Source organism: Cupressus sempervirens, chromosome 5 (assembly GCF_028749045.1).
Source record: "Cupressus sempervirens isolate cs-2001-9-10 chromosome 5, ASM2874904v1, whole genome shotgun sequence".
NCBI classification, from domain to species: domain Eukaryota; kingdom Viridiplantae; phylum Streptophyta; class Pinopsida; order Cupressales; family Cupressaceae; genus Cupressus; species Cupressus sempervirens.
Window position 1 is genome coordinate 822,389,657 of NC_143122.1, and position 72,089 is coordinate 822,461,745.

Consider the following 72,089-nt stretch of genomic DNA (forward strand, 5'->3'; position numbering starts at 1 on the left):
TTTAGCATTGTTTTCAAAGAGAGAGAAGTAGCAAGAAACTCATCAATAACATTTAATTGTATAGAGGGAGAAATAGCAGGAAATTGATTAAATCTACATGATCAATGCATACAAAGGGATAAATAATGTAAAATGGAATTAGGAGTAGTAGAATATTAAAGTGAATAGTGGTAAGGCACATAAAAGAGGGAGAAAAAGGATGTTCAAGAAGATATAGTAGAAAGAAGAAACAACATCTAAGAGGGAGGAATAGAAGCAAAGTAATTAGGATAGTAGATTAGAGAGGGAGATATGAAAGCTAATGGTAACACATTTTTATTTTTTGGTATTTGATTTACTATTTTAACCTAGTTAGCATTTTGATAACTTGGTTGATTAGTTTGGTTTGCCATCAATGTCAAAGAGGGATATTGTTGAAAATCTAATTGAAAAAGTACTATCAAAGAGGGAGAATGTTGCAAAGAAGGAAGATGGTTGATAAAGAATGTTTTCAATCATTGTTTTGTCACTAATGTCAAACCTACTATTTGCTAGAATGACAATTGCTTATAAGATACAAGTACTATCACTTAGTTGATTGATGAAGAGGATTTAATCAACAAGATGTAACAAGAGTACCTAAGAGCAAGGTTGAGTTATGGTTTTGTAATGAAGTGCAATGATCAATTAAGACAATGGTAAAATTATGTATTGATAATATACTTGAAAATATAAAGGTTAAGCCTAATGAAATTGCACCTTGGATCAATAGGTGATTATGTAAAAACCTCAATTGGAGTGGAACATGTAGATCCAACTGGAGCCCTTATTATAGATGATTTGAACAAAAGGAAAGAGTGTAATCAGGAAATGCTAGAGATTGCCTCTACACTCAACTATGCTGAATTTGATGACATCAAAGGATATGATTCTGCATTCAAGATGTGGAAAGCCCTATCAAATATCTATGGAGTGTATTAGAATGTTCAAAGAGAAAAAAGAGAAATGCTCAGAAAAAATTTTGATGACATGAAGATGGAGGAAGGTGAGAATGTTGCTCAATATGCCTCTAGAATCAAAGAAGTGGTAAGTGCAATAAGAAGTCTGGGTGGTCATTTGGAAGATGGCACTATCAATAGCAAATACTTAAGAACCTTGCTCCCCATCTATGCTATTAGAGTTTTAGCCATCCAGGAATAAAGGTGTGTATCAAGAAACTAGCTAACTTTTGAAGGAATAGTAAGAAGACTCACTCTTTTGAGTTGTCCACTTTTGATAATTATAGACCTGAGAACCTTGAATCTGCTTTCAAGGCCAAGCTAACATTAAAAGACACTAAGGAGGTGAAATAAAAGAAGAAGAAAAAGGAAAACTATGCATCCGGTGATAGCAGCGCAAATGAAGAAGATGTAGAACAATTGGAAGCACTACTGGCTAGAAAATTTCATAGAGCCAAAGGTAAATTCAAAGGTAAGCTTCCTATCATTTATTTTAATTGCAATGAAGTAGGTCATATTGCAGCAAGATGTACATAGAAGAAGAACTACAAACAAGGAAGCAAGTATAAGAACAAAAGAGAAGATGATAGCAAAGATTACAAGGACAAAGGTAAAAGATGCTACATTGCTAAAGAAGATTCTGATGAGAATGATGATGAAGTAATCTATGTAGCCATAAAGGATGAATTAGATGAAGATGAGGCAATAGCACTAGTAACCTATGTGAACAAGAATAACAAGTGGATCATAGATAGTGGATGCTCATATCACATGACAAGAGACAGAAGTAAGTTTATTACCTTTACTCAGTATGATGGAAATAGTGTTAGATTTGGAAATGATGCTCCATGCTAAATCAAAGGAAAAGGTTCTATTAAACTCATGGAGAAAATTTTATGTGATAATGCATACTATGTTGAAGGATTGAACTACGATTTGTTGAGTGTGTCATAGTTAGGTAATGTAGGTTGCAAAGTAGAATTTGGAAATAAAACTACCAAAATCTATAATACTAATGGAAATCTAATAGGAAAAGGTGAACAATCTAGGAGTAATTTGTTTTACCTGGATATGGAAGATGCAACCTGTCTTATTGTTATACTTGATGATGTTTGGTTATGGAATAAAAGGTTGTGTCATGTTAACTTTGACAATCTGATTAGCATCAGCAAAAAGAAGAAAGTCAGAAGAAGAAAGTCTAAAGTTTGCCTAAATTGAAGAAACTTGAAAATACCATGTGCAAACAATGTCAACTAGGAAAGATGACCAAGTCAAGTTTCAAAAGCAAAGGTTACACTTCCAAAGAAGTTTTAGAGCTAGTCCATACTAACTTATGTGGCCCAATAGAAGTACAAAGCTACCAAGAAGATAGATACATAATGTTATTTTTGGATGACTACACTAGGATGATGACTACCATGATCTTAAAGCAAAAATTTGATGAATTTCAAATGTTTAAGTGGTATTTAGCTAGAGTTCAGAAGGAAATAGAAAAAAAATTGAAGTACCTGAGACCAAACAGAGGAGGAGAGTTTACATCAAAAAAAAATTATATATTTTGCAATGAAAAAGGAATCAAGAGACAAACATCAGCACTAAGAACTCTCCCATAGAATGGCATTATAGAAAGATGAAATAGATCAGTAATAGGCTATGCTAGAACATTAATGATGGAGAAAAATATTTCTCTAAAATACAAGAGAGAAGTTGTAAGTACTACTATTTACACCCTAAATCAAGTACAAGTCAAGAAAGGTACAAATGCAACACCTTTTAAACTATGGTATGGTCACTCACCTAATGTAAAACATTTCAAAGTGTTTGGTTGTAAATGCTATATTCTTAAAAATATTAGAAATGGTAAGTTTGATGCAAAGAGTGATGAAGCCATATTCCTTTGATACTCCACTAGAAGCAAAGCATATAAGTGTTTGAATACTAGCACTAACAAGATTGTGGAGAGTGAAAATGTAAATTTTGATAAGCATGTAGAAGTGCAAGTTGATGAATCGAAGAAACTAGAAGATTATAGATCTTTTGTATACTTCTATGAAGGAATGTCTATTAAAGATGAAGTTGCCAATCAAGTTGTGAATCAACAACAAATTTTTGTATCAACCAAGTCATAGGCAGTGAATATCAAGCTACATTCAGAAGCTAAGTTGCAAAATGAAGAAAATGCACATTCTGATTCTAAAATTAGTACACACAGAAGAGATAATGAAATACCAAATAGAGATGTACATAGTGACTCTAAAGAAAAGGGACCAAACATGGAAAGGAGAAAACCAATAATATTCAAATATGTGAAAGATGTCACCCTATAGAACAAATCATTGTTGACAAGGAAGTTGGACCAATGACAAGGAACAAACTAAGTAATGAATCATGTCTGTTGAGTAAAGTTGAGCCCAAAACATTGAAAGATGCACTACAAGATGATAATTGGCATAAAGCTATGGAAGAAGAGATAGATCAGATTGAGAAGAACAAAACCTAGACTCTAGTTCTAGGATCAGTAGATAAGAATGTAATTGGTACCAAATAGATGTTTAGGAAAAAACTTGATGAGAATGGTGAGATTACAAGAAATAAGGTCAGACTAGTCTGCAAAGGTTATGCACAAGAAGAAGGACTAGATTATGGGGAAACATTTGCCCCTATTGCAAGAATGGAAGGAGTAAGAACACTACTTGCATATGATGCCTACAAAAGTTTCAAACTCTATTAGATGGATGTAAAGTCTGCTTTTCTGAATGGTATACTAGAAGAGGAAGTCTACATAGAACAATCAGAGAGATTTTTTGATGAAAACAACAAGGATATGGTCTGCAAACTACATAAAGCAATCTATGGTTTAAAGCAAGCACCTAGAGCATGGTATGAGAGACTGCATAAATATCTTGTGAAGATAGGATTTGAGAGAACATATGACAACAACCTATACATGACGAAAGAAAAAGTTAAAGACATTTTGATATCTAAAATCTTTGTTGATGATATAATATTTGGAGGAAAAGATGCTCTATGCAAATATTTTTCTTATCAAATGAAACATGAGTTTGAGATGTCAATGTTTAGAGAAATTAAATTCTTTGTTGGATTACAAGTACATCAACTAAAGCATGAAAAATTTGTGACCCAATCAAAATATATCAAGAAGATACTCAAGACATTTGGATTAGAAGACTCAAAACTAGTCAGCACACTAATGGTAATAGAACATAAGTTATCTTAGAATGATGAGTCAGCTGAAGTAAATTAGAAAATATATAGATCAATGATTGGAAAGTTTCAGTATGTTGTGCATAGTAGAGTAGACATTGCATTAGTAGTTGGAATAGTGGCATGATTTTTTGTAAATCCAAGAGAAAAACATCATATGGCAATGAAAATAATATTGAGGTACTTAAAAGGAATTGATGACTTTGGTTTATACTACAAGAGGATTGAAAAGTTTGAGTTGAAAACCTACACTGATACAAATTGGGGAGGTAATATTGATGATAGAAAGAGCACTAGTGGAGGAGCACTTTTCTTCAGTAAAATATTGGTCACTTGGACCAGCAAAAAGCAAAGTTGCACCTCACAGTCCATAGCAGAAGCTGAGTATGTTGTTGTTTCTATAAACTACACCAATATTGTATGAATCAAACATTAGCTACAAGGTATGAAAGAAGAGGTAACTGAACCTATGATGCTCTATTGTTATAATAGAAGTACCATAAACATATCTAAGAATCCCTTGATGCATGCAAAAATAAAGCATCTTGCAATTAAATATCACTATGTAAGAGAATTGGTGGAAGACAAGCAAGTGAAAATGGAATAAATCAGCTCAAAGGAAGAGATTGCTATCATCTTTACAAAATCTTTACCCAAAGATGCTTTTAAGTATCTTAGAGGTAAGTTAGGGGTGATACCCCTAGCCAAGGCTACTTGAGAAAAAGCAAGACTACCCTCCATCAAATGAGTTAATTGTTGGCATATTACAAATTGATGCAGAGGATATTTACTTTAGGATCATGCCTAAAGTAATCAAAGTACTAAAGTTTCAAATTAGTCACAAGTAAGGTGACAGAAGGAGGAATTGGAGTACCTAGAAATGCTACACTTGCATGTTAAGATGCTAAAATAGTAGATCTTTGGCATTATTTTCAAAGAGGGAGACACAGCAAGAAATTGATCAACAACATTCAATTAGATAGAGGAAGAAATAACAAGAACTTGATCAAATCTGTAGTGTCCAATGGATAGAGGGAGAAGTAGTTGATACTAAAATAGTAGAACATGATCAATGCATACAAAGGGAGAAATAGAGTAAAAGGAAGTTAGGAGTAGTAGAAGATCAAATTGAATAGTGGTAAGCCATAGAAAAGAGGGAGAAAATGGATGTTCAGGAAGATATAGCAAAAAGAAGAAACAATAGCTAAGAGGGAGAAGTAGAAACAAAGTAATCAGGATAGTAGATCAAAGAGAGAAATATAAAAACTAATGGTAACACATTTTTATTTTTGGTATTTGATTTACTATTTTAACCTAGTTAGCACTTGGTTGATCAATTTGGTTTGCCATTAATCCCAAAGAGGGAGATTCTTGAAAATATGATTGAAAAAGTACAATCAAAGAGGGAGAATGTTGCAAAGAAGGAAGATGGTTGATAAAGAATATTTTTAATCATTTTTTTGTCACTGATGTCAAATCTACTATTTGTTGGAATGACAATTGCTTATAAGATCCAAATACTATCACTTAGTTGATTGATGAAGAGGATTTAATCAACAAGATGTAATAAGAGTACCTAAGGGAAAGATTGAGTTATGATTTTTTAATGAAGTGCAAGGATCAGTTAAGACAATGGAAAAATGATGTATTGATAATATACTTAACGATATAGAGGTTGGCCACACTTAGAAATACTAAAAGAATAAATTATAACAAGGTTGACTATAAAACATAACATAAGAAAATGTAGTTAATGTCGAGTAACACAGTATGTGTTGAGCACAAGAATTTCAATAGTGCAGAGCTGCTACATTATGTGAAATGTCAAAGATTCTCCAAATCAAAGCTGAAAAAGGTGTTACCTTGAATTTTGTGAACCAGTTGGAGGATAAGGATGATGATCTAGAGGCACAAAATTTTAGATAAATCATTTTTGGTTAAATTCAAGAGGATTCTTCATGATGTTTTTAGAAAGAACAAGATATGGGTTATATTCAATGAATCCTACCTAATCCATTTGAACTAAAAATAAAGGAGGGAAGAATTGAGTAGGAAAATCATTTTCTAGACTTCTATTTAAGGAGTCACAGGTCAAGAAGCAAGAGTTGTTGGTGTTCCAAATTGTGAAGTGGTTGAAGGGTATCAAGAAGAAGGCATCAAGGAGAAGAAAGAATAGAGCATAGAGACTCTACTTTGATAAGTGGTTATATAGGAGATTACACTAGTACATCAAGCATGGAGACTCAAGGAGACAAAGCTTTAAAGGAGGACAAGCTATTAGAGCTATAGAGACTAAAAGCTAGGCAATGTTATCAGCTAAACTGTGATCTAAAATTTGTAAGATAAGTTGTGAGTTGTATCAGGTCAAGAGCCCTTGTTGTTACTCTCTAACAATTGTGAAAGCTAGGGTAAAATCCTATGGACTTAGGTTGGTTTAATAGCCATTTGTAAGTCCTTTAATAGGGTGGAATTCCAAGTGAATGTTCTAAATTCCTCTAACCAAGCCCACTTCTAATAGGGTGGATAAATCCCTTAACCACGTCACATTTAATAGTGTGTTGTAGCCTTTAACAGGGCAAGCCTTTCATAGGGCATCACTTCAAAAGAGTGAGAATTGAGTAGCATGTTACTGGTGGTTTTTTCCAAATTGGGTTTCCACATAAATTACTATATTATGTGTTGATCCTTCATGTGTTATGATTGCATGTTCATTTATATTAACTTGCTAAGTAGGAAAGTTTAAGTTTGGATGCATGAACAAGTTTAATAGGCTCACTTTACATAATGCAAAAGTTTTAATTGGACATTTGGACCTTGAATAACTAATTCAACCTCCCTCTCAGTTATTCTAAAGCATTTCTAATAGTTCTTTGTTTCTATTGTATGTTTATGGTATTAAGGGGAGCACCCTTCATCAATATATATATATATATATATATATATATATATATATATATCTATGTATCTATATATAGATATGTAGGTATGTGTGTGTACATATGTATATATGTATGGAAACATGTATGATAGGCTAAGTTATTAAGAGAGGAGGGGTGAATCAGTAACTAATAAAACTTAATCCTTATTTACCAATTAATATTCCATGTGTATTATGATCTAATTGCATGCATAAAAAATTGAAAGCATTATAATATTCATAACACTTTGACACACAATATGGTGACCTAGAAACCTTCCAAATAGATAGTAAAACTAGGGTGGGGATGATATCCACAAGATTTAGTACTATTGTATAAAGTTGGCCTAATAAGGCTTACAATGATCACTTCTGATGATCTGCCCTTTTAAGAGCAATAAGGACTACTAAGTCCACCTTGTAAAAGGATTTACAAACATGCAATGAAGTATGCACTTGGTAAAGAGATTTAAAAATGACTATTAAGTCTACCTTGTGCAAGGATTTAACTGTTCTACCTGTTAGGATGAACCAATGGTTGATCTCTTATCTACAAATTGATTTGCTGAATGATATTCCTTTGAGTGTAATGATCACCTTACTATGATAGATAAACATTTTCTGCTCCTTATACTATTGTAGTCCTTTTACTTCATACTTTTTCTCTTCAATTTTGTACCATGATCATGTCATATCTCTACTTTGGATGTCATACAATACATTGTATATATACCAATCCAATTTACAAATCAACAAAGTCAACTATAATACACGTTTACACAAAATACACAAAGTTAGCCCAGCTACAAGAAATTGGGTTATGAAGACTAACTTAGTAAAGTTCTGATACTCAGCATCCACTACCAATTCTTAGTATCATCATGCATTTGGTAGACATAGAAGCTCGGTCCATACTGACAAGTAGTCTAAACTTGGTATATGCTAGTGACTCAGTGAATACTATGAAACTCGGCATATAAACTAAATCACTTGATTCACACTACATAGCTCAGTCAATGCTATTACTATGAGCTCAATATAAACTAAATCACTTGTTTGACACTATACGGCTCAGTTAACACTCGATTCACATTATTGAATCTATGAACTTAGTAACCACTATAGAACTTGGTTTACACTAAGAGACGTAGTAAGCACTATGAAGCTCAATTTACACTAACAATCATCAACCTAATAGAAACTACTCAGTGTAAACTGAATACTATTCTTGGTACTTGGTAGCAACTATAGAACTCAGTTGATTATGAATTACTTGGTTAACATTGGTAACTATACAATACACTCGGTAGCTATTGGTTGTCTAAATAAGTGTGTGTCACTAATAAACAAACTTTATTGTAATGTCAACAATCTCCCCCTCTGAAATTAGTGACAAAAACACTTATCAATCAAAATTTAATTCTCAAAAATTCAAAATGATCTTTATTCTTCATCTTGTATATTCAACTCCCTAGCATACTCTATTTTTAATATTTTCAAATTTTCTTTTGTAAAACATGTTTTCTCTAAATATTTGTACATGTATATAATATGATAGTATGACACTCCCCTATACACATATCTATACTTTATACACTATATACATTTTCCAATCTTTTATCACATCTTCTCCCCCTTTGTATATTACATATCATATTGTATCCTCTCCTCCTTTATAATATGTTCTATACATCTTCTCCCCTTTTTTGACATAAATTCAAAACGTGTATTTTACATGGTAATACCAAAATGTGACAAGAAATTAGAATGTACCTTTAGAATTAGTGTCATTGTCTTGTTCCAATTTTCTTGCAACACCTTTCTTGTGTGCAATGCAATCTAAACTTTTCTTGATAGTTCTATCATCTGGTCGACAATGGAGAAGTTATTATCATGGAAGAAGGTGTTAGCATGTGTAGTATGTTTCTAAAATGCATCCATTTTTGGGAGAATCATGCCTTCAGTACATGTAGAAGCTCGGTCCATAGTGATCACTTCCAAGTAGTCTGAACTTGGTCTGTGTTGGTGACTCGGTGAATACTGCAAAACTTAGCATATAAACTAAATCACTTGATTCACACTACATAGCTTGGTCAATGCTATTACTACAAGCTCAATATTAATTGAATCACTTGGTTAACACTATATGGCTTGGTCGACACTACATTCATATTGTTGAATCTATGAACTCAGTAACCACTGTAGAACCTAGTTTGCACTAAGAGACTTAGTAAACACTATGAATCTTGGTTTACACTAACAATCATCAACTCAGTAGAAATTGCTTGGCACAAAATGAACATTGTTCCTAGTACTTGGTAGCAACTATAGAACTCAGTAGAGTCTAAATTACTTGGTTAACACTATTAATTATACAATACGCTCGATAGTTGTTGGCTGTCTAAATAAGTGTGTGTCACTAATAAAAAAACCTGACTGTAATGTCAACATATATACATATGTATACATATACATATATGTCTGCGTACATGTATATGTATGTATATTTATATGTATGTGTATGAATATATATATATATATATATATATATACACACATGTATATATGTACACACACACACACACACACACACACACATATATATATATATATATGTATCTATTGTTGATAAATTGTATATTGTCTTTGATGTTACACAAAATGTCATATCTTTACCAATCAATTTATGTTAAGCTCACTCGGGTGATGAAGACAATTTCCTATGTTTGTCAAGAATTCTAGTGTTTTCCAAGTTTAGAAGTTATTGACTACCGAGCTCACTTAGGGGCCGAAGAGAAGTTTGTAGAAGTTAAGTGTTAATCGACCTCACTCTGGTAACAAAAGAAAGTTTGATGGAACCAATGCTAATTGAGCTCACTTAGTTACCAAAGGAAGTTTTTGATATGCAACATTAACTGATTTCACTTGGTTAACATAGGAAAATCATTTTTGAGTTAGTGTCTATTGAGCAAGGTCAGCTAACAAAGGATTTTCTTGTTTTGGCATAATGAGCTTAATGGAATTTTTTGTTGGTTCTATCCAACTAAGGAGATGAATATTAATTATTCTAATTTACATTCAATATGTCTTGACAATGTATAAGATATAAGTATAAGGTCAAGTTGAGGATTGAATGTGTGTGAGTGTGTGGACGATAAGAAGATGCTTAGAGGAAGCAAATTCGAAGGATAAGCATAGTATTTTTGTTGAGTGGAAAATATTAATCTAATTAGGAAGGATCATGTGCTTGAGCCATAATTGAGATCTGAGATCAGCAATATAGTTGCATCAGCAATCAAGTCATGTCATTGCTACTCTCTAACTATTGTAGCAGTGTATCAAATCTCTTAACCAAGTTGGCTTAACAATTATTTTCCAAATCCTCTAACAAGGTGGTGTTTCTAGATTGAAGTATCAAAAGGCTTCTAACAAGGCCACTCCTAATAGAGTGATTAAATCCTATAATAGGGTCACACCTAATAGTGTATTGTGTAACCTCTAATAGGGTTTTATCCTGGTAGGGCTCACTTTAGAATAGTTAAAATTGGTAACTATTTGCAATTGGTGGTTTTTCCCAATTTGGGTTTCCATGTTAAATCTTGGTGTGACTTGTGTTCATACTTTTTTTTCATGTGTATACAACTAAGTTAATTAATGTTAATTACAAGATAATATCTTAAACTTTGCATGTTCATTATTTTCTGAATAACAGTTGTTATTATAGTGTTTTCCAAGCTACAATATATTGGATTTAACCAAGTGCCTATGTGCTAACAAAGTAACAATAGGTCTAGAAGAGTTTATGTTTTTGAATTAACATCTAAGGGATCTAGGATTTATTTTCTTGGTAACTAATTCACCCCTCCCCTCTTAGTTACTCCTCTTATATTTTCAATAATTAGTATCAGATATTGTGGTGCATGCAGAGGAGGTTTCAAGGACCTAAGCTAAAGATCAAGATGTCTTACGGGAGAGAGATTCCAAACTTGAACAAGGATAACTTCAAGTCATGAAAAAAGTTTATGAAGTTACATATGGCATCCATAAATGATATGGGTCTGAAATATTTGAATGGTAAGTACAAGGCTCCTACTAGAACATTGACTATGGAGGAGATTACTGAAAAGAAAAATCATAGTATCATGGTGATTGACATTGCATCAACTCTTAACTTTTTTTCAATTTGATGAGGTCAAAGGATGTGCTACTACTCATGAAATGTGGATAAAAGTGAAGAATATCTATGGAGGTAATGATAATGTGAAAAGAGCCAAGGAAGAAAGCTTAAGAGTTTAGTTTGATCAAATGAAGATGAGAAAGGATGAAAACATTGCAAAATATGTTGATATAATCAAAGCCTCTAGAGGGAAAATTGAAGATGTGATAGTGGTAACCAAGATACTTAGAACCATTATTCATATCTATGTAATAAAAGTTTCTTATATTCAAGAGATGAGATGTGATCCAAATAATATGATAACCTTAGATTCTCTAGTGGGAACATTGACAACATTTGAGCTAGATAACTATGATAATTATTTTCCTAGTTCTAGCAATCTTGAGTCTGCAATTAAAGCCAAGTTATCACTCAAGAAGAAATATGCAAATTCTAAAAGAAGATAATATGAAAGTTAAGAGGAAGATAATTCTAACAGTGATCTTGAAGCCATTGAAGTATTTCTTTCAAGGAGGTATCCCAAAGGAAAAATAAAATACAAAGGTGAAATTCCTCTAATCTATTTTTCTTGTGAAGAAGTTGGTCACATTGTTGCTGTTAGAGTAAATAATAAATTTATTAATTATTTATTCTATTACTTAAGCTTACTTAGGTTAATGCATTTATTTAATACTTTGTATTTAATACATGTAGTGGTTAGTTGATGACAATATAGGAGTTTGTTCCCTTCTAGCATGTTCCACCTTTTGTGGATATGTGTTGAGTTGTCATCTTATCTTCTACCACCTTCTAGCTTGTTCTACAAGCTTCCATGAGCTCTTTATAAGTGGGCTCCCTCTTTGTATTTTCAACATATCACATCACATATCATCACATATTGTATATTGTAAATATATTTTCATTGTGTTTTCATTCTTTTTATCTCTCATGTATGTTTAGTGTTTTACCCTTACTCCATGCTCTTCCTCTCCTTGGCTTCTCTTTGACAAGTTCTCGCATGCAAGTGATCTTGGGCATCTTCGGAGTTGGCTTTCCTCAACTCCAACATGGTATCAGAGCCTTCCTGTTGCTGCTTTGTTGAAGAAATTTTGAAGCCGTGATTTGGAGTGACAAACCCTAGTTTGTTTGTGCAATTTTTCTTCAAATTGGAGGATCAGCATTTTTTCAGAGCACTTTGAGCCCAAATGGATATCACCATTGGATCTGAAAGGCCATTTTCAGTCAGGATTCATATAAAGCTTTTCAATTTTGGACACGTGGCATTTTTGGGAATTTTTTGAAGCCTCCAGGGTCTGTCGTACGGATCGTATGGACGCAGAGCGAAAAAAATTCAAAAAAAATATAAATTCGCAGCGTTGCCAGGTGGCCACCACCACACCACCCAGCAACTTCTGCCACGTAGCTCACCGGCCGCTGCCATCGGTAGTGCCGCCGTAGAGCCATTGTGGCTCGGGGCCACCCGTGGGCCACTCAGGCGCTACTCCATCAGCAACCTCTGCCGGTGGTTTTTCGGCGTCGCCTCTCCTCTACGAGCAGCTCCACCAGCACCAAAAATCTTTGCCCTCTACTGCTCCTCCCACTGTCAGTGACAGGTGTCCACTCAGTCAGTGCTTTGTCAGCTCGGCCACACAGTTAGTGATAGCACAGCAGCCCAGTCACCTATTCTGAGCGTGACACGTGGCAGGTGTTCCATGTGGCACATTTCCATGTGGCCCCTACCACATCATCAATTGTACTGCCACGTGGTGATTCCATGTGACTCCTTTTTTGTGGCGACGGCCTCCAAGCTATCAAATTTAATCGCGTGACTTGCTGACATCAGCGTTGTGTCATCAACCTGCCTTGCACCTCTCCTAATTTCATTTTGGACCTACTTGTAGTTTTTTGGCCATAACTTTTGCATACGGAGGTATTTTTTCAATCCGAAAGAAGCACCAAAAAGCTGGTTCTGAGATGGAGATTTTGGTGTAGGTATTTTTAGGTTTTGATGCATTCTTATTGCTTGTTTTTTCTGTTGAAGTCCAAAGTCCTATTTTTGACTCTGGCATGCATATCTTTTGCATCCCATGTCAGTTTTTTGAAAACTTTATATTTTTGGAAAGTTGGTTCTATCACCTTTTCAGAAATGTAGTCCTTGTCCTTATTTTTTGGCCTCTACTCTTTCTATCATAGTTTTGGCATTTTTTCTCTATGGTAGATATTTTGAGTGTTTTAGGCCTGAGGATCATTTTCCTAGCATGGTTTGCTTTTTTTTTTACTGTACTTTCCTTTGTTGCAGCTCTTTTTCAGTTCTGATCATTGTAGCTACCATTTTGAAGCACTTTTTTGTTTCACACTGACATAAAGTGTCACTTTTGCATTTCGAGAATCATGAACGTTGTTTTGAGTCAGTTTTACTTGCACTATTTTCATAAAGCACCATGGGGAGATTATTGTTTTCTATTTTAGGCATTCTCCCTTTGTCAAGTGAGTGTCCCTTCCATGATATTAGCCCCATGTAGAGTCAGTTTGACTGTGTCTTTATCGGTGTCTGTACCTCTTTTCCTCTCTCCTCGTTCTTAATTTATTTGCAAGAGACTTTGGCCCACCTTCTTAGTTGCCTTTCATCACACCTCATTTGCATTAAGGGGGGGTTATGCTATTGTTCTAATGCATCCATGGTTTCATGGTTCGATAGTGTGAACTATGTATTTAGTGGTTGATCCTATATACAAGGCGATTGTAGTGGCTGGCTACCTATGCATTTCGATGAGATGGATCGTCTACCATATAGACATGCTCGATTCATGCCTTCTTCTTTCATGGAGGTTCTTTAGATCATAAATTTGGCAAAATTGCAGCTTCTTCTTGCTTCAGTGATGCTGCTTTACATGATCACTTCTTGTTCCTATTTTAGGGGACAATTTCCCTAGTTGGAGACTTCTTTAGTTCTTCACTAGGTTCTTACCTCTTTTTGGGGGAGGGTTTTTCCCACGTGGTTTTCTCTCTTTCCCCTTCAAAGGTTGTATCTTCTTGCATTGTACTTGGGTACCTAACATGGCCTCATTGCCAGGACCCATTTTGCATTCATCTTAGTTTTGTGAGCTTAAGGCATTTCCCTAAGTTGCACTTAAGGGGGGGTGTTAGAGTAAATAATTAATTTATTAATTATTTATTCTATTACTTAAGTTTACTTAGGTTAATGCATTTATTTAATACTTTTTATTTAATACATGTAGTGGTTAGTTGATGACAATATGGGAGTTTGTTCCCTTCTAGCATGTTCCACCTTTTTTGGATATGTGTTGAGTTGTCATCTTATCTTCTACCACCTTCCAGCTTGTTCTACAAGCTTCCATGAGCTCTTTATAAGTGGGCTCCCTCTTTCTATTTTCAACATATCACATCACATATCATCACATATTGCATATTGTAAATACATTTTAATTGTGTTTGCATTCTTTTTGTCTCTCATGTACATTTAAGGTTTTACCTTTGCTCTATGCTCTTCCTCTCCTTGGCTTCTCTTTAACAATTTCTTGCATGCAGGTGATCTTGGGCATCTTCGGAGTTGGCTTTCCTCAACTCCAACAGTTGCAAGGTGCCCAAATAAAGAAGACAAAGATGAAAAGAAGAACATTAGGTATAAAGACAAGAAGAATTTAAAAAGCTACAAGGACTATAAGGAAAAAGGTAAGAAGTCTTGTTTTATGGCTAAAGATTTAGATAGTAGTGATAATGATGAAATGGTCTATATTGTTGTGAAAGATGAATCTAATAATGAAGAAGATAAAATGGCACTTATCTCTCATGCTACCAAAAATGATACATAGATTATTGATAGTGGTTATTCTTAGCATATGATTGGTCATAAGACAAATTTTAAACATATGGAACACTATGATGGAGGAAGTGTAAGATTTGGAAATAAGGAACCATGTTGTATAAAAGGAAAAGGTTGTATTTCTCTAACCAATGAACTCAGATGTGATAATGCTTATTGGGTTGAAGGATTGAAACATAATCTACTAAGTATGGCATAGTTTAATAACATTTGATTCAAGGTAAAATTCATGAATGGGAAGGCCAAGATGCTAGATGGAAAATGAAATCTAGTTGGGTCTAATAACCAAACAAAATGTAACTTATTCTACCTAGATATTAGTGAAAGTTCCTATTTCATTTATCAAGTAGAAGAAAGTTGGTTATGGCATAAAAGGTTATGTCATGTGAACTTTGATAACCTAATCAAGATAAGAAAAGAAAAAGAGTGAGAGGTTTTCCTAGTTTGAGGAAACCTAATTTGGGCCTATGCAAAAATCGTCAAAATAGTAAGATGGGAAAGACAACTTTCAAGAGCAAGAACTATCATTTTGAAGAAGTCTTGGAGCTGGTTCACACAGACCTTTTTGAACCCATTCAGGTTGAGAGCTATAGTGGAGATAAGTAATTTATTTTATTTATTGATTATTACTCTAGAAAGATGACAATAATGTATTTGAAAGATAAATATGAATATTTTCAAAAGTTTAAGTGGTATCTAACAAGAGTAGAGAAGGAATCAAGAAAGAAGCTAAAATATTTTAGATCAAATGTAGGAGGTGAATTTATTTCTAATGAATTCAATGAATTATGCATTGAAAGAGGAATCAAAAAAAAAGTATAATCGCCTGGTATACCTCAGCAAAATGGTATAGTAGAAAGAAGGAACAGATCAATCATAGATTGTGCAAGAACCTTGATGATAGAAAAGAATGTTGCAATCAAATACTGGAAGGAAGAAAACAATATAGAAGTTCATATCTTGAACATAGTATAGTTGAAGAAAGACTCAAATCAAACTCCTTATGAACTACGGTATGGAAGTGCATGTGTAAAGATTGATGAGTTTGCAAAAAGGAGTGAAGAAGAAAGCAGCAAGGAAACTGAAGATTATAGAAAGTATGTTTACTTTGAACCTAATACATTTCCTAATCCAATTGGAATTCAGCAAACTTTAGCTCTCGAGTCACCGAAATCTTCAAAAGCACCCAAGTTGCAGCTAGTGCAACCCAAGTTAGAGACTAAAGGACCCAAGTCATAGTTAGAGGCTATTAAGTTGTAGCTAGTGCAACCTGAGTCAAAATTTGAAAGACCCAAGTCATAGATAGTAGGACTCAAGCATGATGCAAAAGATCATCATGAGGCAAGTTGAACAAGTTCTAAATCCAAAGTATCTATATTATCAAGATATTTTAGAAGGAACCATGTACCTGAGTAGATCATTAGACACAAGGAAAATGATACAATGACAAGGAGTGAATTGAAAGGTACATGTTTTCTTTCTAAATTTGAACTTAGAATGGTTAAAGATGCTTTAGATAATGAAAGTTAGATTGAAGAAATAAATGAAGAGATAGATCAGACAGAAAGGAATAAGATGTGGACTCTTGCTCCTAGACCCAAAGATAAGAATTTAATTGGCAAAAAGTGGGTTTTCCAAAAATAAGTTGAATGAAGATGGAGAAGTTTCAAAAAACAAAGCAATGTTAGCATGCAAAGGTTATTCTCAAGAAGAAGCTATTGATTATGGTAAAACTTTTTTCTCTAATTGAAAGATAAGAAGATGTTAGGAATTAACCTACTTATGTTGCATATAAAAGATTTAAAGTGTATCAAATGGATGTAAAATCTGCATTCTTGAAGAAGAAGTTTACATAGAACAACTTGACGGTTTTGAAGATCCTAGCAAAAAGGATATGGTTTGTAAACTACACAAAGCATTGTATGGTCTCAAGAAAGATCCTAGAGCTTGATATGAAAGACTTCATAATTATTTGATGAAGAGTGGTTTTCAAAGGAAAAATGATAATGACACCCTATACATCAAAGAAGGAAAATACATGAAGATTGTGTTAGCAGAATTTTTTGTTGATGATGTAGTGTTTACTAGAAATGATGATTTATGCAAAGATTTTTTAGAAGAAATGAGTAAGGAATTTGAGATGTCAGTGTTTCAAGAAATAAAATTCTTTTTTGGCTTGTAGATTCAATAGAAGAAAGATGGTATCTACAATAATCAATCTAAGTATATCAAGGAGATACTAAAGAAGGTTGGAATGGAGGATTCAAGACTAGTTGGAGCACCTATGTCTACTGGACATAAGCTTTCCAAAATGATAATTCCAAGGAGGTAAATCAAACTACATATAGATCAATGATTGGAAAACTTTAGTATGTTGTACATACTAGGCCTAAATTTGCTCTTGTAGTTGGTATGGTGGCAAGCTTTTTAGCTAATCCTAAAGAAAATCATATGATGGCAATAAAGATAATCGTGAGGTATTTGAAGGGTACTAAGGACTATGGATTATGGTATAAGAAAGGAGGCAATTTGGATTTGAAGGCCTTCACTAATGTAGATTGGGTAAGGAGTGTTGATGATAGCAAGAGTACTAATGGTGGAGCATTCTTTCTTGGTAAGAGACTAGTGCCTTGGACAAGAAAGAAGCAAAATTTCATTTCTTAGTCTATAGTAGACGTAGAGTATGTTGGAATAGTAGTTAATTGCTACAATGTTATTTGGTTCAAGTAACTATTGGCATGTATGAAGGTATAAATCAAGGATCCAATGGTTATCTTCTATGATAACACAAGTTCAATTAATGTATCAAAGAATCATGTGATGCATACCAAGACCAAGCACATTGCAATAAAATATCATTTTCTGAGAGAATTGGTACAAGATAAAGAGGTAAGATTGGATATGTGAATACTAAGGAACAAATTTTAGACATTCACAATTTATTACCTAAGGATGAATTTTTGTATCTAAGAGATAAGTTAGGTATTATTCTCCTATCTAAAGCTAACTAAATGAAGTTTAGTGATGCATCAACTTGAGCATGTTGAAGATTAGTCAAGTTGATGTAGTAATAAAAGAGAATAATGCATATGATTCTATACATTAGGTACATTCATATTCACTTAATATTGTCTTTGGCATAAGATGTCAAAGAAGGAGAGTTTGATGTGTCATATCATAGAAATTTTCTAAAGAATGAGAGTATACATTTCATAGAAATTTTGTTTGAAGATGACAAAGTGGAAGAGCTTGATCTAATATCAAAGAGGGGGAGTTTTCTATTAGAAGATGTTCAAGACATATTTTCCCAATAGAGGAAGAAATTGAAGTCAAAGGGAGTTCACACTAAAAGAGGGAGTTCTCATGGATGAGAATCAAAATGAAACTGGGGATATTTTTCTTACTTTATTATTCTCTAAAATCTCATTGTGTTATGACATGTTGTGCTTCCATCAATGCCAAAGAGGAAGATTATTCATAAATTTTATATTGTCTTTGATGTTACACAAAATGTCACATATTTTTTTGGAAATATTCTTAACAATGCTAAGTTACTGAGAGGGGAGGGGTGAATCAGTGACTTCTAAAACTTTTAAAACTTTAATCCAATTAGTTCATAATCCAATATAAATATTTTGATCTAACTACATGCATGAAAAATTAAAAACATGAAAGCATTCGTAACATTTTGACACAAAGATTTGGTGACCCAGAAACCTTTCAAATAGAAAGTAAAACTGGGGTGGGGATGATACCAACAACCTTTAGTAATGTGATATAAAGTTGGCCTATTAAGGCTTACATTGATCACTTCTAATGATCTTCCCTATTAGGAGCAATAAGGACTATTAGGTCCACCTTATTAAAATATTTAAAAACATACAATGAAGTGTGCACTTGGTAAAGAGATTTTCAAAAGACTGTTAGGTCTACCTTGTTAAAGGATTTGACTGATCTAGCTGTTAGGATGAAATAGTAGTTGATCTCTGATCTACAATTAGATTTGTTAAATGAGATTTCTTGAAGTGTATAAATCAACTTGCTATGATAGATGAATCTTTACTACTCCTTATACTATTGTAGCCTTTATAATTCACACTTTTTGCTCTTCTCTGATGATCGCATTGATTCCATGCATATATTCGCACACACATTCATATTCTACTCATTAAATTGGATGTGATGTAATAAATTACATATATACCAATATAATTATAAAAATTATAAAGTTGGCCACAATATAAGTTTACACAAATATTACAAAGTTGGCTCAAATGTAGACAATCATAATCTGAAGATTGACTCAATGAGGTTTTGATACTTGGCATCCATTGTCACTGCTCAACATTGTCATGCACTTAGTATAAATAGAAGCCCAGTCCATATTGATCACTTCCAAGTAGTCTTGAACTCAATCTACATTGGTGACTCGATAGATACTATGAAACTTGTCATATAAACTAAATCACTTGTTTACCTCTACATAGCTTAGTAAACACTATCACCTTGAGCTCAGTATAAACTGAGTCACTTGGTTAACACTGAGTAGCTCAGTTAACACTGGACTCACATCACATTAACTACAAACTCAGTAATCACTGCATAGCTTGGTTTGCACTAGTAAACTCGACGTACACTAAGATGCTCAGTTTACACTAATAATCTTCACACTAACTGTAACTTTTCAGTAAACACAAGAATTTTTCCAAAGGACTCAATAGAACCTGTAGAACTTGGTAGCACTAAAATACTAGGAAAACACTGTCAACTAAATGATAAGCTCAATAGATACTTACCATTTGAACAAGTGTATGTTACTAATAACAAACTTGACTGATATGTCAACAATCTCCCCCTTTGGCATTAGTGACAAAAACACTTATTGGCCAAAACCAAATTCAAAAAGTTCTTGAAAATCTTTTTCTTTCACCTTAATAATATAGTGTACACACTTGCTATACATCTATCTCACATCTATCTCCCCCATTTCCTTTATAGCTTATGTATAGTTCTTACATTTTCTCCCCAATTTCTATATTTTCTCTATATCTTGTCCTTCTATGTCTTCTATGTCTTCTCCCCCTTTCTATTAAATCTTCTCCCCTTTTTTTACAATAATGCCTAAGATTTATTCTATATATTTACATATTAATGTGAAAATGAGACCAAAAATTTGAATGTACCTTGAGTATTATAGCCAACATTTTGTTCTAATTGTCTTGTAAGACCTTACATGTGTGAAGTGCAATCTACACTTTTGCCAACAACTCAATCCTGTGGTCTGCTATGTAGAAGTTGTTGCCATGGATGAGGGATTTGGAATGTACAATATGATTTTGAAGTGCATCCATGTTGGAAAGAATCATATTCTAAATATATACTAATGTAGATCTTATTCTAGCCTCTTCTCTAAGCAATTCTACCTATAAATCTATCAAAAATTTAATCTTATTAAAATTTACAGAGCTTGAACTAGGGTCAAGCTGCAACTGTTAAGCACTCACTTTGAGGTCTTCATCTATCTTGGACAATTTTTCCTTTATTTCCTTAGTAAAATTTGAAATGTCACACAATTTTCCAAAAAGTATTGATACCATTGTATATGAAGTTTCTAGGGAACCCAAAATGGTGGAGAGTTTTACTTGATAAATTGTAATTTACTGAGAAATGTGCTCTAGCACTTTATTCTCAAATTTCTTCTTTACTTTATGTAGTAAATTATCCTATCCATCTATATCTTCATTGAACTTTTGAACTACCTATGCTAGTTGAAACAAAATTGGTTGTGATAAGTCAACATCTATACCTATAGTTTCTACCAAAATGTCCTTTCATCTTCAATAATTTTGAACTCTTTATCCTTTTCTTCTCTTAGCCTTTGCTACTTGGCTTTCTTTTGGAGAAGTTCCCCAAATGTTTGCATCTGATCTGGATTGAGCTTGGAAATGTCCCAATTTGGGATTACAATTTCCTCATCAAGGTCTATTTCCTCCTTTTCTTTTCCATGTCCCAAATTTTTTTTTCTCAGTTGAGACTTGGTCTCAACTTTCCTTACACTTATTTCTTGCTTACTAGGAATTGAAACAATAATAGACATACTAGGACTAGCTGCAAAAACTAATACTGCACTCATTATAGAAATGCTTGGAGTAATACCTATAGTAGCCAAAATTGATGTATTCAAAACTGATGTAGTCAATATGGTAGAAGAGGGAAGAGTCTAGAGCTTGGTAGATGAAGTGGAGGTCACTTCAATCAATGATTTGTTGAGTTGAGTTGGTGCAAATATTGATTGGTTGGTTGTGCTTGGTGTGTTGGTCACAATCAATCCTTTAGAGGCCATCTCCATGCTTGATGTAGTCACTACCTTGCTAGGATAATGAGGAAGTGAGGCTATAATAATTGTAGCAATCTTGACTAGGTTGGTCTCCTCATCATCTTGAATTTCTTCCTCGGTAGCCTCTTGCTCCTATTTCTCTTCATTATCAAAATGTGTTGTTTCTTCAATATTTTCCTCTTCATATTTCTCCTCTTTGTCATCATCATCATCATCATCTTTCATCTCAATAGATAAATCACTCAGTTTATGAAGAAGACATATATTCTTCTAGGTATTTGTTGTATTTCTTACTACATGCTTGATATCTTTTATTAAAACTAGACAAGTGTTAAATTTTAGAGTTAATTTCTCCTCATTTTTCTTTAGAGATTCCTTAATCTCCTAGTCTGTTAAGCTTGGAATAAGCTGCCTCAGGGTTTTCCCATTTATGGTTTTTATAGTTTTCATGGAAAATTCCCATCTTGGCTTTAAACTTATCCATCAAAATATTAAGTAGTTGAGAAATAAGCTGGTCTAGTGAGTATTTCCACTTACCAATTTTGTCCATCACCAAGTCTTCAATCTACTTCTATTATTTCTTAGACCCAGTTTCATACTTTAATGCTTTAAAACTTGTTATACCAACTCCTTCTTGTAGTTCTTTTGGTCTATCTTGGAAGGTGGGTGGGCATTTTCTGAATATTATATCTCCTCCTTCCTTATCAGCTTTCTTCTTTGAGGACCTCCTAGTAAAAATAGTAGTGGATGGCTTGGTAGGCTGGGTAATGATTAACTTTCCTTTCTTCTTCAATGGTTCCTCTTCCTCTAATTCTTCTACATCCTCTACTTCTTCATCCTCTCCTTTTCCCTTGGTCAACAAAAGTGTGGAACTAGTTTTCAACTTGGCAATTCTTTTCTTACCTTTGTTTACTCCCTAAGGGAGCTTGATCTCTATTTCTATCCTATCCTTGGCTTCATCATAAGTGCCAAAATATTTAGCCTCGGGATCAACTAGTTCATTTACAAGTGCCTCAATGATATCCTTTGTTTCATCTATATTAACCTCATATCCAAGAGGTTTCACCCATGCAATTCTAGGTTTGACTACCTGAATGTATATCTTATCACTATCTACCATGAAACATACACCATCCTTGTAATCTTCAACTAATATCTTTAGAATCCTAAATCTATTATTCATTTTCTCTCTAAATGCATCAAAATAGTTATCCATGATACTATTGTAATTCTCTCCTATCTCAGCAATATACTCATTAATTTGGTGAAGAACTGGCAAATCTTTTCTCCATATAACTGAACCTTTTAAAGGGAAAAATTTTTGAACATAAAAGAATAAACAAGTCAATAGAGAACCAAACTTACATGGGTTGTTCTTTGATGTCTGGATGCTTTCCATATTCTTGTTGAATTGCTTCAATAGTAGCTCAGTAAGGTCAAGAGAAAGATTATTCTTGACTACCTTGTAAGCAAGGTCAATTGCTTCAGAAGGCACACTATTCAACTGGCTAGAGCTATAGATCTTATGTGCAATGATATGAATGTCAAAATTTAATTTCATATTAGTCACTCTACTTATCTTCATTCCTCTACCATCCCATTCTACTAGGGTTTTCTTTTCAAGTTTAGCCCAACCTAGCATTTTGGTCATTTTAGCCTTGGCTAACATTGGGAGACTAGTGATTATATGAATCATCTTCTTCGTGATTAAAATTGGTTTTTCCAACCATAAATATCCATTAAGCACCCAATTGAGAATATACCTAATCCATTTTACTTGAAATTCATGGGGCATGTGAGGAATATGTATTAAGCCTTTTTCCTCCAAGTGTTGATGCTTGAGTTTTAGAATGTCATTAACACACAACTTATCTAAGGCTTCCTCCATTTCCAAAGTGCCAATATCTTGAGTCATGCATTTAAATTGAGAACAAATTTCATTAATCTATAGTACCTTTGGAGGGACTTGAGACTACACTCACACTCAGATCTAGGGTCTTAGCAATGGCAAGAGTGAATTTAAAATCTAGAGCCTTCCATTCACCATGAACTAGCATGTTAGAACCTCACTTTGCCTTACTGCTGTTGGATTCTATCTTCACTTGGTAGGGTTTGTGAGATCAAGTTGGTAGACTATCATCCACTTCCTTGAATTGATTACTTGATAGATTCTTCCATCATTTGATAACCATATGAAAATTTAGTTACTCTTGACCTCTCTCAATAGAGTCTATGACCCAACCTCACTCAATAAGGAAAGTAACTTAGTAATAATCGGTACCCTTTTCACTCAATGATCCCTTTGTATCTTGAATACAAATATGGATCTTTTGTACTTTTAGTTTGGGACTAATTTGAATGTCTTCTTTGGTAACCTAGTCCCAATTTTCCTTTGAGAACTAAAGTAGAAATTGTGGAGCCACCCAATTCTTGAGTGACTTGTTCATCAATGTTTGGACTTGCATTCTTGGTAGACTTTGGAACCCATTGTTGTCTCATCTATTTTCATATGTTTTCAACTTTTGCCTTCTTCTCATCTTCAATTCTACTAGTATTGATGTACTTATTGGCAAGATGACCAAGTTCTTACAAATTAAACATCTTTTAGTAGTATCTCTTTTCCTCAAGTAATGCTTTACACAATTCATTCCAATGTGTCCAAATTCTCCACAATAATGACATCTGCACCAAGTGTTGTAGTCCCAACCAAATATAGCTTTCACAACTTTTAATACTGGATTTAATACCTTGGTTTTGCATTCTAATGATTTGTGCCCATGCTTCTTGCATTTGTGACATTTACCTTCAAATCTTGGTTTCTCTTTGCATTCATTAGCCTTATGACCATGCTGATTGCAATTGAAACATTTTCCATTGAACTTTTCTTTTCCATTACTCCAACATTTATTTGAGGTTTGACCTATCTTACCATATTGATTGCAAGTAGATCTTTGATTCTTTTGAGCTCCTTTCTTAGATGATTCTCCTTCTTTTGTATATCCAATTCTTGCTTTTCCTTTTTTTCTATAGAGATTTTTCTCATTCCATTGATTCATGTCTACTTGGGATTTCATTATTATTTCATTGACTTGACTTTTAGAGTTTAGGTCATTCTGCAATCTTTCATTTTCAAACCTTAGAATAATAATTTCATCATTTGCATTGGAGAGTTGATCAATGAAGTCTTTTTGCTGAAGGGATTGGTGTTGGATTTCATTGTTCATTCCTTCTATCTATTCTCTTATCTTTTTTTTCTCTTCCATGACTTCACATAATCTTACTGACTAAATTTCTTGTTCTCTTCTTAGTTTTCTTACTTCTTCTTGTAGGGAACCATTCTTTTCTAGGAGTTCTTTGATTGCTTCATTTGCTTCATCTGAGATACTTCCTGAATGGAGGTCTTCAATTCTTTCTTCAATGTAGAGATGATTATTCATTTGAATTTCAAGCTCTTTTCTTCTTTTCAAGGATTAAGAGAGTTTCTCCTTTGCTTTCTTGAGTTGGGAAATAGCCATTTCCAAATCTAGCTTCTCATTTTCATTAGCTTTGTCAAGTCTAAATATCTCCATGGACTTTGATCTTTGCTCAAGCTATTAAACTTTTCTCCTAAGAACCACAAAGCTCTAATACCAATTTTTGGAAATATTCTTAACAATGCTAAGTTACTGACAGGGGAGGGGTGAATTAGTTACTTCAAAAACTTTTAAAACTTTAATCTAATTAGTACTTAATCCAATATGAATATTCTAATCTAACTACATTTATGAGAAGATGAAAACATGAAAGTATTCATAACATTTTGACACAAAGATTTGGTCACCCAAAATCCTTCCAAATAGAAAGTAATATTAGGTGGGAATGATATCGACAAGCTTTAATATTGTAGTATAAAGTTGGCCTATTAAGGATTACATTGATCACTTTTGATGATCTGCCCTATTAGGAGCAATAAGGATTGGTAGGTCCACCTTGTTAAAGGATTTACAAACATACAATGAACTATGCACTTAGTAAAGATATTTGCAAAAGACTGTTAGGTCTACCTTGTTAAAGGATTTGACTCATCTACTTGTTAGGATGAAACAGTAGTTGATCTCTAATCTACAACTATATTTGTTGAATAAGATTTCATGAAGTGTATAAATCACCTTGCTATGATAGATGAGTCTTTGCTACTCATACTATTGTAGCCTTTGTAATTTTCACTTTCTAATCATCATAGGCATTCATATTCTACCGATTATATTAGATGTGATATAATACATTACATATATACCAATCCAATTATACAAATTACAAAGTCAAGCACAATACAAGTTTACACAAATATTACAAAGTCATCTCAAATGTAGACACTCAGGTTCTAAAGACTAAATTGGTGATGTTCTGATACTCAGTATCCACTATCACTGCTTGGCATTGTCATGCACTTGGTAGATGTAGAAGCTCGATCCATACTTATCACTTCCAAGTAGTCTTGAAATTGATCTACATTGGTGACTTGGTAGATACTATGAAACTCATCATATAAACTAAATCACTTGTTTACCTCTACATAGCTCAATAAACACTATCACCTTAAACTTAGTATAAATTGAGTCACTTGGTTAACACTGAGTAGCTTGGTTAATAGTGGGCTTGCATCACATTAACTACAAACTCAATAATCACTACATAGCTTAGTTTGCATTGGTAAACTTGGCATACACTGAGATGCTTGGTTTACACTACTGATCTTCACACTAACTATATCTGCTTGGTAAACACTAAAATTTATCCAAAGGTTTCTGTAGCAACTGCAGAACTCGATAGCAACTAAAATTCTTGGCAATCATTGTTAACTGTACAATAAGCTCGATAGATACTTACAATCTAAATAAGTGTATGTCACTAATAATAAACTTGACTGATATGTCAACCATTGTTAACTATACAATAAGCTCAATAGATACTTACAATCTAAATAAGTGTATGTCACTAATAATGAACTTGACTGATATGTCAACAATATTTACCAATCAGCACATGCCAAGATCACTCGCATGATAAAGACAATTTCCTATGTCTGTCAAGCAGTCTAGTGTTTTCTAAGTTTAGAAGTCAATGACTACTGAGTTGGGCATCAAAGAGAAGTTCATAGAAGTTAAGTGTTAATTAAGCTTACTCAGGTAACAAAGGAAAGTTGGATGGAACCAGTACTCACCGAGCTCACTCAGTTACAAAAAGAAGTTTGTGAAGATGTAGTGTTAACTAAGTTCACTTGGTTAATATAGTAAAATCATTTATGAGTTAGTGTTTACCAAGTAGAGTTAGCTAACAAAGGATTTTCTAGTTTTGAAATATTGAATTTAATGGATTTGTTTGTTGGTTCTAGCCAACTAAGGAGATGAATATTAATTATTCTAAGTTGAATTCAATCAACTTGACAATGTATAAGATATAAGTGTTGGAAATATGTCCTATCAATCAAATAAGGTAAGTAGCATAGTTGTCATTTATGGCATCATATTTCTTTTTAGATTAGTCATGTTTATTTGTGAAGGAAAATTGTCTAAGTATTAGACAATATCATAGCAACATGATAGATTTGATGATAGCGGAATATAACTAGTACATTTTGACCAAATTTTCAACCAAAGTTTTTCACTATTTTTCTCATTGAAATTTTGACCATATTGTAGGTTGGTCAAAATTTCAATGAATAAATTCATTGAAATTTTGACCAACCTCCAATTTATTCATCAAAATTTTGACCAACCTGCAATTTGGTCAAAATTTTGACAAGAAAAATAGCGACGAACCTTGGTCAAAATTTGACCAAAATTGGTCAAAAATTGGATCCAAATTTACTAGTGTATTCCCTTAGAATATTCTCTTATGCAGTTAACCTGCATGACATCATATAATAGTGTATACTAGTGTGCATGTTTGTATGATCAATCGAGTCCAAGTTATGAAGGAATTAGTAATGCAGTAATGACATGGCGTAGAACAGAGCATATCAGTAGAATGTGTTAAATGACTTGATTTATTATTTTGAATTACCATTTCTTAATGATTTCACTCTAACGATATTATGTGAGTTGACTAAGGAAGAATTTACAAATATGTTTGGTATAAGTAAAGGACTTCATTTGTGAAGTTAGTGTGAAGTGTGAGAAAGGAATAATCAGTGATTGTGAACTTGATATGATCTTCTGAAATAAGAGTAACAAGTGAATGTAATATTATATATGATGTGAAGCATTGTTATGCGAGATATGATGTAGATTCATGTGTGCATAGTCACTCTTGTATGAAGAATTGTCAATCAGAAGATTTGTGAAGCACAACAAGTATCTTAGTATTGTATGTATACTTATTTATTGAAGGTCTTATTGTATAGTTGCATGTTAGGGAAGTGGGCTCTTCTTGCACACATTTGTATATGATCCACCAACTCCTAATAGGGTTGAAGAAACTCCTAATAGTGTTTAGGCTTCTAATAAGGTCTTGTCTCCTAACAGGGACTCAAGACACTATATATTCTTCATAGACTCCTAACAGGGTCAATATCCTTAATTGGATCCTTCATATAGTGAATCATCTAGTGGGTTTGATTCCCATCAGGTTTTTCCCTTGGCTAGGGTTTCCCTCACTAATAAAATATGGTTTTATGATCTCTCTTTGTGTATGGTTGTTTATATTGTTCAACATTGTTGGTTTACTTTCTTATGCATGTGGTAAAGTAATTAATAATATTCAGTTGTGGACAAATATATTGAAAATATTGATTCACACCCCCCCCCCCCTCTTAGTATTATCTATTTCTAACAATTGGTATCAAAGCTTGGTTTTTTAGAAGAGGTTTAACATCTTAAATAAGATCCCTATGGATATGGAACAATTGAAGAAAAATCTTGAAGAAGCACTTGAACAAATTGATCTGCTTATTGATGAAAGAGATGGTCTTAAAGATAGATACAAGGATGCAAAAGCCTACATTTGTGAATTAAAGGACAAAATAGATGACCTAAAGAAAAAATAATCTAGTAAGAAAACTAATGATGATGATATTGAAGATATGAAGTAAGAAAATGAGATCCTAAAACATGAGTTAAAGATAGTTGAACTTAAGCTAAGTCTTAAGAAAAATGGAGGAAAGAATGACTCTGAAATTAAAGCTTAAAATGCAAATCTAAGATCCCAATTAAACAAGGTAGAATTTGAATTGGAATCTATTAAGATAGAGCGTGCAGAATTAGAAAAATACAACACCATTATGAAAGGTGAGTTGGTACAAACTAAACATAAACTTGAGAAATTATATACCAGTAGTGATAAGATTGAAGAACAAATATGTGCACAAAGACCTAGTTATGACAAGATTGGACTTGGATTCTTTCTTAGACAATTCACCAAGAAATTAATTGAGAGAAAAGAATCTGATAGTCCTAAAGTCAATAAGGATCTAAGCAAGACAGATGATACATCTAAGGACAAAGAGAATGTCACTCATTCTGAGAAAGATAAAGAATATAATCATGATATGGACAACAAAAGAAAGGAACCTTATGCCTAGTGTGATGAACCTAAATACACTGAAGTCAATTGCAAAGATAAGTCCTTCAAACCTATTTCTAAGTTTTATTTCCATAACTATCATGGATATGATCATTATGCAGTAGATTGTAAGAAACCTTAATTTGATAGTAATAATGCAAATAGTACCAGCATAATGAACAAAAAATAAATATACTTGTATGTCATTTGTGCAATAACTTTGGACACACAACAAAGTTTTACAGAATGGATAGAAGAGACCTAAATAGGAATCAGAATTACAGAAGGAACAATAGAAGAAATGATATAAAGGAGTAGACAAATGAATTGAAGGAATCATTTATAAAGGAAAAGGAACCACAAAGCTCTCATATAGTTATAGAAGATGTACCTAACAATACAATGAAGTCACTTATTGTTTGTGACTCATCTTACCAAAATTAGGAATTCTCGGTGAAATAGAGTATTAGTTAATGATAATTGATGTTAGAGTAAGTATCAAAGCTTGCGTAGTTGACAATATCCAGTAAACATTGAGAGAAGTCTAAAGTGAAGTGTGTATTGCTTGATATGATCAAGTTAAGGATATGAAAGAAGAATAACCCCTTTATTGTATAGAAATAGTACACTGAACTAGTGGTAGACATGCATTTAATGCAAAGTACAGATTGCAAAAGATTTAAAGGACAAATATTGATTTTCTTATATCATTTTTTTGTGCAAAGTTTGAGTGTGAGATCAAAGCAATATTTGAAGAATTAATAAGGCCTGCAATTATGCAAAGTCACAAGAAACCCTAATATGTAAAATTAAGTTATTTTCTAAATTTTTGAACATAATCTTTTAGAAATGGCAAGACAAGTAGTCTTTAATATAAACAATAGACCTAGATACAATTTCAAGAAACACCCATTGCAATGGCAGGACCTACTGAAGAGGTCATAGTTGCCTAGATAAGTGTACAGACACCTATTGTGCCTTATGTAGTAGTTGTGTAGTAGCAACCTCCAAGGAATCTAGTGAAGACTGAAGAAGCATTAGCTATAAGGAAATCTACAAGGCTTGAAAGGACTAGAAACTCTCCTAAGAACAGAGTCAAGAAAACTACAAGTGGTCCAAGAAAGAAGAGAAGAACCCTATAGATTACTTCTTTTGATTCTGAAGAAGAAACTAGTGACAGACTAGTTGAACAAGTTGATCAGGAAGTAAAGACATTAGCCAGATATTTTTGTACAATTGAATAAGTACTATGATTTGTATAGTAATATGGATAGGAGATAGCTAGAAAATGTTGCATGATCCTAAAAGATAAAAGGTTTGATAGTATAAGAGGCTAGATGCCTGAAGATTTATACAATAGATTGCTAAATAGAAAGAGTAGAGTTGTAGAGGAAGATAAGAAAATAAGAATTAATATGGTTAAAAAGTTATGTTCTATAAATAATGAGGAAGAAATAACAATTATTCTGAAAGGTAGAGCACCTTTGTAAAGGAATAAAAAGAGATTCATTCTCCTCATGGCTAGAGGAAATTATAAAGAAGTTAATGGGGAAATAAAAAAGGAAAAAGTCACATTTATGTCTACTATGCCTAAGGAAAGTGTGTAGTAAGAGAAGGCAAGCCAAATACCTAAGGAATGTGTGTAGATAGAGGAAGCAAGTCCTACTATAAACAGTCCACCCCACAGTTTTGAGCAACCAACTGGAACACCTATTTCTAATGATTCATCACATATAACCATTGGCAATGAATCTATGCAAGTAGATAACACCAATGTAACAGCTGATAGAACTAAGGACCCATTCAAGGATTTTCATGCCAATATTGTTGGCAATATTGTGGATTATAGTAGCTCATCTAATGAAATAGAAGATCAGGAGCCAATGGAAGAAGATGCACCATCTGTAAAGAAAGTTGAATCTAGTAGTGAAGCAGCTACTTCAAGTGTACCCTTGACACTAGCAATAGTAACACCCTCCACACCACCTACCCAAGCAACAATAGCATCAATTCAATCAGATGAAGAAGATGAAGTGAAGAATCTTATATCTTCTTTAAGTAAACTTCTTGAGAAAAAGAAATCAATCAACTCCCTTAAGAAACTTTGACTTTAGATTTGGATAGAATGGAGAAGGTAGTAACTCCTATTGACATCACTATGGATATTCAACAACATGCAACAATTTTGAGAAAATCCTTTGAAAATGAATTCACAACACTTTCTAATGTGGCTTCAATTCAAGTACAAATAGGGCATGATGGTAAACTCCTTAAAACCATATCCACTAATATGAGGAATGGCATAGAAACTTTGAATATATGAATTAAGGCAATAAGATAGTGTATAGAGGAAGGAAAATAGGCTTATACTAAGTGAAACTTGGCATACATTCATCTCCAAGAATTTGATGATCAAAGAAAAGAAAAGGTGACTGAGCTTCAAATGTGCACTAACAACTTTTTAAAGAAAAATTAAAAGATAGATACCATTGAGCACACAATGCAGACACTTTATGATAGCATAATGAATATGCAAGAAGAAAAAGAGAAAGCTCTGAAGAGATTCTCTCTCCTAAGAGAACACTTGTTCCCACAAGTAACATTGTTTTAAAATCAATTGGAGGAATGCTTGTAAGGAAAATCTTCATATGACAAGTTTGTGGCTACAGACTTGAATGTAGTAGAGTTAGCCATATATGCTTTATGTGCACTAATTAGTGTACCTAATGCACTTAAAGAAAGTTGGAAGAAACACTTTTCATAGTTAAAAACCAACTTTAGTGATTGCTTTTCCAAGTTTTGATGTAGCTACCACATTTTGACAATCTTTTCCTTTTGTGATACCTTTGTCATTCAAAGGGGGAGATATATGGAAAATTGCAATTAATTGAAAAGGGAAAAATAATGAAATATATATAGTAGTAAGATTTTATTTTACTTTGTAAGGGGGAGCAATAAGTTGTACTTGGAGTTATAAGGGATGCAATCCTCTTAAAACATGAATACAATGTTTTTACTATGTTATTGGTTATTTGTTTTGTTTGATATGACAACATGTTTGGGACTTAGCCAATTTTACCAAAATGTTGCCATCAATACCAAAGGGGGAATTGGTGGCAATATGTCCAATCAATCAAATAAGGTAAGTAACATGGTTGGCATTTATGGCAACATATTTGATTTGCAAATTAGTCAAGTTCATTTGTGAAGGAAAATTGTCTAAGTATCAGACAATATGACAACAACATGATAGATTTGATGATAGTAGAATATTCTCTTGCATAGTTAACAGGGATGCATGACATCATACTGATGACATCTACTAGTGCACATGTTTGTACAATCAAGTGAGTCCAAGTTATGAAGGAATTAGTAATGCAATAATGACAACACAAAACAGAGCATATCAACAAAATGTGTTAAACAACTTGATTTATTATTTTGAATTACCATTTCTTAATGAGCTAACTCTAAGGATGTTATGTGATCTGACTAAGGAATAATTTACCAATATGTTTGGTATAAGTAAAGGACTTCATTTGCAAAGTTAGTGTGAAGTGTTAGAAAGGAATAATTAGTGATTGTGAACTTGATATGATCTTGTGAAATGAGAGCAAGTGAATGCGATATTATATATGATGTGAAGCATTGTTATGTGAGATATGATCTAGATTGATATGTGCGCAATCACTCTTTTATGAATAATTGTTAGTCAAAATATTTACGAAGCATGACTAGTATCTTAGTATTGTATGTATACTTATTTCTTGAAGATCTTATTGTATAGTTGCATGTTAGGGTAGTGGGCTCTTCTTGCACACATTTGTATATGATCCAGCAACTCCTAATAGGGTTGAGACTTCTAACAAGGCCAAGTCTCCTAACATGAACTTGAGACACTATACAGTCTTCATATACTCCTAATAGGGTCAATATCCTTAATTAGTTCCTTTATATAGTGAATCATCTAGTGTGTTTCATCCCCACTAGGGTTTTCCCTTGGCCAAGGTTTTTCTAGTTAAAAAAATATGGTGTTATGATCTTTCTTTTTGTATGGTTGTTTATACTATTCAGCATTATTGGTTTAATTTCTAATACATGTGGTAAAGTAATTAATAATATCTAGTTGTGGGAAAAAAGATTGAAAATATTGATTCAACACCCCCCACCACCCCCCCCCCCCCCCCTCAGTATTTTCTATTTCTAACAATAAGTATAAAGTCAAGTTGAGGATTGAATGTGTGTGAATGTGTAGAAGATATGAAGATTCTTAGAGGAAGTGAATTGGAAGGATAAGAAGAATATCCTTATTGGAAAAAAAATATTAATCTGGTCATATCATTGTTGCTCTTTAACCATTGTAGTAGTATATCAAATCTCTTAAGCAAGTTGGCTTAACAACTATTTGCCAAATCCTCTAACAAGGTGGCATTTCTAGATTGAAGTGTCTAAAGACCTCTAAAAAAGCCACATCTTTTAGGATGATTAAATTCTCTAATAGGGTAATGCCTAATAGTGTGTTTTGTAACCTTTAACAAGGTTGGCTCCTAATAGGGCTCACTTTAGAAGAGTGAAAATCAGTAACTAGATGTGATTAGTGTTTTTTCCGAAATTGGGTTTTGACATTAAATCTTGGTGGCACTTGTGTTCATACTATTTCTTTCATGTGTAGGCAACTACGTTAGTTAAGGTTAATCACAAGATGATATTTTAAGTTTTGCATGTTTAGTATTTGTCAAGTAACACTTGTTATTATAATGTTTGCTAAGCTACAACATATTAGTGTTAACCAAGTGTCTCTATGTTAACCTAGTAATGATAGTTCTAGGAGAGTTTATATTTTTAAATTGACATCTATGGGATCTAGGATTTATTTTTGTGGTAACTAGTGCACTCATCTCCTCTCAGTTACTCCTCTTATATTTCTAGCATATATGTATACGTATGTGTGTGTGTGTGTGTGTGTGTGTGTGTGTGTGTGTGTGTGTGTGTGTGTGTGTGTGTGTGTGTGTGTGTGTGTGTGTGTGCATATATGTATGCATATATACATACATATAGATATATATATATATAATATACATATATATGTATTTTTTTTATGTATTTATTTATATATATATATATATACATAGGAAGGATCATTACATTACAAAATAGCATTATATATAGTTGACCATATCATACTACTTAGTTGAAAATCAAACTATATAAATCAAATTCCTTAAATATTAAAATTGACCATAAACTAAAAAACTATAATTAAAGCATATGGAGAAGACAAAGCAGAAAAAAACTAAACCCTCATGTCAAATATCAAGACTTGAAAATTGCAGTTTAAACAACATGTAGATAACCCAAGTATGATTTCCAAAAAAAAATTCTAGATTCAACTATGAGAATATGATAGGGCTTAGACCTTGACTATGAGAAACTAAAAATATCTATCCAAATAGCTAGTTATCAAGTCAAAACAAGCAAGAGAAAAGAAATGGAAGGGAAATGAAACCAAGATTAATCCTTGAATATGTTGATGTAGTTGTATATAAAGTGTTTAAGCTCTAGAAGACCATGGAATAAAGATAGAGGATCACAATCACCATCCTCATCACAAGCACCATAAAAGAATACCTCCTAAATGGGAGCCACCATGCTAAGAGGAACTATAAGATGAGTTAGAACTGCCACCATATCCCCATCAAAACCACCTCCCAAAGGAGGAATCCTATTTAAATTTTAAACATGACCAGATGAGGAAGGAGGTATGATATGGTCATTCTCATGTCAGAAGAGAAGTGAGAAAATTGTAGTGACAATATCACACATTTGATTCACAAAAGAGAAACTAAAAGTACTGTGATGTCAAACCAAATAAATGGTAGCATATAGAAAATATTTTAACTTGAAAGATGGCTTGATGTTGTTGGGTGCCAACCCATATATAGACTAGTTAAGGAGATGATGAGAAAATAAATCTCACACAAAACCATCACCTAATCATAAGTTATGTTTCAGTAAAGATTCCCTCATAAAATTTATCAAGATAGGATAGGTAAAAATCATTTTGAGCAACATGAAATGGTGTGGTTGGGGTTCTAGGTACAATCATAAACATTTGACACAAAGATGGAAAATGTTTTCTAGGAGAACAAAGCATAAGATGAAGAAGAGGACAAAACCACTTAATCAATGATGATCCTAACAAGCCTATGACAAAACTAGATATATACAATTAAAATACTTGCAAAAATTAGTCTCCAACACATCATAAATGGAAGCATCCAAATCCTACAAGATGGGGAAGGAAACATGTAGGTTATATGTCCTATACTCCATTAGATGATGTAGACACATAATGTAGTCTTTATAGTTATGAGATCTGGATTGATAAACTTCACGAAATGAGGAGTTAGAATCCATGGTTAAAATTTTTATGCCCATCCACTAAATGATAAGAGATTACAAGCAAGAGAATATATTACCAAGGATAATAACTATCCATTTAAATAGTAATTGAAAATGTGAAAAAAAAATCATCCAACACAAAAGTTTCCCAAATGTTATGCAAAAACAATGCCACAACAAGCATGTAAACAACTTTTTGAGGCCTTGCAAAAAGATAGAGATGTAGTTGAAGCCAATCAAAAATCAATTTTTATTTAAAGGATGACCTTAGCATGTATAAGCACAATAAATGATGTACCAAATTTCATTTAATAATTTGGTGAACATCCAACAAGACGATTGATGTATCATAAGATAGTATGATTATACTCATGTAGCACTAGCACCCAAATTTGTGAATCTAGATCATCAAGTTGAGTGACATGGAAGATAGACTCCATAATAGAACCCAAAAGGTACAAAGCACTAAAAGAGTAGGCCAAAAAAGACCTTCATTAATGAACATTTCATATTGAGATGAGCCAAATTAAGTAAGGGAACCACCATCCTCGGTATCAACTAATTAGAAAAAAATGGGAATAAATCTTCACATTCTACATTTAGAAAAATAGTAGTTTTACCATATTTGATAGCATTATTTACTAAATAATCAGAAATATTATTTCCTTCTCTATAGGTATAAGAAATTACAAGTTATTAAACTTATTGAACAACGGTAAAAAATATGAAGGATGTAAGTAGGCATCCAATTGTGACAAGGCTGCTTCAAAAGATCCCAAATAAGAATAAAATAATCCCTCTTGATATGCAAATCTAAAATGTTGTGTGAGAAAGCCAATTAAATACCATACAAGAGAGCTACAACTTCATTTTGGTTACTAGTACCACCTAGAAGTGGAGTTGATTTAGCAATAACCAACTCCCCATGTGAATTTTTAACACAAATACCAACCCCTAAAAAGCCTAGATTACCCCTAGATGCCCCAATAATATTTAATTTTTAAAATGGGGCCTCAAGTTTGTATCATCTAATACCCTTCCTATTAGTTTCTTGGTTGGAAGTGAATTAAACCTATAAATTGGAATACAAATACCTAGCCAATCTATAAGAATTATTTACTCTCAAGAAGAAAACTTGAAGTTAGGTGAAATGGAATTATTGATTTTTTCATTTATCAACTTAGACACTATAGAAACAATATAGTTTTGGATGCCCTCTAGGGTGGAATAAACATTAAAAGATATATTGATTTGTTTCCCACTAAATTGACCAAATGAGAATTGTAGGAAATAGGAACCATAAGCCTACAAATAAACAATTAGAATATAAAGTAGGCCAAGACTATAAGAGGTCCCAAAATGTAACAAGTAGGAAAGAACAATATAACTTAATTGTGACAAAATTCTAACAAATAATAGCAAACAGAGAAGTAGTATAAGATGAACAACCAATTCAAATTCATCTCCACACTAAACATGTTTAAAAGGAATAGAGATCTTCAACTTATAATCTATTTCTAGTTAAGATGAGTTATTTTAAGGTCAACTAAGGAAAATAATTTTTTTGAGGGATACAATTTCCTTACACCCTCTAGGAAGAAGAACGTTGATCTCTAAATTGAATTATCTTATACCCTGTTTTGATTGAATAAATACCCAAGAATGAAGGATCATTTGATTTTATCAAGTTGATTTGATGAGAAAACCAGTCTATAAAAAAACTCCTAAATTTTTATTTGGTAAGAAAGAAAATGGGAAGAGAATTGAGATTTTTCCAAAAAACTTTGCCAAAATTAATGTGAATAGAGACAATATAATGAATCAAATTAGGGCACCAAAGGTAAGAAAATAACTTCATATTCATCCAAAAAGAATAACCACTGACCCATGGCACATGACCATTCCATGAATCTATTCAAAAAATAATCTCATCACCATTGTCAACTTTCCAAGAAATATAATTAGTGATGAGATAATGAAAAGAGATCAAAAAATCCCACATCTTCAAACCCCTAGGAGATTAGAAGCAGTGAATATCCTTGAGGGTTTCAAAGAGTCCAAGTATTTTAGCCCTTATAATATTACACCATGGAAGCTCAAGTTTTCTATACAAATGCCAAATTAGCTTAGCACCAAAAGAAATATTAAAATGCAAAATGTCATGCAGACCTACACTACCATGAGATTTATCTAGAGACATACCTATTGAAATCTATTTTCACCCTTTATCCCATCACAAATAATTGATTAGAGACTTCTTTCATGGGCTTGATTTTGTTATTTTCAGCATTCTCAAAAGCATAAAAAATTGTGCATTTTTGGCTATTGCAAGGGTTGGTTGAATGAGTTTGGCTTTTTGTAGGAGGTCTTTTTTTCTCATTTAACATTTATAGTTGAAAAATGCAATGTATTTTTTTTCTCTACAAGACATCGCAAGTCCTTTATATGGGAAGAGGTTTCTTACTATGAGGTTCTACAAATGTATTTTCATGGCTATGGAGTATCACAAGTCAATTGTGAAGGATGGAAAATCATGTTTCGATGTTATGCCAATATTTTTTTTTGTGTTTTTGCAATAGCTCAGATCTTTTATGCAAAAAGATCTTTAATGTTGCAATGGTGTGGGAGCCAAAAATGTTGTGTTTTTTTGTTCCTGCATTAATTTTTTGCTGACTTTGATACAATTTGAGTGCTAAATATTTATTGTTGAACTATTTTTTAGACTTTTTCCCAGAATGTAAGTGGTTTTTCTTCCTATGTTGCCACTTGCAAAGGGTATAGGCATATTTTTCTTTACTACAAGGATATTTATTGGCCCAAATTCCATCATTTCATGGATTAGATACACATACAAATCAAATTTATTCTAATTAGGCCATCTTTTCCTTTTGTAGAGTTCTTCGTTTTTATTTATTTTTGTCACTTCATGATCAAATGTGCACACAAGATCAAATTTTATCTTATATTTTATAGATTACAAGTCTATAACATAACTACATTGAGGTTGGAGTGTGAACTCAATTATTGTAACTAAGTTATGCCTAATCTCTTTAGAAGGTAGCTTTGTACATATTTTCCAACCTCTTCTTTGTATTTGTATTTCTTTTTCCTTCCATTAAAAAAATATTTCTAGTCATACCTATTCTTCCCATTCAATAGTATGCAAATATATCTTGCCTCATTTTTAATTTTTCTTTTCTATTTTTCTTATTTGTATGTTGTGTTAAACCTAGCGATTGCTACATATTGAAATTCCTTCTCCTGTTATTGTATCACCTATTTTAGTAGAGTAAAATGAACACTAATCTATAAAAAGCATTCTCAATACTAAAAATGAATAAACACTTAAGATAGGACCAAAGAAGACAAAATTGAGGAAAGTAGACCAAAGATGGTAAACTCCTCAAGTGCTTCTCATGATGACGAAGCTATGTCCTTGATGGATAGTGGATGTATGCTCACGATGTGCTCAAGCTCCAAATGGATGAGTGATAATTAAATATGAGTGTGGATGAATGATTCAACAATGAAGGTATGGAGGGTTTTCAACATTATAATAGTATTTTGGTAGTTTTTAGGCTCTCAAAATAGCATTATAAGTTTGCTTCAAAAGTGGATGATTTTAGTGAAGGGAGAGGCTTCTATTTATAGGCCAAGGGGTGGAAGGATGGATAGTCAGGATGCAAGGATGGAAAGATGGTAAGGGAGGGCTAAGATGCACTCAAAGGGGAGCACATGGATTGTGCTTGTTTAAAGCCAATTAGGAGGTGACACATGTCACAAGGTGATTGGATGTGAGAGGGTAGGATATGGGTTGGTCAAAGGAGTAATGAGGGAGGTTGAGCCATAAATGGGGATGGTTGGGTCAAATAGAGATGGTTGGGTCATAAATAAAGATGGTTGGAAGGAGGATGAGATTGTTGACTTTGGCTTAGAGGTGGTTGGGAGGAGGATGAGATTATTGACTTTGGCTTGGGTTAGCAAGTCTTAACCCTTGCTTAAGTTGTGCACATGATTAGAAGAGGGATTAGGATTAGCTTAGGAGTTGGCTAACCTTGTTTAGGGAATGTGACAAGGTTAGAGGGGGGTTTAGGATTAGAATTGACATCTTCTAGAAGAGTCTAGGCTTTTAGGATGAGGATAAATAAGATTTTTTGGAAAATAAATAAAGTTTTATTTATTTCAAGAGTTTAGGTTGAGTAAATATTTATTAAAATATTTTTAGTAAATATGAGGATTAATATTTAATCTTAATTAAATATTTTGAGTTGGGATTAGGGGTGGGAAATGATGGGATTAGCCTTTAATCAAAATTAAAGAAGGATTTAGAAGATTTTGGAAGAGGTTAGTGGTCTTAAGGAAATTGGCCAAGTTTTGGACAAAAAATAAATAAATTATTTATTTTGGGATTTTTGGTCAATTTATTAATTAAATAATTAATAAATAAGGAAATAATGTTTAAATAAGATTTAAACATTTTTGGGAGGGATTCCTTAATTAAATATTTTTAATTAAGATAAAGGGATTTAATGGCATAAAAATAAATTAATTAATTAATGATGATGTCATCAGGGATTTTTTTAAGAAAATAAAAATACTTTATTTTCTAAAGGATTTTTAGGTGTCTACAGTTATCACTTTGATCAGTTCCAAAACCTACATGTTATTCCTTAGGAAATAGAATAGAGTAAAGATTAGTGTATTTTGGTTTCTTCACTAATGTTTACTAAATCTATAAGTAGAGATAATAATTGCATTCTAATCTGGTACATCACCCCCTTTCATTTTAGCATTTTAATTTCATACAATCCTTCTCTCTTTTTCCTCAAAAGTGTTAGTTTAGATGCATATTGATTGTAATCAAGTTGACCTTCTCTAGAGATTTAGCCTCAAAGTAAAAGACCCACACTTTGAGTTTATTTCCATGTTACATAAAATTTCTTGAGGATCATAGTACAAGTGTGGGTGCAAATATTTGTGTCAACATTTTTTGGCTTGCCAGGGGGGAGTCAGCCTTCTCTAGATATTCAATTTCAAAGTATAAATTGCACACTTTGAGCTTATTTCCATGTACAAAAGGTTTCTTATGGATCATACCTTAAGCATGTGTAAAATTTGGTGTCAACAGTTTTAGGCATGCTTGATAGGAAAAAATTTCAGCTTCATAAGTTCATTGGTTAGCCAATTTGAGATCTATTCATTGAGGATTTGGTTGTTATCCTATTTTCTATCAACCTTTGGAAGCATTTTATCAAACACCATTTTGTTTCTAAGTACATCTACTAGTTTCATAAAGACCAAGTCCTAGTATGTGTAAAGATCATCTCCGATCTATTATTTTCTTCAATAATTCTATGAGATTACTTATGTCAATGCTTGATCATAGATTCTTTTCATAGAGATTCATATTATTCTCCCCTATATCATGAAAATGATATCCCTTGTCCCTCTTATTATCAATATCAATCCTTGCCTCAAGTTAGTTATGAACATGATCTTTTTTACTGCACCAAATGGCTAGTATGCCCTAAATTATTATCATCCTCCTGCACCTACCCCTCTAGTCCCAACATACCCATACAAAAAGGTTCAATATATGATGTTATAATTCCAAAATATTTTTGACATGATTTTTCATGAATGGAGTGAAAATTTACTAGATTTTAGAAGCCATATGGGTGAGCAGTTGCAAGCTTGTGGACATGATGTTAGGACACTCTAATGGTAGTAAGAGTTTGATAAGCAATAGCAAATGGAGGTCTATCAAGGGCAATATGAATAAGATTATTTGTGCTATGTTTCTCAACCTCAAGAGAAAGAGCTATATTTATAGGCTTTATTACACTCTCTAGAGTGGGAGATGAGAAAATGCAATGTTAAGGAGGACCTTGATAGGAGGTTTTCTATAGTAGAAGAAGAGACAAGGCTCAATATTTCTCAAATGCAAGAAGTTGAAGTACAAGAGCCTCCAAGGAGAAAATCTAATAGCTTTATAAAAAGAAGCCCTCTCATTTTGAAAAATTACATACAAGAGCCTAAGTTTCACTCACAAGCCATATTGACAAATATTATATCTAAAGAAGAGCCACCCAAATGCATTTTTTCTAGCTTTAGAAGGAGTGATCCTCACCTTCTATTTCATGTTGTAAAGATCTTAAGATTGTAGCTCCTTACCTTGATCTTGAGAAGATGTAAAAGGATTAAAAATAAGAGAAGGGGGATGAGGTGGTTTTTAACATGGAGTAACCAAAGATAATTGATCAAGATTCAAATGGGAAAAAAAATCACACCTTCTACAAGAAAAAGAAGAGTAAAACTATGAGCTCCAATAGGAAGACAACCATGAGAAGAAGAGGTAGATGTGATTTTTGATTTGGAGGATGATTTTTCCAACATCATAATGGACTTATTCCCAAGGATTGATACTATACCATAAGATTCTAAGGAGTTGTCTCATGAAAATCATGAGGGAGAGGTGGAGATCACTTCTTCACAATACAGGGAGGAGCCACTTTCAACTAGCTAGATATCAAGGTTGTACAACACAAAAAAATGTTCAAGATTGATTTCTTGGACCAAATTTTATCAAGAGGGTTCCCCATAAGGAATATAGCCTTGTAACAAATCATCTTGTTTCCCCTAATCATGTTTAGTTTTGAGCATGACAGTGAGTTTCAAAAGAAGAGTTTGTTGGTGCATAATTAAATATTCACTAGTTACACTTACTTAATATTACTTAGAATAATGCATTGCATAGTAGTTTTTCATTGAGACACCTAAGAGTTTTCACCTTAATTGCACATGGTTTAGGATAATTCCACCCTAGGTAGTCATAGTTGCATTATCTCAATCCACCTTTAGTGTACATATCACATTATCATCCTCATCATCTCACATACTTCATTCCATAATGGAGGATGATCCACCTTTGGTGGATATGTGATTGCACCTTGTATAGGTGATAGCTTATCTTATCCTTATCTTTTTCTCTTATTGTATTTCCTATATTAAGATGCCTATTATGTATATTTTAAATCAATAAATTGGATGCAAATCATGTCTATTATCAACAATATCATTCTTGCATCTTCATGCAATTGTCCTACCAATCTCTTATACAAGTTATCTTGGTCTCTCATTTGATCCTAGGGTGTTATAGAGTCACCTAAAACTCTAACATGGTATTAGAGCTCACTTGGTGTGAAGACCACTTCTCAAGAAGTAAAATTGTGGCTTGATTCATTTTTGGTGCAACATTTGGCAATTTGGACATCACAACTTGGAGGAGATTTCAATATTCATATTTTGTGACCTTCTATTGCAAGTGAAAATTGGATCTTGCTAGCACAAATCAGAGGTTTTCATCATATAAAGGAGGTCTAAAAACCCCTAAAACTATTGTTCTTTCATCCAACTTGGACATTTGAGGTTAAATCTAGAGCCATTTGATTTTTGGGAATGCAGTGGTAGCAATTCAAAAAAAAAATTAGAGGCAATTTTCAAATAGTGATATCTCCCTCATTCAGACTCCATTTTCCAAGAAAAAAAAATTTGGGCATAATTTCATGGTATACATAGTTATTCAGGTGATTTGGGATCTTTGTTTCAAAAGTTTTTTTTTTTAATTACAAATCCCATTTTTTCAACTTTTGAGGCTTTTTTTGGGCACATCTAGTAATATTTTCAGCAGTAATTTTTTTTTCAAATTGCATAACTTTTCATCTACTCTCCAGATCTATAATCAGATTTTAGTGATTTAGAGTGGATATGTCACTTTTAGAAATAGGTCTTTTTTGGCTTTATTTTTACTTGGTGAACACTTGAGTTTCAATTTTCTTAATTGAATCAGTAATTTGAAGGATTTATCAATTGATTTCATTCATCATTTGATTTCACTATAGATTTTTCAAAATTCCATTACTCACTCCCTATAACTATTATGAATTGAAACAAGCAGTTTCTAATTAGTTGATGAGTATTGAGTTGCTTAGGATAATTTTTGGATAGGATCTAGAACTAGCTCAAGGTGTTGCAGAAAAAAGAAAATGGTTTGATCAAAGGGATAAAGAAATTGGATCTACTATTGCTCGTGATTTTCTATATTATATTGCATCCTACACACATCCTCATAATTCTTGGACAACATTGGAGGGAATTTTTGGTAAACCTGATAGAAAGAGAAAATTCAAATTAGAGGATAATCTTGGAGGTATAAGTCCATGATTTTTTGACAATATTCAATAATTTTTCTCTAAGTTCAATTCCATTATATTGGAGCTTTCTAGTTTTTGCATTACTAAAGATGATGGGCAATTAATATTATCTACTCTTTCCAACCTAGGTCCTAAATATTCAATCTTTGTTTACATATTCTATGCTACTATGGATGCTCTTGGTAGTGCATACAAAATTTCTCCTCTTGATGAATTTGTAGCTCAAATCACAAGGGAACAAGTAAAGTAAGCACACATGAGTCAATTTAATCCTTCAAAGCATCAAGCATTGGTTGCAAATAACTCCACTCAAAAATCATCTAAAGACAAGAAGCAACACAAGGATCCTAAGAAAGATTTAAAAAGGTTATGATTCTCCTTCACAACACAATATTGAATCCATGTCCTCTTCAAAAGAAGAAATATTTAGAAGAAAGAGAGATATATGTGCTTATTATAAAAATATAGGACATGATGATCATAAGTGTTTCCATAAGAAGATGGATGAGCTCACTCACATTATTCAAAAGAATAATATCAAATTTCCCTCATTGGTGTCTACTCCTTCTACATATCAGGAATTTTCTATATCTACATCATTATCCACATGTAACAGATGAGCACTTATTGTTTCCACACACCCTGAGCAAGTTAAATGGCTTCTTGATTCGGGTGCATCACATCATATGGAATCTTATATGGATATGTTTCTCTTATATTAAGCCTTGTACTTCTCTACCTATATTGATGGGTAATAATACATAAATAAAGATATATGGGAAAGGTTATATTCCTATTGGATATGGTACATTTAATGATGTTATTTGTGTACCATCCTTGACCACCAATCTCATTTCCATTTACCAAATTACTAATGGGGAATAATGTTGGAAATTTGTTTAGCACTCCCCTTGAGATTCATGACAAGGGTTTAACCACCTCCTATGTACTATAAGTTTAGTGGTTGTATCTGTATATGAGCAATGTTAGTATCCTAATAGAAACCAAATTTAAATAAAGCTTCTACAAACTAAAAAAAATTCATAAACTTCAGGATAGACTAAGATGAGCTCTCAATTGAGAATATGAGCCATTAATAGACTCTCTCAATAAGAAGCTCTCTTGTTGAGTGGCTTTGTCTAAATAAATAGGATGTATGCTCAAGCTTATGCTTCAAATGGAGTTGGAATTTGGGTGTGAGTGTATGGTTTTGATGTAAAATGGCTTCTCAAATGGCATTATGACTTTACTTCATGGATTGTGTTATTTTGCAAAGGGGAAGGATCCAATTTATAGGCAAAAGGCTTGAGGGATTGAGGGATAAGATGCAAGGATGGAGAAAAGCTCATGGAGGGCTCAGATTACATGAGAGGAGAGCACATGGATTGTGCTTCCTTACAACCAATCAGGGAGTGACACATGTCACAGGGTGAGAGGATGGAGGAAAGGGGAAGGATGAGTCAACAAAGGAGGCTCAAGAGATAAAATCTTCATAAAGACCCTTCATAAGTGCTTTGTAAGAACATTTATGACTTTGTGGGCTTTATAAAGTTTTGTGGTTGAGGATATTTGTGAGAGATATCATGAAATTCGAATTTGAGGGTTTAGGGGGGTTTTAAGCTTGCTTAGGGTTGTAAAAATGATTAGAGGAAGGGTTAGAGATGGCTTAGGACTAGGCAAGTGGATGGCAAGTGGATTGCAATTAATGAGGGTGGGTGAAGGAGGAGATATTTGTTAACTTTGGCTTGAGTTAGCAAGTCTTAACCCATGTTTAGGGAATGTGACAAGGTTAGGAGGGGATTAGGATTAGGGTTAAAGACATCTTCTAGAAGAGTCTAGGCTTTGGATGAGGATGAAGACTTTTTAGAAGAGTCTAGAACTTCCTAGGATAAGATTTTATGAAATAAATAAAGTTTTATTTATTTCAAGGGTTTGGGTTGAGGAGATATTTATTAAAATATTTTTAATAAACATGAGGATTAATATTTAATCTTGATTAAATATTTTGAGTTGGGATTAGGGGTAGGAAATGATGGGATTACCCTTTAATCGAAATTAAAGAAAGATTAGAAGATTTTGGAAGAGGTTATTGGTCTCAAGAAGATTGGCCAAGTTTTGGGCAAAAAATAAATTTTTTATTTATTTTAGGATTTTTGGTCAATTTATTAATTAAATAATTAATAAATAAGGAAATAATGTTTAAATAAGATTTAAACATTTTTGGGAAGGACTCCTTAATTAAATATTTTTAATTAAGATAAAGGGATTTCATGGCATAAAAATTAATTAATTAATTAATTAATGATGATGTCATCAGAGATTTTTTTCAAAAAATAAAAATACTTTATTTTCTAAAGGATTTTAGGTGTCTACAGTATCGAGCATTGATAGATTAGTATTTTGGTGTTATGGAAACCCCACTCTAATAGGTGGTATCAAAGCTTGATCACAGGTTTGAATCCTTAGACACTCGGGTAATACTGAGGGGGAGATTGTTGGAAATTTGTTCAGTGCTCCCCTCTAGATTTGTGACAAGGGCTTAACCACCTCCTATGTACTATAAGTTGAGTGGTTGTATCAGGCATTGATAGATTAGTCTTTTGGTGTAGTGCAAACCGCACTCTAACAAATAAGGTAAAATTGTTGAGTTCACTCCTTATTTTCTCTACATTAGGTACATAAAGACTAGAGATGTCATATTTATGGGAGTTGTTTATCATACATCACACTTGTATTGTTTTTCACATTCTATTGATAATTATGATGATATTCATAATGTACCTAACCCTTTTTCAAGGGTTAATTATTCATGTGAGGAGAAAATTGGACACTTCAATCATTTTCTTCTTAAGAAAAGTGTTGAACTACCTCCTACTTCTTCATACATGAGTTCTCCTATTCAATAGGATGATCATTTTGATTCAGAGTTTGCAATGTGGGATGAATTCTTGGATGTTCTATCAAATGAGTCTCATAATGTAGATTTGGTTCATACATTTGAGGGGGTTTCTCTTGGAGATACATCTTCAAATTCTTTGGAGATTAGATTTTCCAACTCTTCATGTTCTCTTGGTTTGTCACATACCATAGGTCAATTGGATGATGTGATGGAATCTTTGAACTTGGAGATACTTATTCAATATAAAGAGATGCATACATGGAGGCCACATTCCTCATTCTTATTTTTGCACATGGAGTTGCTTCTTCATTTTTTGATGTATTTATCTTTTTTAAGGGGAGAAATATTTCTTGTAGGCATTGGATTCTCTTTTTTTTTCAGGTACTCTTTGTCTACATTGGAGCTTCTTCCTTATGGGACGAATATCATGTCTCATTATGTCTTTCCTATGGGGGAACATTCTCTTTATATACATGATGTATGTATTTCTTGGGGGGTCTTGAGTACTCCATCCATCCATGCATCTTATTTTTTATCTCTCTTTTTGGAGGAGGGTTTTCCCCATGAGGTTTTCTCTCTTTCTCCACTTTATGAGAGATTACATTTCATGTATTGCATTGCATATTGTAGTCTTTCATTGTGAGTTTAATTTTTATTCCCCTAAGTTGAACTTAGGAGGAGTGGTTGTGTAATTAAATATTCACTAATTACACTTACTTAAACTTACTCAGAATATGCATTGCATAGTAGTTTATCATGGAGACATCTAGGAGCTTGCACCTCAATTAAGCACATGGTGTAGGATAATTCCACTCTAGGTGGCCATAGTTTTTATCTCAATCCACCTTTAGTGCACATATCAAATTATAATCCTCATCATCACAAATTTTGTTTCATAATGAAGGATAATCTACATTTGGTGGGCATGTGATTCTACCTTGTGTAGGTTATAGCTTATCTTCTCCTTATCTTTATCTCTTATTGCCTTTCCTATATAAGGATTTCTATTATATACATTTTAAATCAATCAATTGGATGTCAATAAAGTCTATTATTAATAATAAAATTCTTGCATCTTCATTCAATTATCTTGACAATCTCTTATGGAAATTATCTTGGTCTTGCATCTGATTCTAGGGGTGTTGTAGAGACCTAAAACTCTAACAAGAGAAAGTATATCTTTCTCAAATTAATAATTTCCTAGTGTTAAAGAATATCATTTTTCTTAAGATTGGGAATTTATTCCATGGAGGAGTATGCTCATAATACTTTCTGATCTATTCATTTGTCCACATGCATACAAGGAATAAGAAACTTGTTAGAAATGGAAGGTACTTAAACAAGCTAATCAATGGCTTTTTTTTATTCCTTTTGTAGTAATGTTTTGTACATATTAGATTAGATGTTTCCAAAATGTTAAGAAGTACATGAGCACAAGTGTTTCCCTCCTATACATAGAAGATGTTTATGTTGTTTTAGATTGTAGAGTTGTTGGTTCTTATGTTGTGAAAGACATACACATTATTTTTTGATTCTCATGACTCTACATACAATGGATTGAATCAAGGATACTAATCATATTCTTAGAAGGAAATAATCCCCCTTGATTCACCATAAACATTGAAATTTTTGGTCACCCTTTAGCCCATTACATACAATTGATGAGAAACCTCTTTCATGGGCTAAGTTCTTTTATTTTTGGCATTCTCAGATGCACGAAAAACATTGTACATTTTTGGGTTTCATTGTTATAGGATGTCCTTTTGTCTCATTCAAAATTTTTAGGTTGAAAAATGTAGTTTATTTTTGTACCCACATAGGAACATAGACTAATTTTAAGAAAAGGGACTCCTCGATGTGATGTAGCACAAGTCAAAAATGCAGTTGTTTTTCATGCATCATAAGATCTATAATCAAATTATTTTGAGCACCCTAGGAATCCTTTTCTACTCATTCATGATTTTTTCTCATTCAATGCATGAAGGTTGAAACTAAAGTATATTTTTATGATCTGAAAAACATTGCAAGTCTTTTGTATAGGAAGAGTGATGCAATAGAGCCAGTTGGAGTAGTCTTTGTTGAACAACTAGTCCTTAGATCCTCTTCATTGAAGATATGGCAAAAAAAAGTGTCCTTTATCCTATCCAAATGTACTTAGACACCAATTACAAGTTCCCAAATAGGATGTAAGGTTATTACAACCAATATCCCAAACAAGGGAATCCTAATCATAAGGAATACCCTCTCAAACAAGACAAGCTATAACGAATTGCCCAAATTTGCACATATTGACTATTTTTGACACAAGACACCAAAACACAAAATAAGACCAATAAAGAATCAAGGAAGAACTCATAGTCTATTTAGGTTTAACATAAGTTGGATTGATGGTTAAAACCAATCTATGCAACATTTATCCTATGGGTTCTTCACAAATCCACCATATTAGGCTTATAGCCCTTTTCATGAAATTTAGGGTTAACTTTAGCAATCTCCACATAACCCTATGCATAAATCACATATTCAAATACCCTTTTAGGGTTTATTAAACATACCCAAACACTAGGACTAGGATTTACCAAATAAATTGGCTTTTTCCCAATTTCTTACCTAGGCAATTAGCCCTTTTTTTTTCTGTTGAGGATCAAATTACAAGTTTTTGCAATTTTTGCTTAAAAGTTACTTGACAACTTTTGAAAATTTTTTGCATTTTATGAAAATTTTGCAATTTTTGAACAAAAAATGTTCAAACCTTAACTAAATCATCCAACTAGGATCAAAACATGCTAAAACATGAAAACATGAAATATCCTAAGATTTTAAGTCATTTGACAATTTTTGACAATAGTTGACTAGGGGCTTATAATTATGTCAATCTTGGAACTAGGCCTTACAATTAGGTCCAAATGCTTAGATGTTAAATATAACCTATCTTATAAGTTCTTAGGACTTTGTAGATTCCTCATTTGATGTGGGTACTCTTGCACCATACTTCCCTTGAATTTTTGAATTCAAGTTCCTATTTGAGTTTAACTACTCCATAGAGGTGCCATGTTGCTTAATTTGATCCTCTATCATCCAAGTTGCATCAATGTTAGGTAGTACTTTCCATTTTACTAGATGTTTCATGTATTTGTAACACCTTATTTTTTCACCAACTTGGTATCCAATATTTTCTCCAACTCAGCTAGTTTTCTTTGAGGAAGGTTAGTGACATAATCTTCATCCATTTATGTTCATTGACCCTATTCACTTTTTGAACCTATTAAACCTTTATAAGGAGTGAGGTCTACAACATTGAAAATTGGGGAGATCTACAAGGTGGGGGGAAGAGATATCTCATAGGCATTCTCACCCATTTTGTTGAGTATAGAGCATGGCCCAATGTTCTTCATGTGAAGTTTTGAATATCTAACCTTAGGTAGTCTCTCTTTCCTCAAGAATTCCCATACCTTGTCTCCAATTTTTAAATGGACTTCCCTTCTTCTCTTGTCTACCTATTCTTTGTACTTTGTGGTAGATTTTTGCATTCTTCCTTCACATCATGCTTCACCTTAGCGATGAGCTCTACAAGTTCCTCTCCTTTTGCACTAACCTTCAAATCTAATGGTAACTCTACCAAATCCAAAGGATATTTGGGATGAAGGCCATAGCCTACTTGGAAATGATTTTTTCCAATAGACCTATTCATGGATTCATTGAAGGAAAATTCTACTTGGAGTAAGAGAAAATCCCAACTTTGAGCATGTTTTTTAGTTAGGGATCTTAGGGGGTTTCCTAGCGACTTATTCACGACCTCATTATTCCCATCAATTTATGGGTGATAGGAAGAGATATACTTCAAATTAGTTCCTAGTTTCTTGAAAAGAGTCCTCTTAAAATTCCCTTGAAACTTTACATCCCTATCTAATACAATAGTTTGGGGTAGACCTTGGATTTTGACTACTTCTTTAAAGAAGAGATGTTCAATGTGAGATGCATAATTAGTGCTCCTTCAAGGATACAAAGTGAACCATCTTGTTGAATCTATCCACTATGACAAACACACTATCATATCCTTGTTTTGTTCTAGGTAGATCCATTACAAAATCCATTGAAATGGATTTCCAAGTTCTCGTTGGAATTGGTAAAGGTTGATAGAATCCTTGATTTGTGGATACTCCTTTGGCTTGTTGGGAAATGGTACATGTTTCAATGAACTTCTTGATATCATTTTCTATCTTTGGCCAAGAATAACTCCTCTTTACCGTGTTTATTGTTTTGTATATTCCAAAGATACCACCTAAGCCACTAGAATGCTTCTACCTTATAATGTTTGTTCTCATGGAACACTTAGGAATACATAGTTGAGCTCCCTTGAATAAGTGACCATCCTAAATTAGATATTCAGAAAAATTGGTATGGTACTTGCCTATCATTTTTGTGAAAACTTTAGAAGCTTCTCCAAAATATGGATCACATACATACAAGTGCTTTAGTGAGTCTATTCCCACACTCTAGAGTTGAACTTCTTCAACCAATCGCACTCTTCTGCTAAGGGCATCAACTAATTTGTCTCCTACACCCTTCTTAATTTTGATATTGAAGGTGTATGCTTGTAGTTGTTCCATCCATTTGAAATGCTTAACTGATAACTTTTCTTGAGAATTAAGAAAACTCAATACATGATTATTAGTATAAACTATAAATTCCTTAAGGATTAGGTAGTGTATCCATTTCTTTAGGGTTTGTACCATACCATATAACTCTAGTTCTTATGTGGAGTACTTCCTCTTTTCTTCATACAATTTTTCTGAAAAGAATGCTATTTTTTTTCCCTTCTTGGCTTAGGACTACACCTATGGCCAATTTTCTTGCATCAGTCTCAATAGTGAAGACCTTGTTGAAATCAGGGAGCACCAAGATAGGGTATTGAGAAACTCTATTTTTCAAATACTAAAAAGCATCATTAGCCTCCTTTCTCCATGAAAACATGTTATTTCTTCCTCCTTTAATGGAATCTAGCATAGGATCACACACATGACTAAAATTCTTGATGAATTTACTATAGAAAGTGGAAAGACCATGGAAGCTCCTTACACCACCTTGCTTCTTTGGTGGAGGCCATTTGAAAATGGCTTCAACCTTCTCAAGGTCCATCTTGAGTGTGCCTTTTGAAATGGAAAATCCTAGGAACACAAGTTCCTTCTTCATAAAGATGCACTTTTCCAAGTTGATCACCAACTTGTGCTGATGAAGTCTCCTCAAGACCTATTCCACATGATCAAGGTATTCTTCTCTACTATGATTGAATATTAGTATATCATCAAGGCATATAACAACAAATTTTCCAATGAAATTAATGAATATCTTATTTATAAGCCTCAAAAATGTACTAGGTACATTACTTAACCCAAAAGGAATTGCCAACCATTCAAAAAGGCCTTCAGTAGTTTTAAATGACATCTTCCATTCATCTCCTAGCTTGATCCTAATTTTATGGCAACCTGACTTCAAGTTTTTTTTTGTGCCATAGAAAGCACCTCCAAGTTGATCTAGCAAATCTTCAATCCTCAATATGGGAAACTTGTATCTTATAGTAATTTTATTATAGCCCTATTTTCAATACATAACCTCCACTTTCCATCCTTTTTGGGAGCAAGTATAGATGGGACTACACAAGGACTTATGCTTCTCTGAATCTGGCCTTTTTGAAGAAGATCGTTAACTTGTTTTTCAATCTCTACATGTTTGACTAGTTTCATCTTGTAGGGTACTTTGTTAGGCAAGGATGAGCCAAGAATTAGGTCAATCTGATGACTAATATCTCTTATGGGAGGGAGGCTTGAGAGAAAGTCAAATCCAGTGATATCACTTAATTTAAATAATAGATTCTTGACTTCAATTGGTATAGGTTCTTTGTCCTTAGTACTAATGTTTTCCTTAGGTTTAGAAACTAGTATGAACCCTTGGGATTCAAGTTCTTTCAATGCTTTTAGCATTTCCTTCTATCCTATGGTGACTATAGTAGACTCTACCTTAGGATCAAGAATTGGTTTCATTGTAAAAGTTACCCCATTCTTTGTTATGGAATAGGTGTTTTTCCTACAGTGGTTTGTGGCATCTACATCATATTTCTAGGGTCTACCAAGGAGAATGTGGGAGGTATCCATCTCAACCACATCACAAAGTATTTTGTCCTTAAAGTCTATAATAGAGACCTCTACCCAACCTCTTTCAGCTACCAAGCTTTGCTGACCTTTTTTGAACCAAGACACATGATAGGGGAAGGGGTGGAGTGTCTTAGGAAACTTAATTTTTTCAACCATTTTAGAGGACACTAAATTCCTAGTTGAACCAAAATCAATTAAAAAACTACATACCTTTCCTTGGCATTTAATCTTTATTCTGAATAGGTTCTTACTTTGTGGGGGCTCTTGGGTTTGAGTTATTTGTAAGAATACTTTCCTAATCATCAAACATGCACCTTCCTTAGGTTCAAGATCCCTATAGTCAAGTTGATATTCCTTAATGAGTTGAGTTCTCCCCTCCCATTGGTTGTTTTTTCTCTTCTCAACACACTTTCCTACATAGTGACCTAACTAATTATAATTATAGCATTTGGTGGGAATATTACCTCTCCATCTACCTCTACCAAAAGTATTTCCTCCTCTATAGTTCCCCTTAGATCTAGAATCTCCTTGATCCTTTTTCTAATCAGAAGATTTATTGCTATTACTCTTCCCCTTTCTCCAAGATTTGTTTTTACCCTTGAAGTTCTTATTATATTTATTCTCCTTTCCTTTGTTTTGGTCCTACTTCATCTTCCATTTCTCTTCCACTTTGATGAATAAGTGCTAGCACTTCTTCATAGAAGTGGGAGTGTGAACACTTAGGTCCACTTGGATGGGTACCTTGAGGTCATTCATGTACTTTTCAAATTTTTCTTCCTTATCCTCCACTATGTTGGTCTTCATACATAACTTTAGGAACTGCTCTATATAAGAACTCACATCTAGATCTTCTTTTTTTTCAAACTTTTCTTCATCCTATGGTGTTCTACCCCATTGTCTTTAGTCACATAGGTTTCTTTGACTAGTGCGACCATTTTATCCCAAGATGAGGTCATACTTATACCTTTCATCACCCTTTTAGTTTGGATGAAGTTTCAAAAAGTTAGGGTTGCTCCCTTCAACTTGGACTTTGTCATTTCCACTCTTTGTTTCTTTGGAATGTCTTCACATTGAAAGAAACTAGCTAGGGCCTCAATCCAATTCAAGGCCACATCAAGATTCATCTTGCCATTGAAAGTTAGTCATTCTAACTTTCCCTCCATGGTTATCTTCTCCATGGACTTGAAAGCATTCACTAGAGGTATATTTTTTTCAATAAGTACAGCATCTTCCTCAAGGGCTTCAAGCTCATCAATCTTGTCTTCTTCAGAAAGTGCCTCCTTATTCTTATCCAGCTTTCTTTCAAGTTCCTTCAACCTATTTGCTAGAGCAGCAATAGTTTCCCTCTTTTCTATCATGATATTTTCAATTTATTTATTATTTAACCTTTTAGGTATTTCTTCTTCTTCAATAAGAGATATGGCACTAATACCACTTGATGTAATGGATGGGTGGATTAGTTCTTTTTTGAACAACTAGTCCTTAGATCCTCTTCACTAAATATATGACAAACAAAGTGTCCTTTATCATGTCCAAATGTGCTCAGACACCAATCACAAGTTCCTAAATATTATTTTAGGTTATCACAACCAATCTCCCAAATGAGGGAATCCTAATCGCAAGGAAGACCCTCTCAAACAAGACAATCTATTAGAAATTGTCCAAATTTGCACATATTGAAAATTTTAGACATAAGCCCCCAAAACACAAAATAAGACTAGGGGAGACTCAAGGATGAAATTTTAGTCTATTTAGGTTAAAAATAAGATTGATTTATGGTTAAAACCAAACTATGCAACATTTATCCTATGGTTGCTTCACAAATCCACCATATTAGGCTTGTAGCCCTTTTTCCTAAAATTTAGGGTTAACTTCAGAAATTTCCACATAACCCTATATATAAATCACATTTTCAAATGCCATTTTTGGTTTTACTAAATGCACCCAAACACCAAGATTGGGAGTTACAAAAATAATTAGGTTTTTCCCAATTTCTTCCCTAGGCAATTAGCCCTATTAGGTTTCCAAATACAAAGGAGGTATACTTTTCAAAGGTAAAAACTCCAAAAAAAAAATTAAACTTGAAGGGAAAAGTATAAATAGGTTGCAAACATGATTTCAAGACCTGATGTCACTTTTGAAGCAAGTTATGGGAGATGTTGATTAGCGTTATGAGAATGCACATGGGATCTTGCATGCCTATGGCATCAGATTTCCATTTGCCACCTATAAATATGAACTTAAGACCAAAATAATCTTAAATTACATAATCCACACTTATATTTCACTAGAGGTTATCAAATTCCCATGGTTAAATCCAGAGATATGACAAATTCTTATTAAAACCCTAGGTATGACAACTTTCTAGAGCAACTTTTACAAAAATCAAGATATCTTGAGTTAGGAGATTGATTAAAATCTAAAACCAAGTGCATTAGAAATTTAATTCATCCATTTTTATTTAAATGTAGTTTAGACACATTAATGCATTAGTACATATCTGTACATGCTACTACAGGATCAAATTGGTAGGAAATCTAAGTTGTTTTTATTGATTCAAATGCAAAAGTATATCATGATACCTACCACCCATCTAAAGGGGATTATGTATGAATTACCAATGGTCATAACAGCTTTACAAACCTCTTTTTCTATTGGGGATCAAATTACAATTTTTTGCAATTTTTTGCTGAAAAGTTGCTTGACAACTTTTGAGCATTTTTTTAGCATTTTATGCAAGTTTTACAATTAATGAACAAAACATGTTCAAACCTTAATTAAATGATCCAACTACGATCAAAACATGATAAAAACATGAAAACATGAAATATCCTAATATTTTAATTCATTTGACCACCTTTGACCATAGTTGACCAAGGGCTTATAATTATGACAATCTTGGAACTAAGCCTTATAAATAGGTCAACATGCTTAGATGATAAATCAAACATATCCTATAGGTTCTTAGGAATTTTTAGATTCCTCATTTGATGTGGGTTCTCTTACACCAAAGAGGTTTTTTTCCATTAAGTTGCACTAATGTATTTTCATTCCTATGAAGGATTGGGAGTCAATTGTGAAGAATGGTAAATCATGTTGTGATGTTAAGTTTTTTTCCCTAAGTTATGTTGTCTATTAGTGTCAAACACTTAGTCATTCTCTAGAAAAAAAAATTTGGTCATCACTGCAATCAAGCTATTATGCTAAGGTTGAGAAATATAAGTGAACTTATGTATATTTTAGTTGATGCTAAGAATTTTTCTGTTGCCGACCAAGTATATGGTTACCTAGTACTCCAACATATGTTGAGTCATCCAAAAAAAGATATATGTTGAGAATATACATGTTGAGTCACACAATATGAACCAAGTAGATAGAGACTAAGTGATAGCATGAATTTTTGACATGACTGAGCATTAGAGTGTTCAAGTGCCAAGTGAATCAAATTTGATATACATGTTTGGAATGGCACTAATACAAAGGTAAACCATTTTAGCTAACTTAAATTCATGATTTAATGATCGAGGAATAAATTTGGGAAGTGATCATGCATTCTTTTATGGATAACTAATCCCTATGTAAGGAGAATAAACAATCAAAAAATAGAAGTTCTAAGTGGCAAAAGTGATGAATCTAGATCATTGATTTTGATCTTGAAGCTTCACTATATAATTATTTGAGGGTCCATGACCTAAATCAAAAGGACATGTGAGAGAGACTAGTATTTTAATGTTATATACTAAGTGTGAAGCAAAACCATTTATAGTGACCAAACAAAGTAGTGAAGGGAAGAATATAGAAATATCATATTAGAGATTAGATAAAGATTGCAAAGAGAAGTTTTGTTATAATCATTTGAAGTAAAAATTGAAGGATCAAGTACTAATTCATTATAGAAATTTTAATAGGGTAAATCTCTTAACAGAGTGGTCCTAACATACCTTTTTGAATCTCCTAATAGGGTGCTTACTTAATTGTAAGTTTAAATCATTTAATCAAGGTAGAGTGTATAAATTTTTTAAGATCTTCAAAGGGAAGACCCCTAAAAAATTAGATCATTAGAAATTATTAAAAATATAGCACTAACAAGGAAACTTTATATCTAAAGTAACCAAAATCTTCGAGGGTTTCTCGGTAACCAAAATCTTTCTTTTATTTGTTTATTATTTATTTACATGTTTTATGGATGTGATTATTTTTTAGATATATTACATCATTGTAGTAAATTTTTAAGTTATTAATGATATTTTTGAGATAAGTGTTAAAGTTGAAGTTATCGAATCTGACATTTTTTTTCAAAGCATAAATTTTTTATAGAACTTGATTCACCTCCTCACTTAGTATCTTACTTTCTCATTAGATTTCCAAAAATTAGTATCAAAGTAGAGCTCTCTTACAATAATTCTAACCACTTGAGAGTCAAGATCTTAGAGAGGGAGGCCTATAAAATGGAAAATATTATTGACAACCTAAAGCTTGATATATAGCTTTCCCTACAATAGGCTCATGAAGCAAGAGAGGAATTGAAGAAATCCTTAAAGAGAAGGAAGGAGATTGCAATTGTATAGAATGACACAAAATATCAAGAAGAAGACAGTAAAGGTCTATTTGACGATGTAAATTTTAGTGAAAGTGATGCAGCAATAGTAGATCTATTGGACAGGAACAACATATTGAATGAAGAGACACAAGGATTAATGAGAGAATGTGAAATCCAATCAGTAAGACTATGTGAAGTGACCAAATAGAAAAATATTTGAGGAAGACAAGACATTAACTAATGTAGATAATAGACAAATGACTGCAAGACTTGATGAAAGGACATCTGATGTGCAAAAATTCACACACAAGAAATTTGATATGCTTAACCAACTTCTAACTATAAATGAAGAGTTTAATAGGATGGATGCAGAGATTAAAAATATGAGATATAAGAATGAGAATCTAAGGAATAAATTGAGATCTAAAAAGGAATTCATTGAAAGAATGAATAAACCCAAAGAAGTTGTGCCATACTATGGACAACTGATGAGATAACAGAGAAGACCCTATGACACATTTGGAGTAGGATATACCAAGCACCTATCATCTATTGAGGAAGGATAAACATCAAAAATTAGGATGGAAAGGACTGCAAAGCAAAAGAACAACAAACCTTCATGTTATCATTTTGGAAAACTAGGTCATATAAAAAATGTTTGTAGAAGCAATATTGGTAGGAAAAAACCCGAGCCCAAATTCAATGGACATTGTTATAATTATACAAGGACAGGACATCAAGCACATGTGTGTAGATCAAAAGATAGTAATACACCAATTGCACCTAGATTTGAGGGATACTACTATAATTATCAAAAGCATGTGCATAGAGCACAAGAATACAAGTCAAAGAAATAACATAATTAAACACCCAAGAAAGAAAGGAAATGCACCTAAGTAAGGTAAATCTTACAATTGAGATTAAAATACATTGTACAATTATCATTTATGTGGTGAATATGGTCATGTTGTAGATAATTGTATTAGGACACACTTTCAAGGTAAATCTAATAGTTGGATGAATGGTAGTATAGTTTGAAGAAATTACATGGCCTGAGTACCAGTACCCACTAATAGACAAAATAAAGGCAAAGAAGATGTTGATGTTAAACAAGTAAGAAACTAGATGAATCAAACATGGAGAAAGAAGAAAGAAGGTAACAATAGTCAAGCTAAAGATGTAGAGATCACCTAATCCAATGGATCATGTGATAACACTACCTCAAACTAAGTAAAGAAGATATTTTAGGAATTGTACTTCAAATGATACATCAAACATCAATTTGTAATATGTGATGCAATGAATTCAACATATGCATAATATAACATGCATTAGAATAGATCTGAGGCATGAACCAAGAAAAGGATACATGTATAGAGTTGGAGCACAATTTATGTCAAGCACTAGTATTGATATTAGTTATGACCAAATTATAGTGTGGATCAAGCCCCCATATTGATGAAGCTAATATGATTGACTAAGTTATTAATGGGGATTGTATTACATTTGTGTCTAATTCAAGGTTTTGACCAAGTGAATAGAGTGGAGAATGGTGGTCGAGTTGTCTAGTGTCTTTTTAGATAGTTGTATGCGACTTTCATTCATTCAATGAATTTAATGGTACCTAGATTAAAAATTTGAGGTATATATCAAGATTTTGAAATCATTATGAGAATAATGCATTCAATTGTTTAGAGAATAAAGTGAAATTGATCATTTGAAGAACTTTTAGTAGCAATTTGAAGAATGATTAAAGGTGTGTCTTTTGGAAATATAAGAGGAGTAACTGAGAGGGGAGGGGTGAATAAGTTACTACTAAAATAGATCCCAAATCCCTTAGATGTTAGTACAAAATTGCAAACTATAGACTGAATACTACTAAAGCTTGGTAAACACACCAAAAAATGTTGTAACTTAGTAATAACTAAATTAGCTTGGTAAATGCTCAACATATAAACTTTTATATGTTATATGTGATTACCACTACTTTAACTTAATTGCAAACACATGAAAGAAAATAGCTTGACCACATTTGACACCAGGATTTAACTTGGAAACCAAATTTGGGAAAAACAACCTATTGCAACTAGTTACTATTTTTCACTCTTTTGAAGTGAGCCCTATTAGGAGCCAACCCTATTAAAGGTTTAAAAACACACTATTAGGTGTGACCCTATTAAAGGATTTAATCACCCTATTAGGAGTGCCCTTGTTAGAGGTCTTTAGATAATTCAATAGAACTGCCACCTTGTTAGAACATTTGCAAATAGTTGTTAAGCCAAATCTATTAAGAGATTTAGGTCACTACTACAATGGTTAAAGAGTAACAATGAGATAAATTGATTTTAATGCAACTGAATTACTAATTATAGATCTCTATTCTGGCTTGTACTTGATCTTTCCTAATCAAATATAGCTTTTCTGCTCCACAAGGATATTTTGCTTATCCTTCAAATTCACTTCCTCTTCTTATCATTAAATCTTCAATAACATCTTCATACTTTCTCACACACTCTTTGAAATCACAACTTGACCTTATACTTATATCTTCCACTTTGTCAAGTTGGCTCAAATACAACTTAGAAATATTCATATTCATCACCTTAGTCAGTTGGAATCAATAGATAAATTAATTGAGCTTAATATGACAAAATAAGAAAATCCTTTGTTAGCTGACCCAACTTGGTAGAAACTAACTTAGAAATGATACTTTTTAAACCAAACGAAGCTTGGTTAACATTGCAAACTCATGAAAATCCTTTGGCAACTAAGTGATCTCAATTAGCATTAGTTCCATCTAACTTTCCTTCATTAACCGAGTGAGCTCAGTTAACACTCATCTTCTACATATTTTCCTTTGAAACCCGAGTGAACCCAATAGACATTGCCTTCTAAACTAGGCAAACATAGGAATGTTCAGTAGTCACAGAAAATTTTCTTCACTGCCCAAGTGAGTTCAGCATAAATTGACTAATAATGATATCACATTTTTGTAACATCAAAGAAAACACAATTAATCAATTATATCCAACAATCTCCCTCTTTGGCATTAATGGCAACACAACATGTCATAGCATAATGAAATTTTGGATTGGTTCTTTGAGAACTCCCTCTATCAGTATGAACTCTTTCTTTCATTGGATTCTATATACAACAACTGCTACCAAGTTCATTCAGAACTTTCTCCCTCTTTCAACAGATTTCTTCTTTGGAAAACTTCTCCCTCTTTGGTTCCTTACTTTATTATGGTTCCTATAATTTCTTAGAGATATGATAATAAAATTCTCCCTTTTTGACAACACATACCAAAGACAATAATTTTTTAAATACCAATGTGCCTTAAGTACTAATTCATTTGCAATATGCCTTTGCCAATTCAACACCAATTGATTGATCTTCAATAGGTTCTAGTTGATGCATCGCTAAACTTTATTTAATGAATTTCAAATAGGGGAATGACCTCTAGCTTACCTCTTAGATACAAAAATTCATCCTTGAGTAATGGCTTGGTAAATATGTTTGCAATTTGTTCTTGTGTATTAACATATTCTAATTTGACTTCTTTTTCTTGCACCAATTCTCTTAAGAAGTGATATTTTATTGTAATATGCTTTTTTTTAGTATGCATCACTAGATTCTTTGGTATGTTAATTGCATTGGTGTTATCATAGTATATGACTATTGGATCCTTGATCTCTATCTTCATTCCTTCCAACAATTGTTTGAACCAAATAATGTTAGAACAATTAACTGTTACTACTACATATTCTACCTCTACTGTGGATTGAGATGTACATTTGTGCTTCTTGCTTGTCTAGGACACTAGTCTTTTACCAAGAAAGAATGCTCCACCACTAGTGTTTTTTCTATCATTAATACTTCATGTGTAATCAACATCAGTAAATACTATCATGTCCAGATTGCCTCCAAGTTTATACCATAACCATAGTCTTTAGTATCTTTCAAATATCTAATGATTCTCTTGATTTCCATCATGTGATTTTCCTTAGGATTTGCTAAGAATCTTGCTACTATTCTAACAGTTAGAGCAATATTATGTCTTGTGTGTATTGCATACTAAAATTTTCTAATCATTGATCTGTATATGGTCTAATCTACTTCTTTGATGTCATCATTTTTGGAGAGTTAATGTCTAGTAGACATAGGAGTTCCAACTAGTCTTGAATCTTCCATTCCAAATTTCTTCAATATCTCCTTGATATACTTAGATTGAGTGATACAGATACCATTTCTATTTTGCTATATTTGCAATCCAACAAAGAATTTTATTTCACCAAACATGGACATCTCAAATTCTTTACTTATTTCTACTGAAAATGTTTTGCATAAGTCATCATTTTTTGTAAATAGAGTATCATCAACAAATATTTTTGCCAGCATAATCTTCTTGTTTGGTCCTTCCTTAATATACAAACTACTATTATCATTTGTCCTTTGAAAGCTAATCTATACTAGGTAATTATGAAGTCTTTCATACCAAGCTCTCAAAGCTTGCTTGAGATCGTATAATGCTTTGAGTAATTTGCAAACCATGTCCTTTTTGTTAGGATCTACAAAACTTTTGGTTGTTCAATATAGACTTCCTCATCAAGAATTCCATTCAAGAATGTAGATTTTACATTCATTTGATATACTTGAAATCCTCTATGTGTTGCATATGCTAGTAAAGTTCTAACAACTTCTAGTCTTGCCACAGCAGCAAAAGTCTCACCATAATCAATAGCTTCTTTTTGAGAATATCCTTTCCACCATTCTTGCCTTATTTCTTGAAAATTTTCCATCTTCATTTAGCTTATTTATGAATACCCACTTTGTACCAATTACATTTTTATCTTTGGGTCTAGGAACAAGAGTCCAAGTTTTGTTCTTTTCTATATGTTTTATCTCTTCATTCATTGCTTCAATCCAACTTTCATTTTCTAGAGCATCCTTAACATTTCTAGGTTCAAATTAAGCAAGTAAACATGTACCTTTTAATTTGCCTCTTGTCATTATTCCATTAGATTTGTCTCCAATGATCTGATTAGGTGCATGATGCCTTCTAACATATCTTCCTAACATAGGTTCTTTGTTCTTTGAATGAGTTCCACCATCTTCATCTTGAATTTTAGTTTCAAGTTTAGGTCTTTTTATCTATGACATGGGTCCATTAGGCTCAGTTTGAACTAGCTCAGTAGCCTTTGATTGTCAGTCAAGTCCTTCAGAATGTAGCTCAAGTTGCACTCTCTACAACTCAGTAACTATTGGGGAATTTAGGGACTTAGGAGTTGAAGCTTCCTTTCTCTTAGTTAGATTTGGCAAGGTATCAAGTTCATAGTAAACAAATCTTTTGTAATCTTATGGTTCCTTAATGCTTTCTTCTTCACTCTTTTCTGCAATCTCATCAATTCTAACATGTGCACTTTCTATAATTTTTTGAGTAGAAAAATTCAAACCTTTTGTATGCTTTACTTCTATAGGAATATCATAGAAATATTCCTTCATCACCTTTTACATCAAATTTTCCTTTTCTAGATTCTTTTAAGATATAACATTTTCTACCAAATATTTCAAGTAACTTACATTGGGTTTGTAGCCATACCATAGCTAATAAGGAGTTTTGTTTGAATATTTCTTCCATTGTACTATTTTCAAGGTATGAAATTCAGTGTTAATAGCTTCCTTCTAGTATTTGAGAGAAACCTTCTTTTCAATCATCAGGGTTCTTGCACAATCCATGATAGATCTATTTTTTCTTTCAGTTATATCATGTTGTTGTGATATAGTAGGAGTTGATACTTCTCTTTTGATTCCTCTTTCAATACAAAAATTATTGAATTCATTGGAGATGAATTCACCACCTCTGTCTGATCTTAATCATTTCAACCTCTTTCCAATTTCCTTTTCTACTCTTGCCGAATACCACTTGAATTTTTGAAAGGCTTCTAATTTTTCTTTTAGATACATTATTGTCATCATTCTAGAATAGTCATCAACAAAAAGAATGAAAAAATTTTCTCTGGTATAGCTTTCTATTCCAATAGGTCCACATAAATATGTATGAACAATTTCCAAGACTTCTTCTAACTGATAATTTTTCCTTTTGAAACTAGTCTTTCCCATCTTATCAATTTGGCAATTCTTTCATAGACCCATGTTAGGCTTCTTCAAACTAGGAATACCTCTTACTCTTCTATGTTTGCTTATCTTAATCAAATTATCAAAGTTTGCATGAAAGAGCCTTTTGTGCCCTAACTAGCTTTCCACTACTTGAGCAATAAAACATGAATGATTACTAAGATCAAGATAAAATAGATTACCTTTTGTTTACTTTCCATATTCAACCAAATTCCTTTTCCATCCAATAGTTTTGCCTATCCATTCATGAATTCTACCTTGAATCCAATGTTGTTCAATTGTACCATACTCAGTAGATTACACTTTAGTCCTTCAACCCAATAAGCATTGTTGCATACAAGTTCTTTAGTCAATAAAATACATCCTTTTCCTTTTACATTACAAGGTTCATTGTTTCCAAATCTCACACTAGCTCCATCATAACATTCAATGTGCTCAAAATTTTTTTTGTCTCTACTCATATGATGTGAATAGACACTATCAATAGTCCATATATCATTTTTTCTAATATGAGAGACAAGTGCCATCTTATCTCCTTCATCATTAGATTCATCTTTCACAGCAATATATACCATTTCATCTTCACTGTTATCAAAGTCTTTATCTATAAAACAAGATTTCTTACCTTTATCCTTGTAGTTTTTGTAGTTCTTGGAATCCTTCTTTCCTTTGTGCTTATTTATTTTCTTCTCATCCTTGACTTTCTTATTTGGACACCTAGCAAAAATGTAACCAACTTCTTCACAACAAAAGAAAATTAGAGGAAATTTACCCTTGTACTTTTCTCTCCTTTAGGAATACTTTCTTGTGAGTAGGGCTTCAACAACTTCAAGATCATTATATAAACTTTCTTTTGATGTTCCTTCTTTTTCACTTTTTGATTGATTAGACTTTGATTTCTTACCCTTTTCTTTGAGTGAGAGTTTATCTTTAAAAGTAGATTCAATAACCTTTGAACTAGGAACATAGTTATCAAAGTTATCTAACTCAAAATGTATCAATCTTCCAACTAGAGCATCTAAATATATTTTATTAATTGGATCACATCTCATTTCTTAAATACTAGATACTCTAATTGCATAAATAGGAAGAAGAGTTGTAAGTACCTTGCTTACAATTATTTTCTCTTCAATGTCTCCTCCAAATGCTTTGATTGCACTTACACTGGCCTTGATCCTTTCCACATATTTTCCAATGTTTTTATCTTCTCTCATTCTCATTTGGTCAAATTTTCCTCTCATAGCTTAGTAAACACACAAAAAAATGTTGTAACTCAATAATAATTGAATTAGTTCGGTAAATGCTTAACATATTAAATTTTAGATGTTATCTAAGATTACCACTACTTTAATTTAATTACAAACACATGAAATAAAATAGCTTGACCACATTTGACACCAGGATTTAACCTGGAAACCCAATTTTGCAAAAACCACCAATTGCAACTAGTTACTATTTTTCACTCTTTTGAAGTGCACCATGTTAGGAGCCAACCCTAATAAAGATTACAAAACACACTATTAGGTGTGACCCTGTTAAAGGATTTAATCACCCTATTAGGAGTGGCCTTGTTAGAGGTCTTTAGATAATTCAATAGAACTACCACCTTGTTAGAGGATTTGCAAATAGTTATTAAGCCAAATCTGTTAAGAGATTTAGGTCACTACTACAATGGTCAAAGAGTAACAATGAGATGATCTGATTTGAAAGCAATTGAATTGCTGATTACAAATCTTTGTTCTAGCTTGTACTTGATCCTTCCCAATTGAATATAAATTTTCTGCTCTATAAGGATATTCTTCTAATCCTTCAAATTGGTTTCCTCTTCTTATCATTAAATCTTCAATAAGATCTTCATACTTTCTCACACACTCTTTGAAATCACAACTTGACCTTACACTTATATCTTCCACTTTGTCAAGTTGGCTCAAATACAACTTAGAATAATTAATATTCATCACCTTATTGAGCTATAATAAATAGATAAATTAATTAAGCTTCATATATCAAAAAAGAAAATCCTTCATTAGTCGACCTAGCTCAATAGAAACTAACTCAAAAATAATTTCCTTTGTTAACTAATAGAATCTTGGTTAACACTGCAAACTCACAAAAATCCTTTGGCAACCAAATAATTTTGATTAGCACTAGTTCGATCCAACTTTCCTTTATTAACTGAGTGAGCTTGGTTAACACTCATCTTCTGCATATTTTCCTTTGATAGTCAAGTGAACTTGGTAGACACTACCTTCTGAACTAGACAAACACATGAATGCTCAATAGACATAGAAAATTGTCTTCACTACCCGAGTGAGCTTGACATATACTGAATAATAATGATATGAAATTTGTGTAACATCAAAGAAAACACATAATTAATCAATTGTATCCAATAGTGTCATCGGCAAGTGTTGAAAGATTGTGAAGAGTTATTTATGTTAAGTTATATATAGTGCATTTTCAAAGCCTAATTTTTGGAAATAGGGGCAATTTCATCATTGGGATTGAAGAAGAAATTAGTAGAGGTAAGAAATGTTTAATTGGTCAGAAGTGATACATGTCAACCTCTTAAATTAAAGGCTATACCATAAATTATGGTGTAATCCATTGGGTACCATGTCATCGATTCCACCCAAGGTTTTGATTATCTGTGATGTTAGATCATGTTACATGTGTAAAGTCAATAAAATCGGAGATTATGAATTAAGGGTAGCTTATGAGAAGTTATGTGTGGATGTAATAATGAAGGAGGAACATAAGCATATTTTTGATAAAGGGTTAACTTAAACACTAGATTTCCCTAGAAATTTTAGCATGATTCATGACATGCATTTATGGTTGGAAAATGGACTAGTCAAAATCACCAAGGATATTGTTCACCATGTAACTAGATACCCTAATATTAAAAAAAATAAAATGATGTGAATCCAAAGAAAAGAAATGATCAAATCAAATACATTGACTTTATGAAACAAGAGAAGGATGACAATTTAAATGATAATAGATCCAAAAATTGAGTTTGCAGAGAGAGTGATTACTCTCAAGTTTTTTCAATTAAGCATATTGGATAATGGCCCATGCATTATAGATGATAAAGCTTGGGAGATAGTGACAAAATATCATTCTTATGATTATACTAAGATTCAATTGGCCTATTAGTAGAGAATTTATCGTCAATAAGGAAGAAAAATAACACAATGTGTAAGTTTGAATCCCTGATTGGTTATATATTTTTCTATGTGTAATTTTTTTTCCTATAATTGTTAATGCTTTTTAGGACCAAGGTAGACCAATGACACAAAAAATAAATAATTTCATTCACCAATTAGGAGAAAACACAAATAACATAATGGATAGTTATTTTGAAGAATTCAAATAGAAAATGAGAAAGAGGACTAGGATTCCCAAATCCCTAATTGATAAACTCTATGATAATGTATGTTTCTTGGTTAATGTTGATTTTACATACATACAAGTTGTAATACCTAGGGTAGCATTGTTGAGACCATTACCCTATGAGTTCAATATAAATGAAGCATCAATAGTTATTACAATATTATTGGTAGAAAAAAGTAGATAAGAAAGTATGAGGAAGCCAAAACGAAGATCAAAATTGACCTAAAAACAACTATATTGGACAAAAAAAAGAAATAGAATGGTAAAGAAATTGGAAAAGTCACTAGACATAGGGGAAGAACAAGAAATTCTATTACAAATCACACAAGGCCAAGGTGAGGATTAGTCTAGTAATCATCAAGTTAGTGAAGGGGAGGAAGAGAATGTAGAAAAGAAAGGGAAATAAATAGTTGTGGTCAAGCCTAAGGCCAAGAAGGGGAAAAAAAATTATGATTGTTGAGCCCAAGGTGAAGGAGAATTTAAAGAAAAACATTGTTAAATCCAAGCCTTCTCCTCTATGCCTAAATAGACTAAGAACTATGGAAGCCACTATTGCAACAGAAGCCTAGCCACCGAAGAAGAATGTGATGGAGATAGTTGGATCAAGAAAAGGACCAAACTCAGGAAAGAGAAAGCTAACAATAGAAAATATTGAGCAGAGCCAATCAGCTAAAAAAACTAAAAGGAGATTGGTACTTCAAAAAGAAGATGATGATGAAGAAAATACTCACTGATGACATCATCCAATTCAAAATTGCAATGCAGAACCGTTCAATGATCATTGATAAAATATGCAAGAACATAAGGAGCAATGTAGGTTTGTCAAGTTTCAAGTTTATTAGGTATGATAAACTAGTCAAGGTTGATAAATTTAAGATAGAGGAAGTAGTGTTAGATATGATGCCAACTTTAAAAAATACACTATTTGAGATAGGAAATCGTATTCCTGATGATTTATACAATATGATTGATGAAAGATGGCAATTTTCCATGATGACCAAAAGATGAATTAGAGAGGTCATCATAGCCAGCCAAATGATGCCTAAGTTAATAAAGGGGAAAATTATAAAATTTGTGGGAGAGTATAAGAATATATTTATTCCTAAATATATAGAATTTTTGGTAATGAACAACGAAATTGAGGATGTTATTCGATGTAGTAAAAAAATTGGAAAAGGATATATGGTTTGATTCCTGCTCAAGAAGAAAAGAAAGATTAAGACACATCTGGGAAGGTAGAGTTTGATAACAAGGAAGATATCAATGATGAGTTTGAGAATCTTGAAGAGTCTATAAGGAAAAAGGTTCAAGCTAGTGACTAACAAGAGACTTTTACTATTAAGGATGTAACAGAAGAGACCCCATCAAGCATAAATGTCGTGGATGAGGAAGAGCTCAAAGATAAGATTTTTTCCAAGACAAATTTTGATATATCATTGCTCATATCTAGTCTTGTGTTGATTCAAGTAAAAGATTATTCCAAGGTCAGTACACAAGATACTGCACCAAACATGTCTACATTCACTACATTTATAGTTGAATGGAAAGAAATACAAGATGATGCACAAGAAGGTGTCAAGAAATAAAGGAATTTGTCCAACACAAAAAAAAAAAAAGTCTACTAAGCATAAATAGTTAAATCAATCCACTAAGGGAACTATCACTAATGAAGGTGATAAAAAAGAAGAGTGCATTGAAGATCAAGCAGATCAATTTCCTATAATTACCTCAAGACCTCAATAGGAGAGATTTAAAGAGGTTGGTCAATCAAATTTTGGAAGTGAATTTCAAGAAACCACTATATACCAATTAGTTGTACAAGCATGATTTCCATAAGAGACATCAGAGGTAAAGGAGAAGGAACTCAAAAAGACTCAGGAACAAGCTAGTACACAAATATTGAGTCTAGAGATACCATCACATATTTCATAGGTATCACATCCAAGCTCTAGTACTATGGACACTAAAGTAAATGGCTTGAAGAAGAAGAAGGTCAAGTCACCTTGGAAACTAGTGACATCAAATAAAGTTATAGTGATTCCACACTGGGCCACTACTTAACTTTTTAGCAAGTGGAAATTCTACAACATATATTGGTAAGAAAGACCAAGAAAGATAAAATTAGGAGATAACTTCAACAAAATTATGTCTTCCATGACATTAAAGACATCCTTTTGGAGACAGTAGATGTAGAGAAGCTCAATGAAATCCCCTATCATTGAACAATTAGTACAGATAGTTGTCAAAATCAAAAATTATGACATTGATACAAATGAAAAGTGCATAAGGTGGTGATCTAAAGAAAATTTGAGCAAAAGAATTAGAAATTTTCAACTAGTATTACTACTAGACAAATCAAACTTTCTAACCTGGTAAATATATTAGGAGTAGCAACTAATGTACAATCCTTGTATAAGATATTATGTGATGTTACCTATTTCACCAAGCATACTAAAGAGCTAATTGACAAGTTACAAGTCAATTTGCTACATAGTGGAAGTTTATTGTGTACAGGAGCTAGTTCGACTAGCTCATTTCATTTAGATAGGTCTACATTCTCACAAGGCAGTTTCGTCAAGCTAATAGCTAAAGATGGGTGAAAGAGGGATAAGCTTATGGAAATCTAGACAATATGATTTAGGAGCATCTTGAGTGTAAGAGAAATCCTACATCTCCCAAAATTATTTCCCTTTTGTTTCATTAATAAGAGTGCTCTTAGTGTATAGGTTTTTCTTGGAGGCTTTCTACTTAGTACATAACTCATACAAGCTTGGAATGTCCTAATTTTAGAGGTAGATGTTCATCTTGGATATATCAGCCTACTAGTTGAGGCTCAGTTCCATATCATAAGTATTTGTGGATTTACTATGGATTTTTGGTGTGCAATTTTGGTATAAAAATGTAAATCTCACTATTGAAGACCTTAGAGGCCCTAGATGGGCTTCGAAATGGGGTCGACTAAAGTTTGTGTAAGTTGGGCCTATTCAATTAGTAGCTGAGGATTCTGAAAAGTGGTTATAATAAGCAATCGGAGCAATGGCTCAAAAGTTATGGCCTTCTAAAGTTGGGCCTAGAAAAATTTCCAAAATAAGTGTCAAAGGTGTATTAGCCCAACTCTATATGTAATTTTAGAGTTAGTCAATCTCAAGGGTTAGGTTTTGATATCTAGCAACATCCTAGATGGTGTAAAAATACATATTCAAGGAATGTCCATACTTTGTCTAAGATAGCTTTGGGTGATAGTTCATAGCTTTGTGTTCCAAATTAATGTAAGGAAGGTGTCCATGTGGGTTTGCATATTGTATTTCAAAATTTTATAATTCCACATTTGTGGTGATAATAAGAAGCACACGTTTTGTTCTCAGAAATTGTTGTTTTTTATTTGTTTTTGTTATATGCTTGTGATATTAAGGGGATCACCCTTCCTCAAGATGACACTTAGGGTAATTTGAGAAGTGACCCCAGTATGTCTCAAGTGTTCAAAGGAAAACCAATGTGGTTAACTTCCTCCCTTGCTAGCTCTGATGAATCTTCTATTGGCATCCCCTTCCATTTGACCACGTACTTTTCATAAATTTGTTTCTTGAACTTTTTCCAACACGGTTGTCCAGCATTTCTTCAATCTTCTTTATAGCTAAAGTACCTACGAGAATACTCCAATACTCTTCTGCAACTTCATCTCCATCACCTCCTTCGTAATATTGTGTTAAATATGAAATGTTAAATACTGGTGAAATCTTTAGTTCAATAGGGAACTCCACTTCATAGGCATTTCTAGAATCATACATCTTCACTATCTTACACAATCCAAACTTCTTCATTTTTGGCTTATTATATGTACCCACTGGAAAGTACTCCCTAGTGGATTGATTTAACCATTTATGCCTTATTAGTGGAAAATGCTCTTAGTGGAAAATCTAAATTACCTTATACCTTCGATTCACATTTTCCTTAGCTTTATACTACATATTCATCTTCATAATATGCTTCTTCACCTCCTCATGGATGGTCTTTAAATGTTTAGCAAAATCTTTTGCTTTAGCACTATTTATTTCTTCTTTATCTAATTTCCTCAATTCAGAAGCATTTATGGGACTACTCCCATGTACAATCTAGAATGGCGATTTATCAATATTGATAAAATTATTACATGAAAATTCTTACTGTGGTAAAATCATATCCTAGCCCTTTGGCTTATATTCAAACATCTCAGGAAATTCTCCAAACTTCTATTCACAACTTTTGTCTCTCTGTTAGTTAATGGATGATGTGATGAACTGACCTTCAACTCTGTCTTCAACTTCTTCCACAATTATGCCAAAAATGCACAAAAAACTTGGTATCTCAATCTAAAACTATAGTCTTTGACATGCCATGCAGTCCCACCACTTCTTTAAAAAACAACGCTGCCACATGAACATCACTAGTCTTCTTGCATGAAATGAAATGTGCCCTTTTTAAAAATATTTTCAAGAACCAAAAACATGGAATCATGCCCTCATTGTTTCCTTGGTAAACCAAGAACAAAATCCATGCTAACATACTCCCATGGCTTCTCTAGTACATACAATGGCTAATACAACCCAATATTTTGCTTCACATCTTTTTCCATTTGACATACTCTACAACTTTGCAAAAACTTCTTCACATCTTTTCATAATTGTGGCTAGCAATAGTTCGATCATCAACCAAAGAAATGGTCTTATCTCTCCCAAAATTTCTAGCCAACACTCCACTATGCTTCTCATTGATTAGATTCTCTCTCATAGAACTTTAGGGGATGCACAACTAACTTCCTTTGAATAGCATACCATCTTGGATTATGAAATCCAACCACTTTGTCTTGTCTAGTGTAATAGGTTCTATACAAGCCTTCAAAACTTTGCCAAAATCAGGATCCTTTGGATATAGATTCTTGAGTTCCTTGAAACCAACCACCTCAATATGCATCTTTGTCAACAATAAATGTCTTCTAATAATATCATTTGTAACTTTGTTAGACTTCACACTCCTATATTTCAAAACAAATGTACAACTCTATAAAACCTCAATCCACTTCAAATACCTTTGGTTCAATTTTCCTTAACTATTCAAATATTGCAAAGCTTGATGATCAGTACACAAAAATGCATCCTTAGGAAGAAGATAGTGCCTCTACTTCTTCAATGCTTGAACTATAGCACTAAATTCCTAATCATAAACATAATAATTTCTTTAGGCATCATTTAATATATCACTAAAATAAGCAACAATTCTACCTTCTTAGCTCAAAACAAGTCCTATTACTATACCACTAGCATCACAGTCTACTTGAAACACCTTGTTAAAATTTGGAAGTGCTAAAATATGTT